This window comes from Grus americana, chromosome 20 (assembly GCF_028858705.1).
Source record: "Grus americana isolate bGruAme1 chromosome 20, bGruAme1.mat, whole genome shotgun sequence".
In the NCBI taxonomy this organism is placed as follows: Eukaryota; Metazoa; Chordata; class Aves; order Gruiformes; family Gruidae; genus Grus; species Grus americana.
Window position 1 is genome coordinate 10,814,957 of NC_072871.1, and position 63,350 is coordinate 10,878,306.

The window sequence follows — 63,350 nt, forward strand, 5'->3', positions numbered from 1 at the left end:
CTCTTGATAGGGCTGCTGTGGGCTGTAAGACTTAATTTGCCTTTTTGGGGGATCAACTCTTTCTTTTACTTTCAGTAGCTTCACATGATTACCCAGTTTGAGTTTTCATAATGCTCTAACTCGTTCCACCGATACATAATGGGGTTTTGCTGCATTGAGGCTTTCCCATACAAACAGCATTTAATCTAGGCTTAATAAATTCTTCCCAATGACTAATGCCTCACCTTTATTTTGTGATCTCCAGCAGTGGCAGCACGTAGTGTTTCCTTGCCAATGTACGTGAAAACCACCAAACAACAGAAACTCAGGATCTTATTGAGCAGCAAACAACTGGACCCCAGCCAGCCAAAGCCCTGAATTACCCAGACAGCAGTGTGAGAGATAACAGTTGTGCTTGTAAACAGCTTGTAAGGAACTCACAGAATGGCCCTTTTTCAGAAGTCTGCAGAAATAGGAGCACATTTTCTGCACCTGCATGCCCATACTGTCTGTGGCAGGAAAGGGACACATCCTGGACCATGTCTCAGCTCCAGGAGACTGAAATGGTAATGAAAGCTGGTTTAAAAGTGATGCTCATTGGGTTGGGAAGGGCATGTTGCCATTCCTTATGCTGACCCGCAAGATCACAGGCTGGGAATAAAAAACAAAAACAAAACAAAACAAAAAAAAAAGAAAATGAAGAAAAGGATCTTCTGTTATTTACTAACCACACTTTTGAGTTTATTCTCACCAGGCAGCATCTGTGCCTAGAACAAATCCCTGCCCAAACACAAGTAAGATGTTTGGCTTATAGACTTGTTAAAGTGATAGAGAGCCAGACAGTTCAAATGATACAGGGTGTGTGATTGTACTATTCGAGGGCTCTTGCTCAGTCACTATCACTGGCTTTAATAGCTGTGATTCCTTACCCATCCCCTGACTTTTACAGGATGCCATGTATATACACACACAGTTTATCTCTAAGGCAAACCCTGGAGTTCCTGAGGAGCAGCAGGAGACACTCAAGAGATCCCAGGGTTTATCTTAAGCATCACTGCCATCAGAATGTCTTATCAATTTGGTTCTATGTCAAATTCTCGTTCAGCTCTACGACCACAAAATAGCCAGATAGATGGGAATCCTTCCTAACCTGCAGTTCTGATGCAGGCTGGATTCCCAAAGCAGGCACAAGGCTGTAGCTCTTCCCCTGGCTGCAGGGAAATGCAAGCCGGCTTGGCAGAACTCAATACTAAAAGCAAAAATTTGCCCTGCCTGTGGTGGCCCATCATATTGGCAAAAAGTTCCTGCACCCAGCAGTGCATGAAAATTGCTGTTTCTTGCGGCAGAAGAGCTGCTTCATTTCCCAAGAGCATTCCCCCTCCCATCTTGCCCACTTTGTTCTCCAAAAGACTCCCCGACACCGGCCAGACCAGCCCTGCCATCCTGCACCTCACCGTCCCTCCAGCACGGAGGAAATGAAATCCACCGTGATCAGCGAAATGGCGCTTTGCTGGCCTCCTCCGCCCGGCTCCCCGGCTCTGACGGGCACCCGCACTCACGATCGACTGCTCGGAGCTTTCACCTGAGCCCTCCCCGTCTGCTCACACCGTTTGATCCTTCGGCACTGCAGCGCGCCAGGCACATTTTCAGACACGTTCTTCTCCATTGCACTGAGATGATTCGGTTCCCTGGTCTTTATTTAGGAGCCAGTTATGGCAGTGACCGTATTATATATTTCCCCTTGCTTCCAGAGGACTATAGCTCTGCTGTCTTCTCTGACAGGGCTATAGCCTTTCCTTTCATGAAATAAAAGGAGTCTGCTTTCCTGCCCTGAGAAAATAGCACTGATTGCACAAGGAAAAGGTGTCACTAAATCAGATCAATCCACGCTACATAACACTACTAAAGGTGTGCCTCTAGTGCAAGTTAGAGAAAGCAAACCCAGGAGTCGGATTAAAAAGCAACCAAATCAGCAAGTTGCACTCGCAAATGGGCATTCAGACCTACTAATTTTCAAATCAGGCAACAGCAGGAGGTAATCGTTGCATGGGACGTGTGTGATGGGTCTATGGGATCTCAAAGTCTTGCAAAAAAAAGCCCAAACTGAAGCACTGCAGCACTCCAGTCCAAATCATTGTTGGCCCACCAATGCAACGAGCACTGGACCACGATTACAGTCGGTGAAACTGCCCCGCGCTCCTTCAGAGCATCACCTTCTGCAGCTGGCAGGACCAGACCAGAGGACCAGTATAGCCCAGTAGCTTGCAGGAGAAATAGTGGCCAGTTTGGCAAGATCGATGACTTCTGCTCTGAAGTAACCCCACAGCTGGGAGTGCAAGAGTTCTGACATTATTATTAAATGTCCTGGAAAGTAGCACAACTAAGAGAATAAAGTATGCAAGCCAGGAGAGAGAGGCTAGGAGAAAAATGTGCAGGGAACAGTCTATTAATACCTGCCTGTACTGCCATTGCCTTTAATCAGCACTGATAATCCCTCACTGTCAGGAGCATTTCCATTCACTCTCTAATTTTAAATAATTATTATAATAAGGATTCTACTACAAAACACTAGAAACAGCATCCTTGTCACTAGAACTGTACCTAGTAATTGAAAAACAAACCGGCAGAGGATCTATCAACTACACACGCAAAAGAAAAAGAACATTAACTACCACGCTGCAAAGCCCTTTACTTGTCATAACGTATTAGGTGTTGCATTACACATCCTGCCGGAGCCGCAAACGCTTGGTAACCCAGCTAGCGTGCAGGAAGGGGAGGCCTAAAGGGCCAACATCTTCTAGGGAAATAAGGTGTATGGTCCTGCTCAAATTAAATGGCTGTCAGAAGAACTGGCCTCACCTCCCGTTTGGAAACTTGAGGATCTTTTTTTTTTTGGGTGTCTGGGAAACCACCCACCCAGCTACACGCAGCTCACAAGGTGTGAAATCCTTGATGCACATCAGCACCACCATCCCTATCTGAGTTAATTTTGTGCATTGGTTTTTCTCTCATTACATTAATTCCATCTTACAGAGGAAACTAGAACATCCTTTCCTTTGAAGCCACCACCACTGTAATGCAACTCTAAGATTCATGGTGCTGGAAACCGCGCCAGGACCAGAGTAGCAGCGCAAGTCTAATTAAGATATAGGGGAAGAAAGGCTGCTATCTCAATTTATCAATTAGATAGCACAGTGATAGGTGGGCAGAAACCGCTGCTCCATCTCCACCATTTGATTCTCGGGGCAGATGCTCTGCAAGCATACTGGCTTATTTGGGGAAGGAAATATTTTACAATTCTAAAACAGGTAGAGCTCAAGTGGAAGGTGTGGTGTGTCTCTACTCCTTCCCTCCCCCTGAGGAGCCTGGATGGAAAATGAAGGCCATTAATTACACAAAAACAATGCCCCAACAGAAGTGCAATTATTTAAAACCTGTAAAAACATCAGAGAAAAACAGGGCAGTGGCTGTAAAAGTTGCTCTCTGCAGAAAACCAAAATTTTGTCATTGAAAATAACCACTGGGTCAAATGTTCTACCAGTCCCACCGAAAGCCTTTAAGTACTTCCCCACGTAGCACAGCAACAACATTACAGCACCGAGAGAGATCCTCCTTCTCCTTTCATTATGAGTAGCTGAATACAACGATTCTCCTCAAGACAGGAAGAATCAGGAGAAGACGACAGAAGTCTCAGCTCAATTTCTCTTTGGCCTTTCCACAGAGCTGTTTTTATGCGCCAGCAGCTGCTTCTCCTCTGCATTTTACTGTCCTTGAAAGTGGGGACTCCTAGCTTTGCTTTAAATTTATAATTGATAATAAAATAAATAAGCAATCATTGCAAAAAGCCCTAAAACACTTTCATGCTTAATTTAAATGCACCAATATAACATTTGGCATAATCTCACAAATAGATGCAGGAACTAAGATCATGTAAAATAACATCGGCAAATTATCTAGTTGCCAGTGCAACTTTCTGATAATAACAGGCAGCTCAGGACAATTTACCTTTGTTTAACCTAATTTATTTATCTGCACATAATCGCAGTGCAGCCCTAAGGGAAATACAGAGGGGGAAATAATTGGAGTTGATTTATTTGTATTTGTTTGCTCTGAATTGGAAAAGAAAATGAAAAGGTGGAATATTTTACAGAAAATCATTCCAGAAAAATTAAATGTCTTTTGAGGGAGCCAGTTTTCAGCTGCGAGTTGCCCACCTGGCTGGTTCTTCGCAGGCAGAGAGCAAAGCAGACAGCAGCCGTCCCAATAGGCGCCAGGGAGCTGTCGTTCCCATTCCCTCCAGTGGAAAAATCCATTCTTTTATTCAATAAATCTATTTTTGCTGCTGAAAATTATGATTTTTATGGAAAGGCTATTTTCCTGTTAAAATGCCAACCCTATCTGGAAATAACAGAACAGGCCTCGCTAGCGAGGAGTTTGAAAAGGTTAAAGAAAGTCTAAAAGCTATTTGGGAAACCCGTGACCACTTCTATGGGAAAGAAAACGCATCATTTCAGAGGTAAAACAAGAACACTTGAACTCCACAGCCTGCCAGCCTTGGTTTTGGAGGCAAGCAGAGAAGATGCATCCCTTCACCTGCGGCAGGCTCGGCAGGAAAACAAAAGGTTTTGGGGAGAAGAATGGAAAAGCTCATCTTGTATCAAAGATTTGATGCGTTCTAGACACCCGCTTGCAAGGGAGGCGGAGAAAAGGCACGCTCGACCTGGGAGCGTCCAGCAAACCAGTGCAACACGTAACCCTGCCCCAGCTCCGTGGGGAGGAGCCAGGACCCTACCGGGGGCTTTTCAGGGAAGGGAGAGAACGAGACACAGGATTTGGCCTTGGTTTATGGCTTTGTAGTCCCTCACTGCCCCCAGATGTTTGCAGGATGGAAGGTCCCAGATGTGGCAGCTGCCAACACCAACTCAGCAAGTCGCTAAGGCTTGCTGTCTCACCTCTGAGTTCCCCAGATTCTAGGAGGTTGCCTGCACGCATCATGGAATTTGAACTGATTTTCTCAGGGAGAATGCAAGAAAGGATACACCAAACTGATCAGTTCGGGTTGGACTTGCTTCTAGACCTAGATTAACTTTAGGCTGAGAAAGACTGGGACTGTGCATGAGTCCCAGCAAAACAGGAGGCAATGCTCTTAATTGCCAAACTGGAAATATGGTGGCAAAACCAGAAAAAGAATAAAATATGACTTACGATTTTGGATTATAACTTCTACTGAGCTCCTTCCTGCAGAAAGCAGCCATATGAGAGTATCTGATTGCACCTGAGCTGGAAGAGATGCTGCCAGGACTGTCACCAGAATCACCAGAAGGACCAGCGCAGGCTGGGACAGCAGCTCTCGTCTCTCCCGGGACACCTGGGCTCTCCCAAGCCCTCGTATGCATTTGATTCCATTGCCACAGCAAAATCTGTACGTGCATAACAGAAAATAGGAGTTCAGGAGAAGCACTTTGCTTTCTACATAAAAAGAAGGCCTCTTAAAATTAAAAAAAAAAAAAAATCACACTTAAACCTAGTTATTTTGCTATAGCCTTGCCTTATTGCTCATGTGAAGACGACTTCAACCCAGAAGCAAGTTTCCTTATCTAATTCCCACATCGCTGCTGATCTTCCTTCTGTCCCACGCTCAGCCCCATCCCAGCAGAGCTGGCTAAGGACCACAGGGGATTTGCTCCCCACCGCTGGCAGGTCCCCACCGAGTGCCCTCTCCTGCTTCACTGTGGCTTCACTTCTGCTGCTCAGCTCTACATTTAGTAACTCCAAGCTGTAAATTATTTCAACGGTATGTTTGTTGTTTTCCTTCCTTTGTTATCCATTTAGCATCTTTATGCATCAAAGCAGCCTTTTTGTAGTTGCCTTCTCGAGGAGGACCTGAGCAGCTCCGTTGGCTGTAGCAGGATCTCTTAGCCACAGGCCACATCAAGCAAACACACAAACTGAAAGAGATCTGTCTTTGTGTTGCAAATAGGGCTGCTCTTTCAAATCTGTCTATAGCTAAAGCTGAGCAGGATCAAGGAGCCCAATTCTCCCAGGGATTCTCCACCTCATATGTGAAAACTGAGAGCGCCTCGCATTTTGCTAGCACTAGCCTCAGCTTTTAGGCTTTTTCTTTAGCAAGAACAGGAAGAAGTATCTTATCGCCAGACTGCCAAAGCTGAGATTGCAATTGATAACTTAATTTTAACACGGTTTCTCAGATTGCTTGGGCCTAATTGTTCCACTAGATGGACCCAATACCATTCTCAGTGTCATGTGCCCTATGCTACGCATGGCTGATGGAGCCTCCCTTGGGAAAGGTCTTTCTGAGCAGGAAGACATCAGTCACACAATTTGGCCCTGAGCAGTCCTGGCATGCAAGATTACAGCATCCCAAAATGTAAAGTCTCATTGCAATTTCTTCCTTTGTCCCACACTAACATCAAATCTATAGGGAAACAGTTCCCTTTGGTTCTTTGCTTTAATTGACCATGTGTAACAACAATCTATTTAAATAAAGTTATAGCAGAGTCCTGCTCCATAGCAGGCTGTGCAAGTACACAGCCACTGCGGGGTGTTCCCAGGGCTGCCTCTCATCTGCACTCTATTGAGTGTGGCAGTCACAAACACCAGAAAAAAAGGAACGCAAATCCCTAGCAAACTCTGCCATCTGCCCTGTTATCCTCTGGCATCCCGGCCATCACACGTGTACTTTTCCTGGGAACACCTCTTGTTCTGTAGGATGGGTGTCCCATCTGAACAGGACAGCAATCTCTGTGGCTCCTGGCATCTAGGTAAGCTGCCCAGTTGGTATTTCTGCTCCCCCATCCATCCAGGAGTTACAGATGGCATGCCTCTTCAATATTTTATTAACCTCTGCCACTACCTAAAATCCCCAAGCAGTTTAATTCTGCTTTCCTAAATCTACTGAAATGGAAAGTTTACCCAGAGTGATTTTCAGCCAAGATGACTCAAGACAGAATCCTCAACTGAACTCACTTCACTCTCCAACGGAAAAGCCATTCTGAGCTCTTTTTACTTGCAAGCAGAGATGAAATAAAAGGACTGCGCTCTCAGACGGTTCAGCTGAGCACAGTTGCTCTCTACCAGCATGGTGCCTGGCCCCAGCGATGGAGACTGCTGAACCTTTGCCAAATGTTACTATGTGCAAACATACAGCTAATTCTTGTGACATCCCACAGCCCGTCGGAAGATACTAGTGGTCCAGGGAGGATGTGCAACCTCACTTGCAAGTAAACTCCAAGCTGCTTTCGAGTGTCTTAGAGAATCACTGGAAAAACAGCAACCTTTTCCCCAAACACTTCGAGAAAGCAATCCACTACAGCTAATGCCTAATACTATGTCCTGAGCAAGAGTTAAAATAGTTCTATTTAGCCACATTAAAACTCAGAGTGGGTTTAAGAGCCATGCCTAATTTAATGCCAAGGGAAGCCGGGTCGTGTTTAACACGGGCTGCCACTCGTGGGCTCGAAGCCCGGCACGGCGCGGGGGTACGACCCTTCCTCGCTGCTCGCATCGCCGGCGCTGCCCAGCGCCTGGTGGGTTCTGCCTCTAACCACTAACACGCACCCAAACCAGAGGGAAACCAGCCCACTTTTCCTCCGAGGAGGTGACATTTCCATCTCCGTTGTCACATCATCACCGGTGACCGAAAGCAGGCGGAAGATGGGTGACAGAGGCAGCTTGGAAGAGGCCCGGTTTATCCCCCGCAGCAGCCCCCGCCAGCAAAGCCTGCAGCCGGGCTCTGGAGGGCGAGCGCTGACGGGGCCGTGTCCTTCAGCCAAGGGCCTCTCGCGTCCCTGCGGCTGCCCAGCCTCCTGCGCGGCAAGGAAACTGAGGAAGGGAAGCGAAGCGATGCGGTCAAGGCCATCCAGCCAGCAAGGATGCCTGGTACTCACCGGGATGCAGGACTCCTCGGTCTGGCTGAAACCAGCAGTGACCGTGCCCAGCTCGGGCCGGCGCAGCTCCAGCTCCCTGCTCCTCGGCTGGGGCCACCCCCACGGCTTTGGGCAGAGGGACCCTCCGCACACCCCTCCTTCCCACCGATCCCACCGTCACCTGTCCCAGGCTAATCCCTCGCGGGTCAGCCCATTCAATTAGCACCTCTCCGCAGGGGGGAGGGCGGAGGAGCAAGCCTGGCCAGCACACATTTAACCCTTCCCTAGCCAGAAAGGACGGTGTGAGACCACAGCCCGGGAAGTGTCCTTCCCTCCCTGTAGCGCGGTGGTTTCGGCACTGGATGCACCCCCTTGCTCGGGGCGAGGGTTACCCGGCTGCAGAGCGGTTTGCAGAGATGCGCTTCCCAATTGGCATCCAGTGCTTGAGGCAACGACGGTGCTTGAGTGCAACGACGCTTATTGTCCTGCAGACTCAGCCCTCTGTTCAGCCCACAGGAGCGATTCCCTGCTTTGTGAGATTTACAGGGTGGCAAGCAGAGGGAACCGGGGAATTGCTTGATCACCCAGAGCTCCCTGAGATGACTGGGCAAAGAAAGGAATTGTTTCTTTTGTTTATTTTGACCCTGACAGTTTAAGATTCTGCATAGTGGCTGCTGATAAATAGTAATTCATTAAGCCCCCCGTAACTCAATCTCCTGCAACCATCTACCCGCATCTTGAGCACTAACAACAGGAAGAAAAGTTATTTACACGACTATGGCAATCCATAGGGATGCTTTAGGGCACCCCGAATCATCTGATCTTCAGATGTAATTTATATACACGTCTATACATGTACCTATAGACAGCACCTTTGTCTCTTCAGCTGGATGTTAAACTAGCATAAGCAGAGCACCCAGAACACAAAGCAACCGAATTCCCCGGTTCTTCTTGACAACTTTTGGATATGGGTGTTTATTGGTATATCTGCAGTGGCTCCTGTACTGAAGTTTTCACTGCTTCACAAACAGGTAGATCACAAGGCCGCTAATTTGGATTCCCTGTGTGGCAGAGCAATCCGGCGGGGTGTGCTGAGCCCCTGTGCAAGCGCGGCAGCCTGCATTAGTATTCCAGAGTGGTTCCACTCATCAAATTTTCCCTGGAATAATTATCTAGAATCCAGAACTGATCAACGAGTGGGTGACATGGCCCAAGAAAAATACACAGCTGGAAATGTCCCAGTATGTCTGATTTCTCCAACTTGCATTATAATCCTACATCATACTTTATAATGACTAACCCTCTGGCTGTATTTTCACTCCTGAAATATATTAACGTCAGCTGCTTTGCCTGGTTCCAGGCATTAAAAGCGCTGCTGGATTTGAACTGTAATCCTTGATGCAAAAGTGTAATCCAAGCAGGACTAGTACATGTGGGTATAACTGGCCAAAATACCAGATTAAAGGAGCAGCATCTGCCTCAAAACAGCCTTTGGAATTCCTGTGCCATTCAGTGCAAGGAAATGAAACGACTCACTAGTTTAATTTTCATTTCAAAGTAACCCAAATCCCCATTTCTCATTTTCTCCCTGAATTTTGGGGAGGATTACAGGGAACCTTTGGGACCTGCTCTCCCCACCCAGCACACAGGTACTCTGACGCCTGGGTTTGATCTGCAGCGGGGGCGGGCAGGCAGGGTCCCACGCACCCCAGAGACACGAGCCTCCTTCCCCAGCCCTGCTCTCGTGGAGGGTGCAACGAAAGGCACCAAAAATCAGGGACTGTTTGTTCAGACTTCAACGCTCCTCCCAGGTTTCGGGTTGGCAGGAGGAAGGATGTGTGAGAAGCGCCTGGAATCTGGGGAGGCTGCGGGACTGAGTGGAACAGCTTTCAATTATCACGAGCCTCAGATACGGTAATGAAAATAGCATCCTGCCGAGCTGCAGTCACTCCCAGCAAGGACAGCTTCCTAACGCCCGCAGCAGCCTGGGGTTTCTCTCCTGTGTGGCTGTGTATCCTGCCTACACGCAAGCCACGTTGGGCTGCAGAGGAACAGATACTAATGAGCACAAACCCCTCGAAGCAAAAGGAATGAGACTAGTTTGCAGCAGCTGAGGATCCAGCTGCTGGGTGTCATGCTCTTGCTGGATCTGGACATTGGTGGCTGTTGCCTGGACCTTTAGGACCAGATGCCACCCCATGCTGGAGGCATTCACACATGCCTTGGAAAGCTCACCTTGGAAAGCAATAGAGATTGCTGTCTCTGCTCCAAGTTTTACTTTTCCCAGCTCAGAGGCTGTAAGCCGAAGCCCTGGAGCCAAGGTTCTTGGCTGTCTGAGCACACGGTCCAGAACACCGTCCCCTGTCAGAGCGGTGGGAGAAGGACCCATTTGCACATCCTCTCCATAGTCACTTCTTGTCTTCTTGCCTGCGCTCCTCCCAGCACCCTCATTTGCAATTTTCACATGTTTCTGCTCTGTCTCCCTGGACCATAAATCATACACCCAAGAAAGGCAAGCTGGGCTGACAGAAGACATCAGCAATAAGCCAGACAAGACAAGAGATACCATGGCAGCAGAAAACAGGACAGTGCTTTAATAATAGCATCTATTTTATTTATCATGCCATCTAAAAGTTCTTGCTGTCTGTGTCTCAATACTCTGTGCCAGGGGACAGGAGGGACAGCTGGAATGTAATAAGAGCTGACCTGAGCTGTTGTGAAGAGCTTAAACAAAAGACAACCAAGAAAGAACCCAAACGTTAAAAAATAGTCTCAATAGTACAGTTCTTCCGGTCTTGCCTGGTCTTTCTCAAATCTTTCATGGCTGATGCACACTGATCCAACGCCACTGCTGGATCTGTCTCCCAGATCATTTGATATTAACGCCTGGGATGGGGTTATTGTGTCCTCCATTATACCCAGTATTATTATTTGCCCTGGGGGCAAATGAGCGTGAAATGCCACCAACGTGACCGAGAGTGCCTGCCGCAGGCTTTGCTTGGGAGAAGGTGACGACCAGAGGTACCATACGATGACAACCAGACTCCTCAGGCTTACAAACCTTCCTGGAAGGACATGCCACGCCTTGTACTTGTCCAAAGCATTGTCCTTCCTCAAGCTGTGCCGCTGCCCGGCACGCCGCAAAGTGGAACAGGACCTTCTAAATATAGAGGGTTTTTAATGGCTGCAAGAGGTGAAAATATCCCAGATCCATTTATCTTTGCAAGGGAGCACCATGGGGATTTCATAATTAAACTGTGCACATCCAGTTGCTATGGAGCTTTTACCAGTCCCTGTATCCATCATCCAGAGGAAAATGGGTCAGTGCAGCTTTCCGCAGTCATCGGTTCCCAAATCTGGTTCCTCCTTCGTAGACCAGCGTTCCAGCCCATCGCGTTGGCAGAGGTGGCCGCCGTTGGCACCAGCAGCCAGGCTCAGTGCTGAGCAGGGACCTCACAGGGGACTCAGCAGCATTTTGTAGCTCCCAGTCTCACATCCAAGCCTGGGGGAGTCTCCACCATGTCCCACCAATGTGGTCATTCTGAACTCAGACCTTGCAAGGACCCGTTAGAAAATCTGGTTTAATTTTTCACATCTTCAGCAGTGTTGGTCCCAACTTTTGAAAAAAACAAGTAGAAGAAAAACCAGCCTTGCTGAAGACAACGGGTTTTCCTTCATTTTCTGGCCATAAAATTCCAATTTCAGTTTTAGACAGGGATGTTCTTCCTGGAGGTAGCCTTTCTCTACTCATCTTAATTTTCTGTGAAAAAAACCAATCAAGAGCCCTGCCACCTTCTGAGTGATTCTTTGGCAGAGTTGGCATTACAAATAAAATACATCCCAGACACTTTCTTCAAACTGCTTTGGGAAATATATGTGTGTTTCTTGACCACCTTTAACTAGGTTTACGTAAAAGGTCAGAGCAGCTGTGTCCTCCCTGGATCCAGAAGAGGAAAAGCCAAATCAGACAGCCGAGCAGCTGTCCTCAAGGTGGTTTTGACCTTATCAGATGTAGGAAAGCACATTAAAAAAATATTGCTGGTGCAATTAGGCAGATGCCTCTGAGACTGGGACAGTGAAAACTCCTGCACAGCCAGCATGGGCCCGTGACGTGGGCTGGAGCAGCATCACCTCCAAAAATTGTCAAGCAATGGAAAGCAGTGGGGTATGTGCATAGATTATGGGTTTAATTACAATCTCCCAGCCCCCTGTTTGGAGCAGTCAGAGGGATACATTATTATTACTCACATTCAATGCAAGAACTTTCAGATTTTCTCTTTTTTAATCACTGAAACTGCTGGAGATGATTAGTGCTTTGCTATCTCAAAAATACGGTTCTTGGCAAGGAAAGTCCATCCCGGGAGCGGGCTGCATCAGCTTGCTGCCTCCAGCTTGCCACCTCCTCCCGGGCACCAGGCACAGCGCAAGGACCAGCAGCAGGATGGGACCAGCCAGGTCACCCTGTGGGAGGGCAGGGATGGGCAAGGACTCTGCCCGTTATTTTACCTTTGGCTCGTGCTAGCCCCAGGATAGAGGTGGCACGGTAAAAGCCGTAACGAGCACCGTGTGCGGAGGGGAGACGCCAAGGGATTTCTTTTCTCACAAACACCCAAAGCTCCTGGCCAAGGTGGTAATTTATAAACCTCGTTATGCCATCAAAACAAACTGGCTGGATGCTTTGGAGCACCACGGCTTTTATGCAGAGGAAGGTCTCCTTTGGGATGTAAATGGTAAGAGCTCCAATAGGAAAAAGGCCATAAAAATAATGATGCATAGTTTTATGGTAAGGAGAGACTTCCAAAGGAAAGAGGTGATGCTTGTGCACATCCAATGGCCCTGGAGACTTGACCCAGCCTTGGCCACCTGCTCAGGCTGGGAAAAAACACTGAGCAACCACCAGCGGTTTACAAAGCCTGGGAAGATGCTGGGGAACAGGGCGGGGGAGCCCCCGCAGCCCCATCCCAGAGCTGTAGCATTTCAGCAAAAAAAAGCCAAATAATTCCCAACCCCAAGTCTGGGTTCTTGTTAGCACGCTCCTCACTCCCACTGCAGGACTAAGCCAGGATCTGACCTCTTTCTGAGCAAAATGCAAACTCCACTTAATGTGGCTTAATTAAAGCCTAGAGACTGGTGCTGTGTCCCGCAGCTGCAGGCACCTCAGCTTTGCTGTTAGTACCAGAGCGTGCTGGCAATTAAACAGCACTGGCAATTACTTGTTTACTGTTTTGTTGGGCTTGCTGCTGTTTTCCACTCTCTTCCAAAACGGGATGCAGACCCCACGCACCCTTTGATCGAGCTGGAAACTGGGCCCCGCTCCGAGTTAGACTGGGAGGGTTATCAAAGGACTTGGTGTACCCAAGACACAGCTGAACTGCAGGGAAAGAGAAAATTACCTAATTTTAATGTAAAAACTAATACTGCAACAGAAGAAAATTAAATATCCCATTCTTTGATATTTTCTAAACAAAGGGGTAATCCCAGAGGTGAGCTCCGGCCCTGCCAGAGAGGAGGAAAAGCATATTGTGCAATTCTGAGATTTTCCAGCGCTGTTCTGTGCTCCTGAGGTTATACCTTGTACATTTATTTATATGCCGGTGACTTAATTAGATGTTCTTTTGTCTCAAGTGGCAGTGAGATGAATCAGCACTCTCTGTACGTGTGCAAGGTCTCTGCTCAGGACCGGCTCCCGGCAGCCTCGTCCCTCCAAAAAGCCACAGCAGGGGAGACGGGGGCTGCTCTCACCCCTTGCCCCGAACCCCAGCCCAAAGCCTCCAGTGCTGCATTTTCTCAAGGATAGCAGTACCACCAGTGGTTAGAAGCAAGGGCATCCCAGTTGCGTCTCAGGCTGAAGAAACCCAAGCCCCGACATGTCCCCGGGGTGATGGGCTCATTCAGAGGGTGGGGGCACAAGTGGAGCTGGTCCTGCCTCTCCCTCCCCTCTCACCTGAGGGACTGGAGCTTGTGTTGCATCTTGCCAGGCAGAAAAGCCAGAGAAGGCAGATAAAAACTCTTCCTGCGATTAACCTTTTTTCCCCCCCTGCCTTTGCAGGTTATCCCAGAGGAGAGGGGTCCCCCCCATCCCGCACGCTGCCCCAGCTCCCAAGCCCTCCAGGCACCAGGGCATTGCTCTCACCTTTCAGCACAAGCAATGTCTCCTCTGACACAGCTGCAGAGAATCTGCTCCTTGCAGAGCTGGAGTCATTCACCCAATACTCCACTAACAAACCCAGATAAGCACCTGCAAGCGGTGGGGATGCTGGGGGTACCAGTGCCTTGCTCCACCCAAGCCAGCCCAGCTGGGCAGGTCACAGCCTGCAAAGCCACCCTAAGGACCTGGGTGGAGATGGAGCTAGGGCACATTTGGGTCCTGAGAGGTGTTGAGCTGCTTCAGGGCTGTGGGTGGGTGCCCCATCTCCCCTGAGCTGGTCCCCAAGGGTGGCCCATCACCCAGCGGGAGCAGCCGTGTCCTGGTGCGTGGGCAGAGCCCCCCAGCATGTGTCTGTGCAGCTGCTGCACAGAGGTCCTGACTTCTACGCTGATTTTTGCTGAACTGATTTTTTTTTTTTTTTTTTTACCAGCAGAAGAACTGTTCTCTTGCTGTTTTATAAGCTAAGCCCACACGGTCATGTTCAAAGTGATGCAAGTCTGAATTACAAAGTTTTACACATTTCCCCTAGTATCTGGCTTCATTTTTCATCAATGTTTTCATATAACATTGCCAATATCACATTATAAAGAAAACGCATGACTCTGTCAGCCAGATGTCTGCACTCCAGCACATTCATTTGCAACCAGCAAATTCCTTGCGGCTCAGGAGAGGTGCTGCCCACCCAATTCCTGCGCCAACAGCGCGGCGGGTGCAAAGCATGAAGCAGGTGCCGATGCCCAGGGTATGGTGCAGGATTCTTCCCAGCTCCCTCTTGCTTTCACTTGGGCAGGATTTTTCGCTAGCAGATGGGAGTGGGTTGCAGCATTATTTGATTGCTACCTATTTATGGCACTCTCACAATATTCTGTTCCACCGGGGCAAGAAGCCATTTGCAGGGGTTGGACATGTGAGTGGGAAGTCGTTATGAGCCGCTTTTCTTCAGCCCGGTGATTATGCAAGAGAAGATGGAGTGTCCGACCTGCAGCGTTCGGCTGGAGATCTGGCCTGCAGGGACGGGTCTGTCAGAGGGGCAGGGAGGGCTGTGCCACCCCCCAGCAGTGTCTGGTGGGACGTGGTGTCCTGCCCAAGGATGGAGGTGACAAACCACCCTGCTCCCCCCAGCTCAGCTGCCAGGTCCCTGCACGGCTCGGCGCTTCATGGGAGTTGTAGTCTGCTCCCGTCTCCTCCTTGAGCCCAGCTTGCTGCCACACTTTGCTCCTCCAAATGCAGTTGGTTTTAGGGCTTGCACAAAGCCTCTTTGCATTTGTATTTTCAGTGAGAAATTGTGGTTTAGCAAGGAAAAGCGAGGAACAAAAGCCCAGCTAACCTTGCGTTGCAGGGGCTGCCTGCTGAATTTCCCTTACAAACAAACCTTCCTCATTACAAAGAGTTAAACGGCTTCCCAGGGCAAAAAGCTCCTAAAATAGCAAAAGAACACTCCGCACTCCAGCACAGGAGTGAATTCAATAGGAATGGGCTTTCCCAGGCCTTTGCTCTGGATGTCCCCCGCACCCCCGGTCCAGCGGCTGCCGCTCCAGCCGTGCTCGGAGCCACTCGGGAGGATTTGGCAGGGACTCGCCTCGCCGCCGCAGGAGCTGGTGTCAGAGCAAACCTCTCCCTGTACCGGGGGCTGCTGGCATTATTACTTCCGCAGCAGAGACAATATGATTTATTGAAGCTTTTTTTATTTCCCAGTGGTTCATCTGGTGCTGTATGTATAGGGAAGATAAACTGTCTCATTATTGCCCTGATCTCTAATCATGTCACATTTTCAGTTGCTCTGCGGTGACGGTGACATGTTGGTGTTTTGGTCTGCTCTGATGCGAAGATAAAACAAGAAGAGGGGAAAGAGGAAGGGGAGCAAGTGCAAGTGTGATGCTAACTCCAAAATAACACCGTTCTGGCCTTTCCTCGAAGACCAGCACATACATACGTGGCTCTGCTTGGGTCTGCGGTGTCACTGGAGGCAGCACGATGGTGGCGTGTGAAGTTACATGCACGCACATGGGAAATTTGGGGGGTTCCGAGTGGCACGTGCGCCCTCTCAGCTCTGCCTGCTCGGGGCTGCACGCCCAGAGGGAAGGGAGGCTGCTTACCCACAGAAGAGACCTCCGCTGCCCGCAGCATCCACCCCGGGAGGTCCTGAGCAGCCCAGGCTTGTAAAGGCTCCAGGAATCTTATTCCACTTTGCAGAAGAAAAATGGAAATTTTTTTTTTTTTCCCCTCCACATAGCAAGGCAACGCGCAGAAAGCAGGGAAAAACCCTGAAACCAGCCGTCCACCTCGAAGCCAGAAGGTGCTTGCAGAGAAGCCTTTTACCTGCTCCGGCGATGAATTCCTGTATTTATAAGCGTGCTAATGGCACGCTGCCGTAACACCTCTGGTGCCTCTCAGCCCCGGCAGGATTTTCCCTTCCGACGGCAGCATCTCCTCCTTGGGCTGGGGGTGCTCTGGGGTGCAGGGAAGGGTGCGAGACGGGGCCACGCACAGCCCCCCACCCTGTGCACAGCCTCGACATGCCGGGACACAGGCTGAGCATCGCTACAGGCTGCAAGCCTCTGGTTACAGGGCCTCTTCGGTACCTGCCTACAAGATGGCATTCGATATATAGGGCAAAAGCTCCACAGAAAATGCTGGAGGATTTTTACACTCTCCTTAAGCAAGGGGATAATATGACCAGATGCTCCGAAAGAGACTGCTGGATTCATCAGTGAACAACAGAGAAGCCGTAATGATTAAACATATTAGATAGTGAAAGACAACAGAGGATTAATTTCAGCACTTAATTAGAGTACCTCTAATCTTCCCCTTCATCACTATTTTCCTTCTCTTCCCTTCTCTAGTTTGTCCACATGTGCTTCCAGAGAAGATCCTTCAGGGAAGAGGGAGGTGTGAGATATGCCAATGTTTATTTTAACAGCTCCTTTTTTAGGGCTCTGCTGTGAACACGCTCCTCCTGTTGAACGGGCTTGTTGCTATGGGATAAAGTGATCCAAGTTCCTCGTTTTGTACTTTTTCTCCCTTCTGCTTACACGCAGGTCTCATTCCTTGCTGAAGGACACCCCAGGGTGTGCTCCCCAGGCACGGGTGGCTCTGCTGGAGGGTCCCACGGGGACCTGCTCCTCCATTCCCTTCATTAGTGCTTCCAGGGAATTAATTAACTGCCACCAGTTTTCTGCCCTCATGGATTTTCAGCTGCAACTGGGCTGACACCAAAACCAACCAAAATGAACGGGCGTCTGGGCTCCTGCAGTGAGCAGGCAGAGCCCTGGCAGTTTCTGCAGCGCTCGAGGAATCCTGCAAGGGTCGGGGTGGGCGTTTGACATAGCAGAGTAATTATGATATTGATTTAACAGGTGGAAATTACAATATTAATACTATATTTAATATTTAAAATGCAAAATGTATTACAGCAACACTCTGGGCTATCAGGTCTGGTAGCCCGTTTCCAGCAGCAGCAGCAGCTACGGCTGCACGCTCTCAGCAGAGAGCTTTACAGCTCCGAGCACAGTCCATTAGATAGCATCACCCCTAGGACAAATTTCTTCCTGACCCTTAGCTAACAACCGTCACGCGCCCTGGTGCACGAGGGCTGATTGCCCTTCCACAGGTTTTATCCCATCTGGTTTAACCGCAGAGGCTATTTTTATGCCGAAGGCTGGCACATTTTACAGCTCTTTATCCCAGCTTTGTGCGTGCCCGGGGCGGCGGGGCCGGGGTTCCTTGCCCTGGCTCCCAGCCGGGGAACGGGCAGAGCTGCGCTCATCGCTGCTGTAATGAGCGGGAGCGGGAACATCTGGCAGTGGCAGAGCAGCTTCTATTCGCTCGCGTTATGATAACACAGTAACGATGGCTGGTAATTAAAAGTCTGACAGTTTTTCCTGTGCAAAACACCGGTTTACTGAGTTTTTGAAAGAAAGTGTTATGGCTAAAATCTGGGCACAGAGCCCTGTTCATTTACAACAGCTTACCCTCCTCTGTCTGTACTGCAGCGACGGCTGTGCTCCAAACACCTGCACTTGAGCGGTGCGTGTGGCAGTAAGGTGTTAAGCGCTTCGGGATGCTCCGCAGAAATGCAGGCTCTCCTCCTGCAGAACACCCTGCATTTCCAGAGGCTGGTTTCTTCCCAGGGACGAGTGGGGTTTTGATCCTAAAATCTGCAGAGGAGAGCCAGCGCCCAGCCCTGTGTCCAGCAAGGAGACAGGCGCTCAGACCCGGCCCGGTATCATCGCAATCATCGTCGCTGCTGTCACCGCAGCTGTAGCAGAGGGTTGCAGCCCCATTTTGCTCCATTCACCGTAAGTCCTGAATGCCTCTGGCCACTGCTGCATCAGTGATTTGGGCTGATTCTTCCTGCTGTTTCAAGGGAGACGATAGGAAAGAAGAACTGTGGAAGTTTGGAAACATTTCTCAGCTCCTGTCCAAACTCTTCAGTGTGCCGTGCAGCCTGTGCGTCAGCAGCTGAAGGCTGCCAGCTCTCGAGCGGTGTTTGCAGGAGGAAATCTTGCTTGAGAACACAAATATTTGTGCTCAAAGACAGTGGGCCTAACCTAACACTTTTTCTTCACGTAAAATCCTCCGGGATTGCAGGACTCACCCAAGTCTCATTTCTCAAAGTGCCGTCTGAACCCCAGCTTCCAGAGCCACCCCGTGTGCCCCGGACGGTCCCTCTCACCACGACACTCCAGAAAGCCAGCTCTGTCCTTCCATCCTTCCACCACATCTGCTCCCAGGTGATCCCAAGCTTCTGCTTGTTCATCCTAATAGTCATGGAAAGCAAAGCCAAGTGCGTGGTGCCACCGCTGTATTTTCCCTGGACCTTGCTCCCACAGCTGAGCACAGCAGACTGCCCGGTGCTCACGGCCAGGATCACTGGCAAATTCGTGCTCAGCTGCTAATTTAAAATCCCAGCACAGTTATAGAGACTCACTCTTGCAGCTTCAGATTGCAGAATTGCAATAAAACTTTAATTGAATGCCTTCTTCAAAAGGGGACCTCGCTGAGTTAATGTCAGCCCCTCTGAGTGACCCTTCGCGGCCACGCTATGTCTATTTTATTATGGCACACCACGGCCAATTTGATGGGAAAAGGATTCTGCTCAGGCCACAGAGAGGAAATGCTTTAACACTCATTCAAAGTGACAGTGCCCTAGTGCAATATGACTGGTAAATGCTAAATTGCCACAGATGGCAGATTTATGTTTCCTTTCCCCAAGGACCCTTGCCTGCGTTGCTGGGGGCTCGCTATGCGTGTTTGAGGAAGGACCCACATTGCTGCTGCAGGTGCTGATCTGCCCGTAGACACCTTTTTTTTGGTAGCCAGGTGCTCAGAAAATGCAAAAACGGGAAAGTATGCACAGAAGGGCATGAAAAAATGATCCTGAAAGTGATGAGGTCTTTAAAAGCCAGATCAAAAAGCCAGAGGGAGGGCGCGAAAGAGCTCAGCCCTTGTCTGTCGAGAGGGAGATAGATGATTCATGGCAAAGCAGCCCCAAAGCCCGGCGGAAGCCGAGAGCCGGGAGGGAAGTAGCAGCCTATGGACAAACGCAGTAGCGCAGGGGCTGGAGACGGCGCTGAGCCCCTGTCTGGGTGCCAGCCGGTGGGCTGGGATGCTGCTCTCTGATCCAGACCAAAGCTGTTTCTCAGGGTCATTTCTACCTCCTCTTGGAGGAGAGCAAAGCCACGAAGCTGCCGGTGCCCGGAGCGGCCATGGCTGCCTGTGCATGAGTTCCTTATGTAATCACTCCTTTGCATTCCTCTTTCCATTCTTTTTTTGGTTTTATTTGACAAATTTGCTTAAAAAACAGCGTGGGAATACAAATGACATGTTTAATACAGATCAGCTCTTGGCTTTACAACTTCCCAAAGAACATAACTACCATTTTATCACAAGTCCTCGGCACAGGCTGAGAACAAAAGCCCAGCACACGTCGCTTCGGCACGGCGCTGTTTGTCACGGCTTGCACGGATCCCTCCTTACAGCTCCGCTGTGCACCAGAGCCGCTTCCCCCATTCGGCTCCCCTTGGTGATCTGTGTCCTCCTGTGATGACTGTACAACAGATTCTTAATGGCCATGAACTTGTTCAGCCTGGCGGACCCGGGGACTGTTTTACAGGAGGAAGAAGCTGTTTGGAGTCAGTTAAAGCTCCGTGGGATGGTGCCTGCTCTGCTGCAGACAAGCTGCATCCTTCCTTTATACTCATCAGATGCGATGTGAGGATGGCCATCCCTTCCAAATGGCTCGGGAACCATTTTTAAGAGGTTTTAAGCAAATCACTTAATCCTTCTCCGGGTCAGCGGAGCCATTGCTGCTCCCCTTGCTTCACGTTGGCTCTGCAGATTTTAGGAAGAACTCAGCCCTGGGCTTGTCAATTGACCACCCACCTCCCCATTTTTTTGGCCACCACAGTAGATCAGGCCGTAGACTCATCTGAGGAACCCAGGCGAAGCCTGTGCAACTCTGTGCTTTGTAGGAGAGACCCATTTTTCTTCTGTGTTCGTAGCTGGTAGCTGCACTCACTCCTCCAGCTAACAGCTTGCGCAGTACGGTGAATATAATCCATGCCCATCTGCCTTTTATTTATTCATGATGGACCTGATCCTGCAACGTGCTGTTGGGAGGCGCCGAGCCTTTTCCACCCCTGCAGAAACGGAGGGTCTCGGCACCTACCGTCATCTGGTAGGAACATATCCAGGATAAATTAATATAAAGAGGGATGTGTACGTTTGTTTTTACAGTGCTGTAAAAGTGGAGTTATTAGGAGATCAGCCTATAATTGCCCTCTTAATGATTCCTACTCTTCTGCACTCATTCAGAGAGAGTCATCTCTATTGTATCAGGTATAAAAAGAGCAGCTTCATTGACATGGTTTATGACATTTTTAAAACTAAGGATTTTATGTTAATAACTATCAGCTCCTCAGCTATATTTCCCCAGTGAAGAAAATGTGTGTATTGGTGTAGGTCCAAGGCAATTTGTAAACACAGAGTATTAAAAGGCTCAACAATTCTAAAAAGTTTTAATTGGAAACTCAACAAATTGCTTTGCAACGTCTTAATGCTTCAATATGGAGCTCTCAGATAATGAGGAGCTAATTAAGGGGCCAGGATTCATTTTTTTATGATAACTGTCTCCATATGGGCTCTGCATTTGGTGCTTGCAGAGCTAATGAAGGTCAGAGAAGTAACAGCAAAGGAAGAAAGGAAAATTTTTAGCTCTCAGTGTTGTGAGGATGCTAAGCAACAGCCAGTATTTCTGCCTGGGTTTTAGGCCAGGTGCTGAGCGAGCTTCATTTAATTCCACGGGACGGTCTGGGTAAGCGCTATCACAGCTCTGAGCTGCATTTCACAGCCCACCGCTGCTCCCCGTGGGCTTCGCCACCGGTGGGGGAAGGACGAGCTCCGGTTTCCGTATGTCAGCCCCAAAGCCAGGCTCTCCCCTGCACACAAAACCGGCCACGCACGTTGCTAGACACGGCCTGGAGAACGACAGAGGTGTCACGGTGGGGAGGTGCGGGGAGCTGCCACATGGTGCTTAGGCGCTGTCTGGGGCTAAACCACGACAGGCGGCAATGTCGTGACATGCAAAATTGCATCTGTCCAGTTACTCGCTCAGCTGCAGAGCTGGGACTCGGCTTGGCTGATGGGGCTGGGAGCAGAACCGAAACCCTCACAAATATCTAGTGCAGCGCTTTCGAATGAATCCCCTGTAAAATATTAACAACACGTAAACACCCGTATAAAAAAAGTATGGTCAGATGTTTCTCTGAAGTAACTCGCTGACTCCCATGACTAAATTTGGACCAGCAAGCCTCGTGCACCAAATATTTAAGTTATAGGCTATAGAAAGCAATCCTCTGGGACGTACTTGTCTTTGAATGGCTCATCCACTTGAGAAGTAATACATACCATTAAGTATATGACCATATGGCATCCATTTATAGAATATTGCACTACAGGCAAATAGGACAAAGGTACACCCCTTAAAGCACTTTTCTCATCTCATTAACTTTGGGTACATGTTATAGAAAAGCTTCTCTGTCTTTGTTGCGTTCAAGGGCACGTTGTGCTGTTGAGTCTTGTATTAAATGAATTGCACTAGGAAAATTAGAATCTAAATGTAGCTATGCCCTAAAGCAAACAGCATTATTTTGCCTTTCTGTAATTCAATTTATTTTTGCAGATCAATGTTTTGAAGCGAACGTGTTCTTTTGTCCTCAAATCTTGCCTAATGATGGAGCTGACGTTGGGTAATTTGGTGCATGGCCGTGCTTCGGTGTGGCAGTGTGCCTGGCCGGGGAGCTGGCAGATTCGGGCGGTACCCTGCCATGTGCTCTGGTCTACCTAAAACCTCTCCCCAAAACTGGAGAGATTGGCTGGGACAATCTCTGTGAACACCTACAGAGGTCTTGGAGAAGAACCGTCTGATGCTCAGGGCGATCAGCGCAGCTCCGTGGTGTGCAGGTGGGTGGGAAACAGAGGATGCAAATCCCAGCTGCTGGGACTATAATCTGCGTGGAACAGCAATCGGTGTGTAGTACAGCTGACAACAGCCACAATGCAAAACTACAGCAAGACTGTGCAAGAGAAGCACCCCGATGCCCCCGAGGAGCTGTGCAGCGAGCAGGTTCAGTTTGCTGCAAAAACCTGGTCCCTCCCGCAGGCATCGGTGTCCGTCCCACCGATTGCAGCGGTCGCTGGATCCAGCTCTAAATCTTACAAAAACAGCGCGCTCCCCTTAAATGAATTTGCGCTGAAGAAATGCATTAACTAAAGAGAAACGACTGCAGGTGCCTTCCAGCTTTTTGGCTCAACAGATTTCTCTTGTGCATTGAAGATCAATACTGCTGCCAATTACACCAAGGGTGTCTAGCCCCCTTTTTTAGCTTCTTGGAGGGAAAACCACTGCTATGTATTGAAGATCTCCACAAACCTGGCAGTCCAGAGCACTAGAAATATGGTGTGTAGCAGAGAAATGAGTCCTGAGAGAGCTGTCCCCATTCTGGATACAGCCAGCATGTCGGTAAGAGGAGGAGTGCTGACACAGAGCAGTATCTCAGCCCCGTGTAACTGGCTCAAACATCCACATGTGGAGGATCGTTCATTGCTTGTGGTTTCATCCAACTCTGGGAAACCACATTACACTGTTTTGTTTTGGTTTTGTTTTTTTTTTTTCCCCTGAAAGAGCCCAGCAGGGACCTTCTGCTAAGGCCGAGAGGTTGAAATCCATATGTGCAATTTGCAGCACTCACCAATTGCTTATATTCAATTTCCTGACCTCAGTGATCCGCGCTCCTTCCAAGGGCCCTAATGCATCAGTCTGCTGAGTTCAAAGGCTGAACCTCATCAGTGAATATAGCTGTTCACGTACCACTTGGCTGAAAAATCGTCATGCCTGGTGATGCTAAACGTGGTCGCCAGCATCTCTGTTTGGAAAGGAGGTGACGACGACACCAGAACGAGCCCTTTGGAGCTTGCACAGGTACCAGGCAGCCCACCTGCCCAGGAAATCCAGCTCAGCGGGCTCCTTGGGTGGGCGCTGAAGGCAGGATGGGACCTTTCCCTTCGCCTGGAGCTGGCTGTGGCATGGGAGCTTGCAGGATGAAGCTGCTGGATCCCCAGTAAAATGAGCCCCGCCATGGGGAGAGCGTACGGTGGAAGCGTGTAAGGGGAGAGCGGGGAAGCGCAGGATTTATTAAAGGTGGTCGAGCATGTTAGCATCCAGCTTCTCAAGCTTCAAAATATCAAGAGCTTTAGGAGCGTTCAGCTGGAAAAGCGCCTCGGATCATTCCAAGGTGTGTGCTGCAGTACTGCAGCATCCTGCAGTGAGTGCTGTGAGGCCCCTGCTTTGGCAGAAACCAGGGGAATGTGTTGAGTGCTCAGGCCCCAACAGTAACAGTTGCTCATTATAATAAGCGCCTCGGTGCTAGCTGCGTTAAATGGAAGGAGATTTTTACTAGCATAAAAGACCATAGCAAATTCAGGATGAGAAGCACTCTAAGCATCCGAGAAGGAAAACGATCCAATTGGACCCAGCAGTCCGAGGCGCCGTGTCTCCAACTCTAACCAACGCGACAGACGACACAATTTCCTCCTGTTGTAGCCCTGACAGCAAACGCCGTCACCCGCCGTCCCCGCTCCGCCGTCAGCCCCGGGATGGGGAGCAGGCTGAGCGCAGCGCTGCGGGCAGCCGGAGCCCCTGCCCGCGTTAGCAGGCAGTGAGGCAGCCTGGCTGCAGCCGCCTTCGCTGGCCCTTGCAGCGGGGAGCAGCCGTAGAAGCAGAGGCAGGGTTTCATCTCCTTGGAGCGGTACCTGCTCCAAAGGCAATGGGAAGGCAATCCTGCCGCGGGAGCCCTACAGAGCGGGGCCGAACCCTCCAGCCTTTCAGGCTCCTTGCTGCCGGCCCCTCCGGCTCCCAGCCGCAGCTACGCCTCAGGGAATACTCGATTTGAGATGTAAGGAAAGTCAGAATGGTTGTTCAGCGATTACCCAAAAAAACCCCCATAATAATTCCTGTTACCCTCCCCTACACTTGGTCACTCATACAGAGAAGACAATAAACAAAGCAGGGAAGTCTCCTAATATTTTTATTGTTCCTTAGATAACTGTGGATAGTACAAAGTTTTCCTCTTAAAAAAAATTAATTACCTTCACACTTCCATAAACAGGGCTTCCCATGGGAATCTGATGCCACAGAATTTCCACAGAAGCGATTTCCAACCACCATAATGCTATGTAGATAGTATAACAGTAAGAGAATATTCTTGTAATTATCAACATGAAGTTGGTTATCTGTGTATAAGGGTGAACACTGATCTTTTTTTTTCTTTTTAGAAACAAAACCATCATTTATTAATCCAAACTACATCATTGCATTTACAACATTCATTGCATAAACTGGACATACAAAGTTTTGCCACCTCTGGTAAATAACAGACATACATTATACAATATATTTGCTGAATACATAAGTTCAAACAATATGGGTACAACAACTTGTTCATAATACATACTTAAACCATCGTGTTTAATAGTTACTAAGACACAGATCCATGAGCTACTTCGGGTCTCAGCACAGTTAATCTAAGTGACAAGAACACAGTTGAGAGACAGTAGCTGCAATGGAAGGCGAAGAAAAACTAACCTGTGATAGGTCTTGTTCAGACAGCGAGAGCTCCTCACGGGTCAGCTTTTTCCGCTTGGAAATACAAATCACACATCCATCACAGCTGACCGTGATGTCGGGAAAAATGTCCATGCAACCCACACACAGAAGAGAGCGAGTCTCCCAAGGATAAACTTTCAACAGTCATTGCCTTACTTCTTTAGTATGTACTATAGGTTTGCTATCGGAACAGAAACAGAACGAAACCCAAAACTCAAGTGGTTCTTTAAGTGCAGTTCCAGCTGCAAGTACATGGTTATTCGTGAGTCTATAACACAGGGCCAGACTTCTAGAAATGTAGAGGTAATGCTGATCTGTCAGGTTTATGCTGAATAATCCTCCGTGACGTTGGTCTTAATTTTGGCAGCTGTTTATACATTTACTTATTTAAAGTGTGTTTCCTTGATATTAGTATTTTTTTTAAAATTCATTTCTCCCTTTTTTCCTTTTTTTTTTTGTCTTCTAAATCAGTTTCTAAACAAGGATGGACTACAACTCGTCAGACCTGATGACGTGGAAGAGGGTGACATTGTAAAGTATTTGGTGCCCGTTGTTCCAGGCATAGAGGGCCCGATCCTTGGGGTTGTAGTCCAACATGGAAATGTGCGAGTACTTGTTTTGGAAGGGGATGTCGATGTACTCGTAGGTGGAGGCGTTGGTCTGGTAAGCGTAGTGCACCTTGGTACCTCCCGAGTAGCCGTTGGTGACGTAGAGCGTGCCGCAGATGATGAAGGCCTCCCCGGCGCTGCGTTTCGGGTAGCTGGTGTTCCAGGTCTGGAGGCTCTGCAGGGTGTTGGGGTCCAACTTGCTGATGACGATGTTGCCCGCGTTCTGGTTGGTGGCGTAGACGGCCCACAGCCCGTTCTCATCCACCATGAGGTCAATGTCCGAGTGGCCGCCCCAGGCGTAGTGGTACATGTTGTTGTAGCCGGCATAATCCAGGCTGCGAGTCTTGAGAATGGTCTCTGTTTTCAAGTCAAACCTGATAATTATGTGGCTTTGGTATTTATTGAAATAGATAGAGCCATTGTAGACCACTTGACCGGTGCCTGACCACGGGTGAGGGAGACGGTGAGAGGTAAAATTGTCAGTATTCATGAAATCTGCCATGGATTTATATTCCCGAACGAAGCGGTTGTTGTGGTAGCTGTCCATGTACCAGACCTGGGCGAGCAACAGAAACACACGGGGTTAGAAAACAGCAGGGACCCGGCTGAGCCCTTTGCGCATCACCCTAGAAACTGAGCTGGGAGCAAAATCCAGAGCAAGGAATCCAACCTGCTGGAAAACGATGTGTCCAACGCCTGCCACTTATGCCCGGAAATAAACCCAATTTTTGGAACCCCAAATCAGCCAAGAAATCAAGTGAATAGCAAAGCTTTCCCGGGGGGTAACCTGGTATCTCCCCGGGAACCTGGGAGCTTAAGCTGCATGTTGGACACTGTCCTTCCAGACGGCAATTAACTTTTCTCTGGCTAAACCCAGCATATGTGTTGATGCTGCTTTGGTTCCCGAAAGCCCCATCGCGGTAGCACTCGGTAAATGATACCAGCTGCTGTGCAGAACTCCATTAATTTGGCACACAGAAGCGATGGATGCAATCGCTCATTGTCAAGGAAATTCAGGCAAAGTCCATATTGGTTTAAAAATCATACACTTCTGCATCAAAAGCTGAAACCAAGGCCACTACAATATAAGAGTCAAAGACATCAAAATCTTGGTATTGGTAGACGGGGGAGGGATTTTTAGATCATCATTTAAGTGCCAGTTCACTAGGGACACTGTCTAGACTCCTTTAAAAAAAGGCTTTTGTCACATGAAACCAATTCCGAGGCAAATGGCAAAGCTGTGCAGTTAATATCAAGAAGAAACACCCAGTCAGCGAGTGACATTCAGTATGCAGTTGCTGCCTAAAAATAAGATAGCTGCTTTCTGTAGAAACTGTTTAGGAAGGAGAAAAAGTAAATTAAATAGCAAGAGGGAAGCCTTTAAGGATGCAGATTTGGGTAGTGTCGTAGTGGAAACTTCTTTTGCAAACCCCTTGCATAGTCTGATGGTATCGTCTCTGCAATGTGACTGTCTCCAGGGTCCCCTAAAAGAGCAGACAAACGTTCACACACGGTGTGTGCACGTGAACTGCTTTTGGCTGCTCTATTTGAACGGCCGAGTGGGGTCTGCAAAAACTTTGTAGGGAACTTCAGCCCTCAGTCGTTACCCCCCTGGAAACACTGCAGAGGTGGGGAATGAACGTGTGGCGATGGCTCTGATCTTCACACCTCCACTGTGGGCCTGAGGGTGGCCGCCAAAGCACCAGAGAAAATCCACGCGTGTCCCTGAGCCCACGGCAGAGAAGTGCCTGCAGCCTGGGAGAGCTTCTGCTGTCAGACGTGGTGCTGGAGAGCATTCCTCACTTCATGAAATGCTCGCCTTCAACTAAACCAGCTTGGGAAATTACAAAAAAAACTCTCCAGAAAACTGATTATCTCTCTGCTGCTCCCATTTCATTATTTGGTATTAAAAATTATGCATGCTAATGCATTTTGCTGGTTTTAGAGGGACAAAGAGAAGCCCAGAAGAGCAGAATCCCATGTCATCATGCTGGGGCTGCACGGTGGCAGGACCCAACGCCTTGGAGAAGCAGAGACTGATGGACAGCAACATCTCACCGCACCGGCTGGCTTTGAGCAACCTTCTCCTGCCAATACACATCAATCCCTGTGCTCAGCATCCATCGGCTGCCTCGCTGCTGGGCTGCTCCTGCGCGACTCGCAATTTTCCCCAGTTGCGTTCAATGATTTCATGACACGAACAAATGACCATACGAACCACCAGACACCTCCTGGGGCTTGGCAGCGTAAGATGGATATGATGAAGTGGCAATCTCTCCCCATCCCCAGTTTCCCACTCTGCCAGGAAACCAATGAAGTTCACTTAATTGTGTGTTTCTAATAAAATTCACGGTAGATTTCTATATTATATGCACATACGTGCTTGTGAAACTTGAGCTAGAGTCCAGAGAAATTGCTTGTCTACTCTCACAACAAAAATACACCGCAAAAAAAGGCATGGATAAAAAAAATATTAAAAAATACTGGTTTGAGACAAAAAACATGGGAAGATGTTTAGCATTTGATCAACCAGCTTCAGCTGCAACAGGCCCGACTCTTCCTTCACAGCTGGAAAAATCACGTTAGTGCCGAGGGATGCAGCAAACACAGCCCAAAGGGGACAAGTCTGTCCCCTCTCTTGAGCAAAACAAGACGCGATGTGGGTAAAGCCTTCCCGTCCCACTTCATAATTAGGATCTTACTGGGGCTATAGGTGAAATTTTAATAACTGTAAAATATGGAGGTGTCGTATTGGGGAACCAGTGCCAACCAGTTGGCTGCAGGAGCAAAGAGCCCGACATCTCACGTCACTGCTGCTTCATTGCTGCATATCCAGAGCATCCCTCGTCCTCTCTTAGCTACAGAAAGCTGAGCACGGGGCAAAGCTCTCACGACAGCTGCCCCGATACAGCCCTTGCTGGTGCCCTCATCCTTTGATGAAGGATGCTGCACGCAGGAGGGAATCACCACGCAGCCAAGCTCTGTGGTTTTTGTTTTGTTTTGCTGCCTGCAAATCCTCAGCAAACACTCGAGATATTTTCCATTCCATCAGTCATGGGAAGCCTGGATTGATTTTCAGCCAGTTATTGGCCTCCTACCTCCTTGGGATCAAAATTGAATGGTCTGAATGGAAAAAAAAAAAAAGACCAAAACAAAGCAAAACAAATCTCTCTCTGGCTGCAGTCAGTTAATTCCTCACAACAATGAAGGTGGAGGATGAAGGACAAATGCAGTCAGATGCCTTTACTGGAGGCGCCGGCAGCAAAAGAGCAGCAGGGACTGGGACCATGGGTGTCTCTGCCCAGCCCCTGCCCCCTCCTGGCTGCCGACCCCAGATGAGAAACCCAATATTTGATTTTTCCCTCCTGTGGGGGGCACAGACCTCATGGTGACACTTCTGAGACCATGCACGCTCATCACTGCAGTGAGCGTCACCTGCCCTGGGAAGGGACCACTGCACGGGGCTGCTCAGCCCCCTCCTCATCCTCCCTCCCTGCGGCATCCTCAGCCCCCTCCCACCGCAGAGGAGGCCAGCAGAGCCCCACGAGATGAATTAGGACCTTCCACGGGTTTCGCAGGGCACAACCGGGGCTTCGGTGCTTGGATGTAATGAGTTTTCAATGCCCTCAGCCATGCTGGTGGAGGTGGGAACAAGGGGAGGAAGCTGTTGCGATCTTACCTTGTTCTCTCCCTCGGGAGCGAGAGGGTCTGTCATCCACGATCCGAACCTGGACCCCGAGGTTTTAATTGTGATCGGGTCACTTATTCCCGTCAGCTTGCCACAAGCTGAAAAAGAGTGCAAGGCTGGTGAGCACCGTGTCCGATCACCACCACGGCTCGTTTGGCGGTGGGTCTTTGTCAGCCAGCCCCGATGCCCCGATGAGAGGCACCAGCGCCGGCCACCACCCACACCGCTCTGCCCGTTGCTCTCCCCCGCTGCCGGGCAGCTCTGTTTTTATTTAATTAGAGGTAATTAGGCAGAGAACAACTGTCAGATGCTTTTGTTTGTTTCATGCCTCTTACTAACAATTGTCCCTATCACACTGGCCCCAAGAAAACAAGCTTTCCTGAACCGGCCGTGCCGCTAATGTCGCAGAATAGAAAATGAGAAGAGTTAGCCAGGGTCGAGCAGCCAGGTGGAAAAATTAGCTGAATGGCTCTACTCCTTTCTGCTCTCATAGAGTGGGCGCAGCCAAGACAGAGAGACAGACGTGTCCATTCCAGCCCTTGCTGGAAACATGCATTTGTTACGGGTTACACAAAGGAGAAAGAAAAAAAGCAAGGTGGGAAATTACACGCAATATAAATCTCTTCCCTGCAAAGACCATTTACGGGTTTCTACCAGCCACCTTCTCTGTTCCCTATCGTGTCTGCACACTTTGGAGACACTAATGGATTCAGCGGCCTCCTCCTGTCTCCTCTGCCAGCTCCAGGAGAGGAACCCACACGCAGCAGGATGGAAGGCAGGAGGTGGGGGGGGGTCCCTCGGGTCCTGCCCCGACTCAGCATCACCACAGCAGGGATGTGCACCCGCACAGTCCTACGAGCCAGGTTTTGAAGCATGCTTAGGTGCTCCACACCACTGATTTCATGCCATTGAATTCAGTGGGCTCCTCAGCACATTCGCCAGCCCAGCTAAGTGCCTCGCTGTGTTTTTAAGCCCTAAATACGAGGTGAAGCAGCAGCACCTCTCCTCCAGCTTGCCGTGCCGGCTGCCCACGGCAGCTTGTTTCCCTTCCACGGTTCTGTCCCCTGACACTGAACCCCGCACCCCTTTGGGGACGCCCATGAATAGATGCCTGCAACGCTACAGCCTCAGCATCGAAGGTGCAGCCATACGCTGAGTTCTGTCTCCAACGATATCCCCAAGTTTCAGCAAAGCTGACACCCTGGTCTCCTGTAACACCAGCGTTTTAGCATTTGTGCACCAAGGAATGACAGGCGAAGAGACGAAGATGCCGTGGGAGGGACTGGGGGCTGGTGTTGGATGGTCTGCTGCTACAGGAGCACTCATTTAAAACCTGGACACATTCAGTGCGGAGCTGGTCCTGCAGCAGCATCTCCTGAGCAAGACAAGCTAAGGTCAGGGGCACCAGGGGGACAGGCACAGCCTGGAGTTCAGAAGGTGTTTCCCAACTTCTCCCTTCTGATGTGGAAGCCTCTGGCAGGCTGGGGAAGGGGAAGGTGGTGGTGGGGCACCAGCATGACATAGCCAAGGGGACCGTCAGTCTTCCCACAGCCTTCAGACACCAGGCAGATAAAGAGAGATCCCACCAAAAAAAAAAAAAAGCAGAAAGCTTTCCTGGCCTCACTGAGACACGATGTATGGGAATTTGTCTGATGCATTCCAAACCTCTCAGCTCACGGGGAGAGCAAGGTATTGACAAAGGGATGCAAAGGGTTAAAATTATAAATGCTTAATGTCTTGCAAATTCCCCTTGCAGAGGACCAGCCTTCCTCTAATCACAGATCTGCTCAACGCTGCCTTCCATTATCACAGCCCTACATTGCTGTCACTTTATCTCTTTCCTTCCATTTCCCTGGAGAGAAAGGTTGTATAAAAGCTCATTGATTAAAAAAAAAAAAAAGTAAAAAAAAAAGCAAAAAAACCCCAAAAAAAAGCAGCAGCAGCAGCTGATAAGGGTAAACTAGTGTTTGCAAGTAGTGAGGCTACATCTCGTACACGTTTAGCTGGAGGCACATTCACAACAGCTCTTCAGCAACGCAAGAGAGTTGCTCTTACACAGGGCAAGGTGTTTTCTTTCCTGGTGTAAATCTGTCGCAGGCACTCAGATGCTAGGGGGAAGGTTTAAAATGGATGCTGAAGCCAAGTGCTCCAAGGCCCCTAGTTAGCTAGGTCCCTGCAGCTCTCATGGGCTTACCACCCAGGGATGGACAACTACGGCCTCCGTCATCCTCATTCACCCATCCGCTCCTGCTGAGACACACACCATGCTCCTAACACCATCAGCTTTTTTACCCCCTTCTCTGGGGTAGCAATCATTAAAAGCAGGAAGAGTACTTTACCGGGGGCAGAGGGGACTCTCTCCTACTGCTTCCCTTGGACATGTCGCAGTTTGAATCGGAGCAGTAGCTCACAAGACAGGATTCCTGCACCTCCCTACGCTCCGGCACGAAGCAGCAGCCTGCGCAGCAGCGGCACGTGCCAGTCTCAGCGCTGCTCTCCTCTGCGGATGAGGAGCAAAGCACGGAGCAGTGGGTTGGGAGCAGAGCTGGGGCGAGAGCCCAAGACACCCAAGTCCTTCCTCTGCCGGACTCTACTGACTCGGAGTTTTTAAGCCCTGGCTGCAATTGCCCTAAAACACCTGCATGACTGCCCAGCAAACCTGCTCTCCCGTTGGGATGGCAGGAGCGTGGGATGCCACGGGCATTTCAAGTCACTCTGGGACAAACGTACAACAGGAGAGCATGACCTGCTGCCCATCCACGGGTCCACAGCACGGGGGAAGCCTGCGAATAGCAGCTTTCGGGACATGCGTAGAGGAACTGTTTTCACTCCAGCGTCCACAGCACCGTTCAGGTCCCCGGCACCGTGGCCCATGAGGGCTGCGTGTCCCTGTTCCTGGAAAACAGCACAAATCAGCCTCTTCCCGAGGGACCCTCCAGGCTGACCCAGCAAACCGCCTCCGACCTGCCCTCCTGCAGCTCAGGGGAGCAGCAACGAAACACCACCACCACACAGCCCCTTCCTCCAGCCACACGAGGAGTTTTCCAACAGAAAACACGCTTTCCTCCAGCCAGTTAAGACAAGTGCTACCATCCTCGCAGGATACTAACACCCCCGCTGGATACTTACACCCCCGCTCCATATTGCTCCTAAGATCCAGCCCACAAGCGACGTTTAGCAACTCAGCAGCAATTTATCCACCGACGCAGCCACCGTTCCGGCACCAGCACCGCCTCCTTCCGGACTCTGCAGTTCTGCTTGGGCGGCTGCTGCCACAGCCGAGCGCGTTCCCAGCTTGGGCTTCCCACGAAGCCGAGGTCTGATCCGTCCCCCATCCCGGTCCCAGCCCTCTGCAGCGGGGATGGGGCTGCAGCGGTTGGGTCAGGTCCTGCCCTCGCCTCTGTTGCCCAGCCGGGAGCTCTCCCATCCCGAAATCATCTGGGACAGGCTGGCAGGGCTCTGTCCCCGTCCCTGCACCAGGGTTGTGGGCTGAGATTTTTTTGCAAGAGTCAGGGAAAGCTTGTGCTATCAGGCAAAAACATGAGCCTGTGGAGCGCAGCTCAGTTAAATTCCTCCTTGGATCAAGGAGTGACAACCTCTCCACTCCTCCAGGGCTCCTCTAAGGAACATTAATGGAAACGTTAAAATCCCTGTATAAATAGTGATCTTTAAGAGTGTAAACAGAATAACAGATTGAACGTGCCATTATTGATTTTTTTTTTTTCCCTTCACACCCATCCCAGGGCAGGAAGTGTTTTCACTACTGATCCATCAATAATGCTTAGGAAATCCAAAATGCAAACCAGGACCTTGTCTAAGGAAAAAAAATCCTGCTGCAGTGTCGAGCATCAGTGCTTCCCGGAGGATGGGGAGAGGCGAACCAGACGGGAACGCAACACATCCCCATCCCTTCCCTTCCCCCGTGCTTATTGCAGCAGCTCCCTGATGCTGTTCTGGGCACTCTACGATGCATCCTGAGCTGTAGCAGGCGAACACGCACCAGGTGAGCAGCGTTTCTGACCCATGCAGGAGAAAATCTAAGCTAAAACGTGCTACTTGAAACATCAGTGAATCCCTCTGAGCGGATAATTTGCAGCAAACAGCAATCCTCAGCAAACAGGGCCTCATCATGTGCCAGCAAAGTGTCTGTAAGGTTGTTATCCGAATTTAACTCAATTAACTACCATTTTCATTCGTTTACACTCTGGAGCGATAAACAACATTGGAAATTCAATCCATGCTGTTTGCTGTTAAGTGACCAAATAAATCACCCTCCCGGGCGAGCAGCAAACCCTCACGGGCAAACCCTTGTGAGACTCAGTGTCCGCCTCCACGAACACCCATGGGTGCTGCAACACCCTAAGGCAGAAAAGCTGCCCTGACCCCACGGTCACAGAGACAGCAGAGGAGAAAGAAGGGGCACAGCCAAAAAGCCCAAATAAAGCCTCAAAAAGATTAAAAAAAACAAAACCAAACCAAGAGTTTCTAGGAAAAGTTGCCTGCAAGAGCTCGCCATCCGAGCTGCCTCAGTCAGTCTTACCTGGGCTCTGCCTTGGGTGGGTGTCCCAGGTGGAGGGCCTGAGCACGAGGGGGATGTAACGAGCCAGGACATGGCCCAGAGCAGAAGGGGCTAACGGTCCAAGAGCAAACTCTATTTGTTTTGGAGCCCTGAATGGTTTGGGAGCTACTTCTTAAAGTCTGCCCAGGGTCTGCGGGAGCATCATCGCAGCTTCCCTGGCTGGGGTAGAGTCAGCCTGGGCTGGGCAGCTCCACCGAGGCTGGATGGAGAGGGGCTGTGGGGTCCAGGATGGTTTCATGTAAAGAACTATCCCTGGGCAAGTACTTCTACAGCCCGGACTCAAATCCCTGGTCCTGCTGCTCTTTCCTCTCCCTGTCACCCACAGCTCCTCCTCATCTTCAAGAGATGGGCTGAAGGCTGCGGATGCAGCAAGTGGCTCCCTCCTTGGGCACCATCTCCTCTCATCACACCCACCTCTGCCTTCGCCAGGGGAGGAGCGACAAAAGCCGTTTGCAGGGCAGAGCTGCCCTGTGCTGGCGGTGGGGGGCTGCCGGGGATTTTGCTACGTGACCTTGGTCAACCAGACGCTCCTGGGCCTGTTCTCCATCCTTTCATCTTACCCGCTGCAGGACTGTCATTCCTGAGATGTCTGTATGGTCCCCATGTGATAAAGCTCCGGGTATTAGGTACTGCTAACACAGAAAGCACCGAGTCATTACAACCTCGATCATTTCTGTCCCCGTTAAGCTTTCAGGGTGAAATTCAAGTGGGTGAGGACACGGTCTGGACTTGCCTGCCATCCCCAAACCGTGCTGCCTCCCCCGTGACCGTCACGGGGCGAGGAGAGGGACTGCAGACACGGTGCAGAACGCGACGGCACGACTCGCCTCAGCCTGTTCCGCCCCCGAACCAAACCCGGGCACATCAGCGCTCGTTAGTAAATGAGAAAGCAAGTTCTGCCCTCTCACTTAGCTGGGGGGGTGACACCTGCCCACCGGGCAGCTCCCCAGCGGGATCTCGGTGCACGACTCGCTGCATGCTCGTAGTTTAAATACCTCCGAGCATCCAGGCTTGTGTGGAAATTCACTTCCCTCTCCAGAGGTAGCTTACAAGGGACGTACAAGGAGGAGGACAGGACGGAAATGCAGGAGGAAATACAGGGGAGGCGGCTGGGCATCTAGAAACAAGCAAAAGCAATCCCACCAGCAGAGACAAGAGAGAAACAAAGCGTTACCTTGCCAAGGATATAAAGTGCTCAGAAGAGATCTGATCTTCCAGGAAGTTACCTGAGAGTGTAATTTCATATGTGCTACCAAAATAGACTGCAGAGCAGTTAATGTGTTTAGATTATCTAAATTGCTTAACAAGAAAGTCAATAAAGTAAGTAGAAATTAAATCAAGTCAGAGCTGGGCCGACAAACGGCGGGGAGATGTCTTGCAGCTGCGGAAGGCAGTGCCCTTCTTCCCCCCTTCTCCACCCTCTGTTTGGGGTCAGACGCTGGGGTTAGCTACGGCGGTGTCTCCCCACAATAAACCCACAGCCTTCAGTCAATTGCCACTCTCTGAATGAGATTACAGATGAATCTCTCGGGTTTTAGCATTGCTGGTTACTTGGCCTGATGGAAGGGGCTCCCTCAGGGAACGGGAGAGACGGGGAGGATTTACAGCCTGCACACGGCATAGTCCGGACCAGACCGCGAACCCGCACCAGCTACGTCATGCTCTTCTCAGCAGGGATTTGCAAGATGCAAAAGGAAAGGCAAAAGGGAAACCGAGTCACAGCCCGCACACACGCGCACACTAGTTAAAGCGGTGTGCAGGGACCTTTGCTGAGGTGCCAGGTCCGGTTAACAAAAAGATTGGACAGCGGTGCATAAGCAAAAGGGGTGCATGTGTTTGCTTTGCATAAGCGTCATTTGCAATAGGCCACGCATTTACCGCATTTCACCGCCCGCTTATGCAAACGCTGCAAAAAGGCACATGCCTAGTCAAGGGCCGGATCCTGAAGCACTTACGCCACGAGCAACATTGGTCATGCAAGTAATCCTCAGCAGGACTACTCCCAAGATCCATGTTACTTATAGCATAGATATTTACAGGATCCAACCCGGCTGTGCGAGCTCATCCCTTACGGCCAGGCAAGGCACAAGGAGATGTCCACGCTAGCATCTCTGCCTCCAGACGGGATGCGTGGGTTAACATCGATGGTGTTTAGCCGGTGCCACCATGTTGTTCTGAGCCTACCTAATTTTTGCATGCATGCACGAAGCCTTTCTTCAAGATTTGACACTCTGTTCTGAAGCTCTTCGTAGTCATAGGCGCCAATCTCTTCCTGGAGTTCGTTTAGAACTGACGTCAGATTCTGGACCTCCTCTTTAAACTGCAATACCAATTTTGCATCGGCTTTGTACTCTTCCAACACTGGTATCAAAGGCCTAAGTTCCTCCATTTTCGCTTTTATTGCCTGCAAGGTTAAAATAAGCTTGGTTCAGTGCTATGCGTGCAAAAATCTGCAACACTCTGCCTTGACCTGGTTGCTTCCTACGTGAGTGCAATGTTCATATCCCACAATTATTATCACTAAAATTATTTTAATTATTATTTTGGTCCAAATGATGTATTGGAAAGAACATATTAAACAGGCTGCAGAACACCAAAATATTTGGGAAAGGCCTTTATTTGTCATTTTTAGAATGCAACATCTTAGGGTTACATGCTTCAGATCACATACACAAAGAGTTCTTTTTTTTTTTTCTTTCCAAAAAATAAAATAAAATAATATATATATGCATTGACAAGGGTTTCAAACTATTCATGAAATGCATCTACAATTGCATGCAAAGGAAGATCTCGGCTGTGTGGTTCAAGGTTCCTTAGTGAGATATGGTGCTAATTTGGAAAATAATCAAAAAAATAAATGCATGGTGCAAAATGCTCTGTGGCCCTCTTTTCATGGTTACATGGGAGTGAACTGCTTCTTCAGTCACTGCAGCATTGAAAAAACTTGCTTTTAAGTTAGCCCTGTAAGCAAGAAAATGAAATACTGTTGAGGATCTAGCTCACTAACCTGCCTTATATAGATAGCCATTCATAGACAAATACTCTTACGGAACTAAAGAGAAAAAAAAAAAACCCCACAAACCACTCACATTTTAATGCTGGCATTAGCAGAAACAAAATGCTGTGGCTGTTATTTAAAATGGTGCTTTGGCAGCAAATTAGACAAAAATTCCTTACTGTTTTTAGGCATGCTATAAAGAACATAAAAATCAAAGTCATTATCAAATTTATTTTGCAGAAACGAAGACTTTTTTTTTTTTTTTTTAAATTAAATGAAGGCCTCGTTTAAAGGCATGGTATGCAGCATTTTGTTAAAGATGCTTTGCTCCAGCAGCTAATGAGTAGACATAAATATGCATGCACCTACCCGCTAATGAAGCGTGTTAGTATACGCAGTGTACCTGGTGCTGCTTAAACTACTGCACAGCGGCCAAGTTCACAGCGCTCAGGGCTGTGACGGCTTGGCTGTCTGCTGAAGCACCTCGGGGGTGAACGGGATCAGAAATTGGTCCTCAGCCTCATTTCTTTCCTTCCCATCCCCTCCTATTTAAGTCAAGAGACTTTCCCTCCTGCGGTTTGCACGTGGGGAATATCTTGGTTTTCTTATTTACTTGCGCTTCCTGGTGCAAGCTACCTGGCAGGCGATGGGGAGGAGTAAATTCAGCAGAATGGAAGGGGGGGAAAAAACAAAAAAAACCCCCAAACCTCACGCTTAAATCAGAAAGATGGTCCTTACATCCAGACTGCAGAGCTAAATTTAGGGTCCTGCGGTGACTGGAGATGGGGAGTGGAAGAGGTGGAATTGGTGAAAAGTTTTAAGAACCTTTTTCCCAGCTTTTTCTCATGAAATCTCGGTATTTCAGTATTTAACGTATCAATTAAAAAAAAAAAAATCTGCTTTAAAACAGCAGCCAGCTGGGCAGCTGCTGGGAAACAAGGATGGGAATCAGCTAGGTGGCCGATCAGAAATGTCCCCAGATTTCACTAGAAATCTTCTCAATTTGTCTTTCCTATCTATTAATCCAAAACATTACTAAAATTTAATATTCCAAATATTGCTGACAACCTGTTTTTGGCAATTTTGGTCATTCTCAATCAAGTTCTTGAAAATTTGACCTTTGCTCGCGATGACAGCTTCATTTAAAAGGCTGATATCTTCTCATTTGTCCGACACCAGGACAAACCACGTATAATCCATCAGAAGGTGCTGGCATTTGCACATCCTCGAGATGAGCAGTTTTCCAGCCTGAAGACGGTTGTAATAATTGTACTTTTAGGGTTTGGGTTTTTTTTTGGGGGGGGGGGTTGATTCGTTTGATCGATTGCCCTGTTGCTACAACCGCCCCAAGGAGGGAAGCGATTTGGTGACGGCCCATTGCGGTTTGCCACGTGCTGCAGAAACACAACGGAGCCCCGGCTCCTGGCTCTTCCCAAGCAAATCAGATCCTGGGCACGGCGTGGGGAAGGGCTGCCTGGCCACGGAGGGAAACCCACCTTGCCCTGACCTCAGCTGCCCTGGGGTCTCCCTGCAGACCCTCTCTCACGGAGCAATCCTACTTGGGGCACCCAGGTGGTTCGTGGGTACAGGAACACGGAGATTTATGCTTTTACCCTATAGAAAAATGTGTTGTGGCTGAGGATGCGATGCTGCAACCTGGATCTGGCTGTCCTTTGGACAGGAGGGAGCTGCACGGGTGGGCGGCCGCCAGCGCCGTGTACAACCGGACCAACGGCTACGTGAGCCGACGCGGCACCGGGGCCACAGTCCCGTGCGCACCCTGCTAAATCCCTGGCCACAGCTTCGTTAGCGGTTTGGAAAGCAGACATACCTTAAACTGCCTTGCCAGGTGCTGCTTGTGGCTTTCTTCCACTTGCTTAAATTTTGATTCCAGTCCCCTCATCTGGTTTTCCATCTTCTCAACATACTGTAGGTCTCTTTGAGTCCGCCTGTCCAACACCTCTATTGACTGGGACATGTTTTGCACCTGCCAAACGAGAAGGGGTTCATTAAGAAGGTGTCACTTCCCCTGCAGCAAGACAGCCCCAACGCCGAACGCTGACCTTTTCCAACACAGTCAACAAAGCTAAAGGGTAATCAGCCTATGCATTATTTACCAGTTAATCAACAGCATCCTAGTATTATGACCCCCATGCTCTAAAATAGAGCAAATTGGTTTCATAAACATTTATTCTGCTGTGCTGCAGAGAATGATTTAACAATCACACATGCAAATAAGGGTCGTAGTCAAGGCTAAAACGCATCACTCACGATGGCCTCTCTGAGAGGCTGGGATGGCAAAGACAAGCTCTTCGCTGAGCAGGAGCACATCTGACTACGAGAAACACTTCTGCTGAGGTGCACGTTATCATTTCTTCGTGCACACAAGTGACACTTACTGATTGCCTAAGTGCAAACTTTACTCCCAGCTAGTAAAAACTTCATTATCCAAACAGCCCTACTGTTTACACAGCATCTGCCACAACAAATCCAGCTGCAGGTGAGGGCATCTTGAAGCTGGGAAGTACCACCGGAGCTCCCACTCCGGCCGGCCCCAGTGGTGCCTGCCCACTCAGGCGGTTGTGCCGCGTCGGCATCTTTTCTAGCCGACCGATGCCGCATCCCCGTGGCTCCCCGTGCAGCGCCCATCTGGCCCTGCCGAAGGAATGATGCAAGAAGGTTGGCTGCACTCATTGTGAGGAAAGGAGCTGAAGGCGTGAGGAGGGGAGGGAAACGATAGCTAGGCTGACCTGATTTTGCAGGTTGGTTGCCATCTGATTTATTAAGCTATTCCCTTCTCTCTTTTTTCAGGCTAGAAGGTAAATGAAGCTCTGACTTAGGCAGGCACCTAAGCACCTATTTAGCATTAAGCAGTGGGTGTAATTTAAGGTCTTTGCACCAGGGATGGTTGTGTCTGTACATGACAGGGCTCAGCCCACCGACGGGTGCTCCTGCCACTGCCGCGCTCCCCACAGAAACGCGGCTGTCGGCATTGGTGGGGATGACGCCCGTGTTTAAAATGAGTCAGGCATCCAAGCATGCTGCTGCGTCACGGCCCTAACTAAAGGCATCCTGGTTCAAGTCTCTTCATCTGTGGGCGTCTGAGCAAAACCCAAACGTGAGCCAGCGCTGTCTCTGCGGATCCGCTCCAAGACACTTCCCAGAGCCCATGCTGCCACATCCGCTCCAGTCTCCGTCCCCGCCAAAGCCACGCGCAGACAGGCTGGGACGGGGAAAGAACGGTGCAAGTGCATTACTGCCTCCAGCAAATCACACCGGGCTGCCGTGACTTACCTCGAGTGACAGAGCGAGGGGACGGCGCGACACCCGCACGCAGCTGGGTCTCGGGGACTACTTGCTGAAACCAGCATAGGTCAAATGCCAACTTTGGCGTCTGCATCTCTGAAGGGATCAAAATGCCCATTGCTCATGCACGATGACAAGAAAACTACTACAGGGAACTATTAAAAATGTATGGACAACCTATATTTCAAAGGCCAACAGTGAGGAAACATTTTGTACAACCAGTACAACTGCTCTGGGGATCTAACGGTCGTCTTCAGCAAAGGCGAAGCTATTTTCTGTCTCTGAGTCCCAACGCATCACCCAGAGACGAACCAGCACCCATCCTGACTACCACCAAGGACCTGCTCAGGGAGGTGTGAGGACCAGGGAAGAGCAGAACAAGACCCTCTTGGTTTGAAAAGGAAAAGAGCAAACCTGAGCTCAGCCGGAGCCCATGTGGTTCCCCTTTAGCCGTGCCTCCCCCGGGGTACGTGAGCTCTCAGCGCACACGGCTGGGTGCTAATTTACCTGGGCTGGATGTGGAGGAGTTTGAAGACCTCTCTCTACACCGAGGCAGGAGAAGGGAAGTCTTAGACGAGCATGACTGGTCTGCAGATATTTTTATCCTTGTAACCCAGTCTATCCTCCTTTGAGTCAAGCTGTATCTACATAGGAGAATTGTTCCAATGGGTTGGAATAGGAATGACTTGGAGGGATTCTACAAAATTGATCTAATTTATTCCACTAATGCATAAGCCCAATTAAAGGCCAAGCTGCAAGTAATTGGAAAAGTGCATTTCTGTAATGATATGCTGGTATCTTACGCTGCAGGGGCTGAGCGATGCTACGGGGTGCTTCTTACGCTGCCTCCTGGATGGCAGAGAGGGAGAGACAGACTCTGCTAGGAAATGAATCAGAGCATCTCGCTCAGGCTTGCGCTCTGAATCACCTCTGGAGGAGTCTGCCTCTCCCCTGACTGCAAAGGAAAATAGCCTCCTCACATGCCTCTAAACTGAGACGCCTAAAATTAGCTGCTGTGCTATTTTGGGGACGTGTTTTACAAGTCCAGACTCTCACTATTTGTTGCCCGTATTTTTTTCAACCAGGCAAGATTCTGGCCAGACTTGTAAAAAGTCAGTCTCCATCATTCCTGATCTCCACGTGCTTCACCAGCTGAAGATCTACTTGTTTTCCTTCATTAGCATATTAAGCCCTTGATCCAGCAAAATACTTTGGCACATGATTAGATTTCAATGAGACTGTTCATAGCTTAAACTTAAGCATGTACATAAGTGCTCTAACGAACTGAGACCGAAGGATACCGTCTTTCAAATTCCCTCGGCTTCATCCGTCAACCACTATCCTCAAACATCAGCTAAAATGCTTTTTGGCTCCACTGGTGGAGCACGAACTCTGAACACGAAACCTCATTTTCCATCGAGCTAACAGGAGAGAGATACCTGTGATTGTCTTGGGGAAAGAGAGTTAATTTTAGCATTTGAAGTAGAAAATTGATACAAATGAAACTTGCAGTCCTTTCTTGTCATCTTGTTTGACACTGAGTTGTTTCAGAATTAAACCGGAGTAACGGAGAGTCAATATTGGCCTGAGGACCCTAGCGAGATTTATATGGTCAAAGCCACGGTTTAAACCCTGCTCAAGCTTCCCTGTGGATCAGCCTTTCGTGCCAGCTCAGAAGAGCTGTTCTAAGCCCATCTTTGGGGTTTGAATTGAGATGAATCTTTAGCGTTGCGTAGCCAGACAAACTGGTGGAACAATAGCACGAGACATCTCGGGGGAGATTTTTGTGGTCTACAGGAAGAATTAGCGGAGGGGTGAACTCAGCCGATGGATCAGGACATGGAAAGTTCATTTTATAAGGTCTGTAGAAGGCAAAGTGAGGGCTGAGAAGAGATGTCATTGTCCTCCCTATATACACCTTGGAGCGAATATCAAAGGAACAAAAAGAACTGTTTAATCTGGAAATCAGTGCTGGCACAGAATAAGAATTGGCAGGAAACCAAAATGGTTTAACCATCAGAGTAGGAAGTCCTCCCCGATAACAGGGCCAGAAAAAAATAAATAAAAATCTGTTTGAAGATAAAACATAATCTGTTTATGAACAGGATTTAGGTGATGTCTTGGTTTGGATGCAGTCCAAGATCTGGACTCAGCACCTGACACATAGAAGGCTGGAAGGACTCCGTGTACTCCAGCCAAAGATGAGCTCAGACACCTCGGTGTCAAAACATGGGCTGAACAGTTTGTGCGGTGGCGAGCAGACCTGGCTCACCTTACCTCACTTAACACCTGCTCTTTAAACGGACGGGGTGCCCAGGATTCACTTGCAAGCAGCACGAACTGCAGCGTGTACGCGTACGCCTGTGCCCATGCGTTGAGGGTAGATGGGGTCTTGGCAGCTCTGAACCTCAAAGTACCTTCAGCTGCTGGAGCCCCTGTGCAGAGGTTTTTCACTGAAGATGATGTGGTTGGTTTGCGTACACACACAGACACACACCCACCAATGCAGCTTATTTCTTGCCCGTAAAAGCGATGCCTTATTATTTCCATAGACAACTGCCAGGTCTCCTCCTTTGAAAATCCAAGCGCAATTACCTCTTTGACACGTTACGCTTCTTCATCTGCTAGCAGAGAGAAATCGGGAGATACGAGTTTTTCTATCACAGAGCTAGAGTTAAAATCTCGGATGAGAGAAGGAGTTTTCAGGTTTGAAATCCTTCCTGGGAAGCTGGAAGCTCTTCTCTGCAGTTGCATTTTCCTATAGGGATTATCATTTCAGCCTTTGTCAAGATCAGATGTCTCGCACTAAGAGCCTATTCTTTATTTTGGGGTTTTCATATAGGTTAGCGTAGGAGTGAGATGCAGATTAGCAGGCAGGTAACATATCTCTAGAACACATGCCTTGAAATACCACTCCTCCCTCACTTTATTCATTGGCAGCCGGAGAGCTGCATAAGGGAAAAATCACTGAGCACTTACACCCTCCGCATGGGAACCGATGTTATCCCACGTCTCGTGCGCACAACTTGCCTGTCCATTAGCAGAGGGCATTGGGTCAAATCCCGCTCGTTTAATGCATATGAGCAGTTCTGGGAACATGACGGCTCTCGGACGCCTGTGTCAGCTGCTAATATAACGCCTGCTGCCTCTTAGACAAATGTGCTGTTGGACCGATTGCCGCTATTGCTTAGAGAAATAAAAGCTTGAGTGGGATTATTTTTAGAAGCCTCTGACATACCGAAGAAGTATTTTAGGGCTAAATGTTTCCTGCCTCCCTTTATTGTCCTTATCACATAGGAAAATCAGTTAAGTGTAGGTTTAATATAATATTGTTACGAGTGACTAATACATCAACTTCCCGAAAGCAGTGGGATAAAAATTATTTTGTCATGCACAATGCATGCCAGCATAGCATTAGGGGTAATTACACATCCAGCACAGGACTCCACTTGTATTTTAAAGAGAAGAGCACCATTTCACATGAAACAGCATTTCTTCAACAAAATCTATTATCTGGAAAATTTCTTGTTATTGGGAATGTTTCCCTAATGAGATTCTTTGATCTCTTCGGACAGCAGGCTATTAAAAACTAATCAAGTGGATGTCAACATTAGACCCACTAACTGTCATTTCTGTGCTATTTGATGTCGACAGCTTATACTGTTTTATTCGACCTTTTTAATATCAGCTTGGCTAGGAATGCATGGGCTTTGGGTTTTTAATTCTATCTTCTCTCATCTTGTTGAGGCTCATCCTTTGAAACTGCTTGTGTTAACGTAATGAAAAAATTGAGTAAATTACATCTTTTTTTTTTTTTTTTTTAGTAACGTGGTTCAATATTTTTGCTTTGATCTCAGCAGTTTTAACCTGACCTTAGGCCACGGTCTTGTTTCCTCTGTGCCTCAGAAACAGAGATTTATCGTCCTGACTGCGGCTGATTATTCCCTACTACACGCACGGGGACAGCTACGGCACAGGAGGGCTGGCCCGAGGGGTCCATCTGCCCTGGAAACCAAAGCTCAGCCCAGCTCGCTCGCGTTTTTACCCCCCATTTCATGGCAAACCAAACCACCTTTCCCAGACCAGGTCAACCATTACCTTTTCTAATAGTTGTCTCAGCTGCTTTGTCCTGGCATCACGCGAGCACATCGTCTGTTGAGGTGCCACCACTGTGCATATACAACGTCCTTCGCTATCTTGGGCAGAGCTGTAGACCTGCCAGCTTTCCTCTGGGTTGGTAGGCAACACCTAATTAACACAGGGAAAGACGGATTAAGTAAATGAGGGGAGGCCTGGCAGGGGTGTGGGAGGCGGAGGGGGCTCAGTGGAGGAAGCAGGATGGATGTGGCAGATACTGGAGCTGTGCTGGAAGCGGAGGGAAGCTCCTCCGAGGGCCCAGCTGGCAAAATTCACTTGTAATGCAAAAATATGCATTGGGGACAAATAAAAGAAGGGTCTGAAAAGGAGAGCAAGAGCTGAAGCAAGAAGGCAACGCGCGTGGGAAAGCACGGACGCCAGGAAAGCCAGGAAACAGCGAGGGTTGTAGTGTGCTGTAAGGCACCGAGCGCATCGGGGTGGGGAACCCGCTGCCCGGCCGTCGTTACAAAGCACTTGACTTCTTGACACTGCGAGAAGGATGTGCCCGAGCTACCAGTGAGGACGCGGTACCCCGGCTGAGGGCTGAGCAGTGATCAGTGTGCCTCTGCAGAGCTCTCCCGCATCCGGCAGCAGGAAAATCAGCTCTCCTGAGTAAACGGACACCAGGAGTTATGTTTCCTCCCTCCTCCGCCAGACTCTCCCGGGGATGGGGAGGTTCACCAGATGACCATTTCCCTCCAGATGTTCTGCGGGTCCCAGGCAGGGAAAGCCAGCAAAGAAGGGATGCGGTCCGGAGGGTACAATCAGTGCCTCCGTCTGCGCTTTCAGGACACACCGCGGAAAGGGAGCCCAGCCACAAACACAGCACGCCCCCCAGCCCCCCTCGTGCACCTTGTGCTCTCTGAACCTCTCTGATCTTAATTTTTCTTTGATCTCACAGTACTTTGCAAAATACATTATTTAATCACAATTCAGCCTCCGATCACTTTGAAGATACCACCGTTTTGCCAACCAGAAGGGAAATCTTCTTTCTACTATTTCAATATTACAAATAACCTTGCAAATACCCATGTTGACAGACACGCACTAAGAGAGACGGCTAGGCAGACAGACAATTTGATTCTCTAGCTAAAACAACCGGAAAAAAAAATAATAAATGGGTCTCATAATCCCTGGTAACACGGAAAAAAAATTAAATCCCAGCTTCATTCACAATCAGCAGAACCACTATATGAAATACTCGTCTTGAAACAGCAGAGCTGTAACACGTTAGCTCTTTTAGAAGGCACAAGCATGCAGCCTGGAGGCGAAAGGTGCCCATTTTTCCCTGCTAAGGGAAGACAGACAGAAGGACTGTTTTTCTCAGCCATTTCCAAAGTGGCAAGACCAGGCACCGTACCAGCCCTCCAGCAAAACAGGGACAGGAAACATACGGCACGACCAAAATATACCGCAACTTCTCCACCGCATTTTCCATCCCATTAACAACTATTGATTAAAGGCAGGCAAGCGAAAGAGATCTTGCGGGACTCGCACCTGCTGTCCCAAGCTGCTTCGCCCTGCGACAGCAAAGCGGCGACGAGGGAAACTTTGCAGCCCTTTGGCTGAAGGCACGGGGGGGCCACCCGGGTCGCACCCAGCCCAGGGCTAGGTGGGGATGGCTACGCCTGGGAGCGGGAGGGGGAGAGGCGCTCCCCGCACCGCCACCCCAGTCCCCCGTCTCCTGACAGCCCCCCCCGGCCCCGCTCCCGCACGGCCCCGGGGGGCACTTTGCAAGCGATGCCCCCCAACACCCCGAGGGGCTTTGCTTCTCTCCGGGCCGCTGCTCTCTGCAGCCGGGGGGGGGGGGGGGAGCTCCTGCAGGGCCTGCCGGCGGCGGGGGGGGAGAGATCCCGGGGGTACGGGGTGGAGGGGGGGGGGCTACCAGACAAGGAGGAATTTAGGCAGCCCGGGGGACATTCAAGCGAGGAGGGGCCGGGGGGAAACGGGGCGGGTGGCGGGGCGCAGGCAGCTCGGGAGGCTGGAATGCTCCGGGCAGCCGGGCGCCCCCCACCCCTCCGTCCCCTGCCCGCCGCCCCCCGCACTTACTCCCGTGCTGCGGTCCAAGGTGCCGCCCGTGGCCGCCGTGAGTTTGGTGGTGTTGAGCCCCACGAGGGAGGGCAGCGTCTGCGACATCCAGTTGGTGATCATGGCCATGGTGCTGAGGACGACTCCAATCTTGAGTAAAGGCACAGACATGTCTGCGGGGGGGGGCGCCAGGCACCCTTCATTCTGCACCGGCGCCGGGCTCCATGCCGCTGGGGACGGGCTGCGCCAGCCGCCCGGCCGCCGCCGCCGCTCGCCACCGGCCCATCGTCCGCCGCCGCCGCCCCGCCGCGGCCCTGCCCGGCGCTGGCGATGGTGCCGCCGGTGCCTGTGCCGGTGTCGCCGGAGCCGGTAGCGGAGCGGGGCTGGCTGCCTCCCTGCGCCCGCCGCCGCCGGGCGCGCCCCAGCCGGAGCGGAGCGGAGCGAGCGGCTGCAGGAGGCGGGACGGGACCGGGGCGGGAGGGAGGAAGGGAGGGAGGGGCGGGGGGGCGTGAGCGCCGCGGAGCGCCCAGCCAGCCGGAGCGACTGCGGAGGGCGGGTGGGAGGCAGGGGGGAGAAAGGGAGAAGGAGGGGAGAAGGGATTTGGAGAGGGGAGGGGGGAGCGGAGGGGAGGAGAGATTTGGGGGAGGGGAAGAAATTTTTTTTCTGGGATGGGGGGAGATTTGGGAAAGGGAGAGCGGAGGGAAGGAGAGGAGAAAAGATTTGGAGAGGGGGGGAAAGATTTAGGGAGGTGGGAAAAGGGCTTGGGGAGAGGCGGAAAGGCGTGGGGAAGGGAGAGAAAGGTTTGGGGAGAGGAGTAGAGATTTGGGAAGGGGGGGAAAAAATGGGGAAAGGGAAAAATTTGGTGAAGTGGGGAAAAGATTTGGGGAGAGCGGAAAAGAATTGGGGAGGAGGCGGGAAAGATTTGGGGAGGGAGGAGAGGAGCGTCGGGGAGGGGCGGTGTGGGGCCGGGCCGGGGGGGGGCGGCTCCGGGCAGGGCAGGGCTGGGCCGGGGGGGCGGCTCCCCGCTGCGGCGCGGCCCCGCTGCGGCGCGGCACTGCGGCGCCCCCTGCCGTCTGCTGCCGGCGGCGCCGGGCGCGGTGGGGTGCTGGGCCCGGGCGGGTCGGTGGGCGCACGGCCGCAGGGGCCGCGGCCAAGGAGCGCCGTGCCGGGAGTCAGCTTCTCCAGGGGACAAAGGGCAGCTGCTGCCAGCGAGGGCAGTCGGGAGCAGCGTTCCGTGGTGTGGTGCACGCAGGGGCTGCACCCCGCCCGCACAAACCCACGAGGTGTGGGACCCAGGCAGGGCACCTGGTGGTTCCCCGGACCTGTGGTCTTCCCAGGCTGTGGGCCATCAGAGCATCCCCCGCATCCCTGCTTGCCCCCTCACCACACTCCTCCGTCAGCACGAAGGACCCGATATGCTTGAGGTAAATCAAAATGCCTTGGCAACTCTGCCTGCCCTCGAGGTGGCAGCCCTGCTCTTACCCGGTTCCTGCCCCAACGCTGCTCTTGCCCCATTCCCAGCAGGCAGGGCTGCATGGACAGGAGCGATGGGGCAGCATCAGCCACTGCCAGAGCATCCCACTCCAGAGTCTGAAGAAAACGCTTGGCTTTCTGTGGCTGGTGTGGCTCTGAGGCAAACCCTGCTGAGGAATCCCATCAGCTGTTACACTGCAGACAGCATACAGCCCGTCTGTACGGACCCAGCGTATAGTCTGCAGCGAGATGGAGCTTGTTCATGACTCAGGTTTACTGAAGGGGTTTGCAGAACCATCCTGGTCACTTCAGAACCAAAGTCTCCAACCAACAGCGATCTGCAATTCCTTGCAAATCCTTCCTTAAGTGAACCTCTAAATACCCCGTGCAATGCAAATTATGAAATGAATCCCCTGGACCTCTCCAGAGAATAGAAGTGACGTCCCTCACTCCGCTGGTATAGCACCAGCCTCAGCATGTTGGAGCAGCCACCGTGGCCCTGCTCCTGGACACTCTGCACTGTCCATGCCCCCCCCACCCCCAGCCTGGCTGGCCCCCAGGAGCCACCACATCCCCACTGGAGACTGATCAGCCCAGCCCCAAACCTGCCACCTCCAGAGCCGTTCTTCTGAGAGCATGGCTCCTTGGGGTCGTGGGTCTCATGGCTCCCTCCCCAGGAGCTGTCTGGGATACAGCTGTGAAGGCACTGAGGGGTGCCTTGACCCACCAGTACTTCCTTGCCATACAGCATCCAGGCTGGTGTGCAGAGCAAGTCTCAACTGGGGAAGCAGGGAGCTGTGCCCTGAAATGCAATCGCTGCCGAGCTGGCTTGTCCCACCTTAATGGGACCTTGCCCCTAGCTGGGGACCTGGCCCTTGGCATGGGATCATCCCAGTGCACCCCAGCACCGCTGGTCTGGGCAAAGGGAGCAGAGACCGGTGCCAGCCAAGTGGAGCTGTTTGTGCAGAGAGCGCCGGGGAGTTCCTGCAAAGCACTGAAAGGAAAGCACATTTAGCAAGTCCACCAGGTGGAGAAAAAGAGATGAGTTAGAGCGGTGAATCCAGGTCGGATCCTTTCCCTCTGACAACACAGTGGCAGAATCAGATGCTGGCAGCTGGGAGGCAGTGGCCGGTGCGTGTCACAGGCTGCAGCAGCTGAAATGCCATTCCCTTCCCTCACTTCCCAGCACCCTCAAACCATGTCACCCCTGCCCTTTCCCCCTGCTCAGGTCAGGCCAGGTCTAATCCAGTTAAGTCAGGCAGCTGACAGGTCAATCTGCTGCTGAAATCAGTAAGAAAACACTCCTGCCCTCTGAATCAGACACTGCCCTGCTCAGGGCTCCCAAAGTAGATGAACTGTTTCCACCCCATGAAATTAGTGCCACCCAGCCCAGGCAGCCAGTATCTTTTCCGTGGCAAAACTGCTGTCAGGTTGTGCAGCGTTGTGCCTGAGGAGGTCAGCACCAAGGAGGTGTTTCAGGCTGCGGTTGCAGGAACAGGTTCATTAGGCAAAAGCCTCGGATGGCTTTGATCTTTTAAAATAAATCACAGCTCCCCATTCTGTTCCAGTTCTAACAGGTGCTTATGCTGTGCTCAGCACTGTAGCAGCCGAGACCCTGATTGCTTATCGGATTTCATACCATATAAAACACTTGAATGCTATGCTTAAATCATCTTAATGCTCACTTTGAAACTGAGTTTGTAAGTGAAGTTTATCCCTCATATTTGTCTACTCCAAACACATGCAAAGGGAATTAGACCTACGGATACAGTATTATTTAAAATGGTATTCAGTGGAGTAACAAGCACTCCTTTGCCTTGCTCTGGATTCCACTTGGACTAAAGAAAGACTCATTTCCTACCAGTGCACGCAGGTGATTTCATTCGTATGCCCTTCAAGTGCTTTGCAATGATTAAAGCTTCTGCAGATGGGGACAGTGAGGCACAGAGAGAGGAGCAGCAGCAGCCACAAGTCCCTGCTAAGAAGGGGACCCATTACCAGGAGCCTGTTCCTAGTGCCTGGCACTGGGAAAGGGGGAGGCCGGGCTCTGGCAGCAGCAGTCAGCAGAGCTGCCCCGCTTCCCTGGAGCAAAACCCTTCATGTCAGCTGAAAGAGGGGCCGTGTGTGTAATAACGGGGGAGAGAGAAATCCAGGTGATATTTTTCCTTTCTCTTACTTCCAGTGCTTATGAAATAGCCGAAAGCAGCAGGGTTTTGGGAGTCTTTTCTTTGTTGGTAAGATAAAGGGAGTTAAGGTAGGGACATGAAGGGATCGGCTGTTCTTCCATATCTTTTCAGAAAGTTCAGTCACTTAATGCATTAACGACCTGTGCCAGGAGCAGGATGGCCCTGAGCTCGTAGGGTATAACCCACGGCCCTTCCCCAACACCGCCAGGCTGCCTGTGGCACGGCCACGCAAGCTGAACCCACATCAGCTGGTCCAAAGCAGAGACCTGACAAAAAAGAGGCTCCCAGAAATGCTGCTGTTTCCCATTTTTGGGGGGCAAAGGGTTATTCAGAAGCAAGAGGTGGTGGCTGCTGCTGTGCAATGAGACGCTGCTGGTCACTTCGTGCTGTGCTAGGTCACGGGCATCAAGCAGGAAAATGACCTTTGTCATCTCAGTGCCCGAAGCAGGGGACGTGCAAACATGGAAACTTCTTCCCTACCCTAGTGGCTTCCCTGGCTTTAGAAGCCCAGCATGGGAACAAAACGAAACACGGACAGCAAAGAAACAGTAGGGACATGAACTTGATGTAGGAGACCTGACAGTGCCTTTACTTGTGCTAAAACAAATCAGAAGAAACGCTAAAGAAATCAGGAAGGAGGAGACGCAGATGACTCCTTTTGACCTGATAGCATTCACTGATGGGCCTTTCCAGAGCAAAGCAGGATCTGTCCTTAAAAGAGCAACTTTCCATTGTAATGTCTGCAGAAATCTCTTCAGTACCAGTTTTGCTGAACCACTTGAGATTTCCCCTGATCACTCTGTGGTTGTTTGTGGTTGGGGGTTTTTTTGGGTTTTTTTGGTTGTGGGGTTTTTTTTTGCATAGGACATTGCCTTGAATGATGGCACCGAGTTTTTCTCATCCTGACGCACTTGCTACAGCCACCCTCCCCACAAGAGCAGCGGGCGCCGAGCTGCCCTCTCGGTGCCTCTTCTGCTGTAAGCAGAGAGTAAACAGCAGGAGAAGATGAACTGTTTGGGAACAAAAGATCCCCTTTGCATGCACACGCTCTGAGCAGAGAAAGAAGAGGAATGATAGATAAAAGCAAAGAACAGGGTCTTCCAAAATAGCGACTTAGTGGAAAATTCTGCTGCTGGGAAGTAATAATGCAAAACGTGACTGTCTGCCTCAAGGAGCCCTGCAAGGGGCCAGGTTTGCAAACACGGCGTGCGTGTGCGAGTGAGAGTGTGTGAGAGTGTGTGTGTGCAGGACACGGCGGTCATTGTCTCCCTCTCCTGGCTGGTTCAGAGAAGAGGTGCTGAAGTTTCTGTTGCTCCCAGCTTATGTGGAGATGGTGTCCATAGACCCCAGCCAGAGAATTGCTATTTAATGCATGGTGAGAGGATGGGATCTGCTTTAAAACACATACACCTGTATTTTAACAGCCTTAAATCTTGCTCTTGCTCCAAGCTGGCTCAGTAAATGCAGGAGGCATCTCAGCTAACACCTGACATCTCCAGCAAGGAGGATGTGTCCAGCTGAGCTGGGTGCCCAGTGGAGTCCAGTGCCCCAGGCACCTTCCCAGCGCTGGCAGCTCCTGTCCTGGGAGCGCAGGGCCCAGTAATTTGTCAGGGCGCTCACGCCTGCCCTGGGATTGCTCTGCGGTACGTGGGACAACCCATACTCCAGCTCTTTCCGACTCCTCCTCTCTGCACTGGAGACCCACCAGATGTGCCGTGCGCTCTGGCCAGGGGCTGTGGGAAAGGTCTGTCCTTTCTGGAAGGACCTTGCTGTGTAACTTCAGGGATCCTCCTTAGATACTTGGACTAAGTCACTTTTCTCCAGAGTTCCCTCCTGTAGTTGATGGAGGGGCCCTGAACCAGCCTCTGGAGGACTCTCTGCCCCCACCGACCCTTGCAGCGGAGTCCTGACGGATGCTGGGCTGCCAGAGCCCCTCTTGCTGCCCCACTGCCAGGTGCTGCTGCACTTGCAAAGGAGCGTGGACTGCATGGAGGCAGGCGAGCTGCAGGCTGGAAAGGATTCCACTTTCTGCCTGGCACCACAGGGTTACAGGGGACGGAGCCCTGGACTCTGCTCTTGAGAGAAGGATGACATTTCTCATCCCTCTCTCAACTCATTAAACGTTCACCCCCTTCCTTCGCACTCCCCATTGCCTGGGCTTGTGGCAGGAGGTATCTGAACTCCCTCCGCACCAGCCTGTGAGCAGCGCTGGGCAGAAGAGGCACCCCACCTACCCCGGGACGCAGCGTGGGCAAGATCATCCTCGTTAAGGAACGTACGCTTTGTACCCCCATCACCTTTGGAGCGTGGGACAATCTTCTGTTGCATTTGCCATGAGGCATCTGTCCCTCAGCAGGTCACGACTGTCACAGCACTAAATGGTACCAGGTTTCCCTGATTTTTGGGTCTGACTTCCAAATGTCCTTGCTTTTTTGGCCTGTTTTTTTGTCACTGTCTGTGCTGCCATCGCTCACACAAACCTCAGGCCTGGAGCTGGACCCTGTCACCTCGGCACGGTACCAACGCAGAGCAAACTCTTCCCCTCCTGTCAGAGAGAGGGTATGGATGCACAGACAGGCAAAGCGAAGGAAGAAAAGAAAATGGCAATAAAAGACCCCAAAGTGCTTTGGAAACAGTGACCACGATGCTGCAGATCACTGCCAGCTCCTGGTGCAACTTTGTGTGAAACTGCTGGTGCCTGGTGCTGAGCTTGGCTCCAGGAGCAGCTGCGTTTTGGGAGCAGGCAGCCCAGCGCGCTCCGGAAAGTTAACCCCCAGCTACGGACACCGGGACAACTCCTTCCTCATGCAAACCACTCTGCAACCTCTCCTTTTGTTATCCACACCTAGAAACGCTTTGCGGCAGAAAGAACGCGCTCCTTACGTTACGCTGGAACAGAATGATCCCCTTCGCAGGTCTTCACTTCGCTAAATCTGGGTTCAGCTAAAGCTGCTCTTGCCGTTACACCCATGCTCCGACAGCGAGTGCCAACACACGCCAGAGCCTCTGGGCTAGAGCAGAGCCCACGAAATTCGGCACAGGTTTCGCGGGTGCATCAGCAGGTTCCTGTTACTCGGATGTTTTGGGTAGGGACGATGATTTTTTTGGGGGGGCATATTTCCCTGGGTCAGTCGCATGCCTCCAGTCAGAAGGTGCCTTTACACTGAAAACTTGTTCTGCTTGCTAGAAAACACGGCATTGCTCTGGGGTCGCTCGCTGCTGCCTGCTCCTGGACCGAGGGCTGACATGTGCTATCACCCCGCTGTTATCTCTGTCCTGCTGTTATCTTTCCAGGAGATCTTTTGCATTGTGGCTGGTTTTGAAGGCTGCCTCCCAGCTGGGATGGGGAGGGGGGCTGGGAGCCAGGACCTGGGTCCTGAACAGGGAGAAAACTTCCCAGGGCCAAAGCCCAGGACAAAGCTGGTCCAGAGACTGGGCCCAGGGCTCCTGGGCTCAGCTCTGGGAGGGCAGCGGCAAGCAACAGCTACAGTCTGCAGAAGAGGGAGAATCAGGATTTTGAGGTGCTCTTCCCCCATGGTCGAGATTTGCTGGTGCTAAGACACATCTTGGGCTCCGTGCCTCAGTTTCCCCAACTGCATCTTTCCCTTTTTGGGGGGACTGCTTGACTGACTCAAGCTCTCAGGCATCCCCCTGCCCTCCCAGGTCTCCCAAAGAGCCTGGCCAAGGCACCCACAAGCAACAAACCCCAGAAGAACACTCCTTGGGTGTCCCTGTCTTGTTCCCTCCTGCTCGTAGCATCATCACAGCAGAGCAAAGCCCACACTTATCACTCATAACTCGAGAATTGGCTTCTTCCACTGTCAACGCAGTCTACAGCCTTCATCTATCTAATTCACTCAGATAGTAATTAGTTTTGTATTACTTTACGCGGTGATGCTAATACTGATTGCAAGGACTGATAACTTGAGTAATAAATACGACCCAGGGCTGAAAATTACCTTTCTTTTTTATTGGTTAAAGCTGAAGTTAGTGAAATGAGACACAAATTGGTTTATGAGATGAGGCAGCTGCCTCCTGTTACAAGCTGCAGATTTGCAGCTTAATCCTACTGGTTTCCATGTGTGTCTCTGACAGGGGAGGGAAGAGCCCGGCCACCAAACCGGGCACAGGGAAAACCCCCAGGGATGGAGGGGAGCCAGCACAGCTGGGCTGGGTGCTGCTGGGGCAGAGGGGCACAGGCAGCTTTGGGGAGGGCAGCGGGCATCCCTGGCAGCACCCCCGCTTCCCCTGAACATAGCCCCAAGAGGGACCTGATGTGTTTTTAGGAAAATCAATGGCAAAATTGGTTTGTTTGGGTTTGGTATTTTTTCTCCCTTGCAGAAGCCCTAAATGTTTAATAACTGCCTGCTCCAGGAAGGTATTTCTTCCTGTGTGGTTCCAAGGATTACCAGTAAGTGGATGTCAAAGCGCCAGCTACCTCGCGCTGTGCCGGCAAAACTTCGAGGAATGCAAAGAGGTTTTCACTAGTAATATCCCAGCAGCTCACCAGCAAGCCTGGGGCATGACAAAAGGATGGGTCGGACAGACAGACAGAGAAGCAGATGGCATCCTGAACCCCCTCTGCCGATACCCCTGGCTTTACTACAGCAGCCCAAATCCTCTGCCCTTCTGGCAGCACTTTCTGCACGTGACAAGCAGATCCTTAGAGAGTGTAAGTTGGCTCTGCTCCTTCACGGCCATCAGGAGAGCCGCCCGGGTCTCACCGAGAAGAGGACAAGGAGAGAAAGCCCCGTGCTTTGCCTGGGAAACCCTCTGCCCAGAGCTGCATGCACAGCCAGAGCGAGGGTGCTGCACCCCGGGGTGCCCGCAGCAGCAGCTCTGCCCGCCCTGTCCCAGCACCCGTACCTGGCTGCTGCACCCCAGCCGAAATATGTCATTTCAGGTTTTGATCACTGATCTGTGGAGAGCCAAGGCAAGGCACAGAACAAATTAGGAGACCTTTGGCAGCTAGAAGAAACCCCAGACCCTCGTGCAGGTCTCGCTCTGGGGTCAGGGCTCCTGCCACCCGCCTTGGCCCTGCCTGCCGGGCGCATGTGGGGGATTGAGGGGCAGGCAGGGGCTTCTGCAAAGGACTGGGATGTGGGGGGGCATGTAGGGGCAGGTCTCCCCTTGTTTCACACAGGTAAAAGCACCATTCACCTTAGGCGGGTCTCAAAGCCCCTACCAAACCTGGGGGTGCAGCCCACATCGTGTGCATCCCCCATGTGCTCCCAGCTGGGCGCAGGCATCCTGCCTTCCACGCGGGGGGACTGTCAGAGGATGCTGCGATAACAATACCTTGAAGACAACTCCCACCCCTCCACAAGAGCAGCTTTCCCAGCACCCAGCTGGAAGGACAGCCATGTGCTCACCCCCTCCAGCCCCATTTAACAGCCATCCCTCTCCTCATTTCTTCCCTTCTTGTGCACTGGCCTGCCAGTGTCACTGGCAGGGAGGGAGAGGAAGGGACAGCAGTAGCTTCTGCATCGTCAGGGAAAGCTGCCTAAATCAGCAACCTCTCTCCCTCGAACCTTGATCCCTCCTCCCCCGGCACGGGATCTCTGTAGGGGATGGGAAAGACTCTACGCGTGTGATGGAGATGTGAATCCGGCACTGAATTAAACGTGGAAGACACTGAGCTGGGCGGTGCCTGGGCTGAAAGGCATATTTGGGGATTGCATCTGGCAGCTGTGCTACAGAAATGAGATGCTAAAACTCTGAACGGGCTCTGCAGTGCCAAGCGAGTCAGCCGGCACGCTGGCGGGAGAGCTCTGCATGGCCGGTGCGCGGGGCCTGGCAGGACTCAGCTACCTGCAGGCAGCAAAGCCCAGGTAGACACTGCAAACCAGAAACCAGCCCCAGCAAGGCAGCTCAGCAAAGCCAGGCTTTAGCAGGGGCTTCCAACCTCCCGCCAGCGGGCAGGGACAGGCTGGGAGGTAACTCTGCCAGAGTCAGCCAGCAGCGCTCAGCCCCACAGTTCAGAGCAGATTTGATTCCCCATCCCCACCCCGATTTAAAGTTGGGCAAAAAGTTGGAGTGCTGCATTCACAAAAAAAAAGAAAGCAAAAAAAGGAAAAACTAGCCACGCACAGCTGTGTCCGCACAAGAGGTGATAACTCGGTGTCCTTGAAAGACACCACCAATGCAGAGTGATGGGGGCTCATGAGACCAATAAGGGACGACGACAGCCCCTGGGAGCGGGGTACCACCCAGGTCCCCAGGACATGGGTGCGCTCCCCGGAGCTGGGCAGGAGGGGAGGCTGGAGGGGCAGCTGGGCAAGGGGCAGCCCCACAACACTGCTTGACCACGATGCTGCCATGGCCCCGGGCAGGCTGTGCCCTCAACCAGGCTGGGTGCGTAGCGAGGACCCCCTTTTTGCTGATTCCTGAGCAATGCTGGCAGTCGCTGGCTGCTTTGTCCAGCGCGGCGCATGCGCACTCCCCGTGCATCCTCTCGCACACAATGGGCTTCTCCTGGGCACTCACTTACAGCTCTGGTTCCTTCCCACCCCTCCTCATCCACACAGCTCTTGGATTTCTTTGCTTCCCCCCCCAAATTACTACCTTCTCACGCCTTCTCTGGAGGGCTCCATGCAATTAAGGCAGCTCTTACTTTAGCCATTTCTTCCTGGGGGCAGCAGAAATACTCTGAGGGTGCAAAGCCAAAAGGCTTCAGCTACTGAAACTTCAGCAATAGGGCAGTGACAGGAGAGAGCATTGTCAGCAGGAGAAAGGAAGAAATAATCTACATAAAGCACCCAGGATGAGAGCCCAGCTGCTAATTGCTTCTACACTAAGAAGCCTCCATTCCCCTCCTATTTATAGCTTCTTTTTCTTTCTTTTTTTGCTTCCAGGCAGCATCACAATTAACCCCACAATTTAGAGCATCCTCTTGCAATTACTTTTCTTCCTTTTCTCAGTGACTGGGAAAAAAAAACCAAAAGACAACCTCCCTGCCTACCTCTCCCCAATTATCTTAAAGAAGTCAAATGGAGTTTTATTTCCAACTTGCAAGAGATGGCTTTTGTGTGCCTCCTTTCCTCCCCCCAGCCCCACTACTCACTCAGTCCTGGGGCTGGGACAGTAAATGCAAGCATTAAAATCCAGTTTAAAAAAAAAAAAAAAAAGGCAGAGGGGGGAGAGGGAGATAAATAAGATGCTCTTCTCTCCCACAAGCCTGTCACAGATGGAAACATCAAGGGACGTTTAAATGTCACCTAAACTCAGCAAAGCTACCCCCACAGGAGGAGCCGGTGTGGAGCGGGGGGTGACGAGGAGGGACCGCCACCGTGCACTCACGTCGCGTCCCCGCGGGGACCCGGGACAGGCAGCCCCGAACTTCGCCGAGCCCGAGCCCCGCGGGGCCGGCCGGGGTGGGGGGTGGGGGTGGGGGGGGGTGGGGGTGTGTGTCCCCTGCTGCCCTCCCCCCCCGCCCCGCACGGCAACTTTCCCCACAAGTGGGGCGGGCAGGTGGGGGCCCCCCCATACCCCTCGGGGAGGTGGGGGGCACGCCGGGGCAGCCCCCTTCCCTCCCCGGCTCTGGGGTCCGGTCTCCTGAACCCCCCGACCTACTCCTCCCCCCCCCCATCTCCCCCACCCCAACCCCCCCAGCCCGTAGGGTCCACCCGCACCGCGGGCTGAGCAAAGGGGGGTGCCCGGGGAGGGGGCGGTGGGGCGCGAAGGTGCAGCATCCTACTCCAGTTTTCTTTTGTGCTCTCGAGGTTTAATAGAAAATGGCGTTGGGGAGAGAGGGAGAGAGGAGGGGGGGTGTCGGAAAAGCAAGAGAGAAACCTACTTGAGTGAGTTCTGTGCCCATCAGGATGAGAAAGCAGAGGGTCAGGAGCTTGCTTGCCGGTTGCATGTCTCGCACCCAGTTCTAGGCACCTTGCATACAGATCACCTCCCGGGCGAGTCTCCCTGTGCCGATCACCGAGCGCCTCGCTGCCTCCTCAGTCCTTTATTGTTATTATTATTTTAATTAAAAAAAAAAAAAGAAAAAAAAAGACAATAAAATGCAATTAAAAAAAAAAATCAGAATGATTTTCCGGGCGGCTCTCAGCACCCCCAGGAAGCAATGCAAGAAATCTGCTTAGCAGAGCCTTCACTTTGCATATTTATTGGGATCCCAGTTTCTCTCCTCTGCTCTCGGTGCTGGCTCTCTGGTAATTTTTTTTTTTTTTTTTTAATGGCTCCCCCGATCGAAAGACATTTGCGAGGAGAAATTCAACGGAGCACGAAATGATTATCTCTGCTATTGCCAAAAGTTTGCCTTGAAAAGGGGGGGTGATGGGGAGAGGACAGGGATTAAAAAAAAAAAAAAAAAAGGAATTGGTAGGGCTGGCTACTAGCAGGGGATGGCTGTGGAACAGGATGTGACATCAACTAAGGCGGGGGAAATTTAACTACACACGGCAAAGGGAGAGGGGGGAAAACCGGCCTCGGGAGCGGCGAGCTGGGGGGGGGATGCTGCTGCTGCTGCGGCACCGCGGGGAGCAGGGCTGGGGATTGGGGGGGGGGGGGGTTAACCCCCTCCCTCCCTGCCGCCCGGGAGCTCAACGACCTGCTCAGGTGTCCCCGCTGTCTGGGGGTGCAAAGGGATCTCATCCCCTCAAAAAGTACCAACCCCCCAAACACAGATGCCTTCCCAAACCAAGCCCTCCCGGAGGGCTCAGAGCAACACCCACTGTGAGGCTCAGACCCACATTCATTTAAGGCAGTAGGAGCAAGGCGACAGCCCTCCTGCTCTGCACAGCATCCTGCCTTGCGTCTGCTCCCAGCACCCTGCCAGGGTCCCACTGGTGCGCCAGGACTCGGCCAGGGGGGCTGCAGGCAGTGCCCACCCCACGCTGTTCTGGCTGCACCCTTCCCCTCCCCAAGGTCTGTTAACCCCTCATTTCTCTCACTCTTTTAATGCTTTCCAAACCATGGTTTTCCCAGGACCTCATAAATATTATTAAGTCTCTCAGTATCTGGCAGTGCAGGTGAATAGCACCATCCCCCTTTTCCAGAGGTGAGATATGTAACGCAGATCTTCTCTTCATAATTACCAAGTATTTGAATAGAAACTACTTGCCACAGGCCTGCAATTAGTAGAGGTCCCAGAAGAGGATTTTCCCCCTTGATTGCTCATGGCCAAGGGTTTCTTCTGTTGTAGTCCTCTGGCACTGGTTATTACTGGAGCAGGAGATGGGATGTCCGTAGCGATGAGCTGACGCAGGGCCCTTTCCGAGTCCCGGCATCACAGAGCACAGCATTCAGCAGACACCAGGAAATCTGCAGCACGGTGACCCCAGGCTGAGGTACAGTGGGGACAAACAGCTGAGAACAAACTGGCAAAAGACTTCTGTGTGCTGCCATCAGCAAATGTCCAGGGGAAGGTTGGGCTGCATTGCCCCAGACCTCCCGAGAGTGGGTTTCAGCAGCATCCTGAAGGTTCAGGCAGCTCTTTTCTAGGAAGGTAATCAAGACATTAGTTTAAAGAGAGCTTAGAAAAAGGCAGTCCAGAGAGCAGCTGTGGGAAAGCTGGCATGTCTGACTATCCCACATAGATCTATCTTTAATATACTTCCCTCAGCACCTCCCTTTGAGGTCAAAGCTTTATAGCCCATAAAAGCTGAGGACCTTTAAAAAGCATTAAGCTTCCCTTGACTGTATCAAGAACAGCGCAATAAGGCCAAAGGCATCAGTGGCACGACAGGCTTTGAACAGAGCCTGCCCTGGTGCCTTAGAAGGGTTCTTTACCACGGGCATCACCTTCCCCCTGGCAGGGATTGCAGCAGGACACCTTGCCTGTGAATCAGGTCCCACCAAAAGTCAAGGGAGGGAAGGGGAACTAGCAAGTTACACGTGGCTGCATTTCTCTGCTGGGTGCACTGTTTAAAGTGTCTTCAAAAACCACCTGAGCACCTTCCTATTAACCCTGTGACACAAGGCAGCACGTGGTTGATGCAGCTCAGGATGCACCATGTAAGGGCCCAGGTGCAGCTGGAGTTTGCAGGGCTTAAAATAGCTTTGAGAGGTGCAGAAGATTAGTAGTGAGAGTTTCTTTTACACAAAGATTTTCAATGGTGAGATCAGCTTCACCTTAAGTTGCTGGGACCATGGAGGCGACTTAATTTGGGTGTCTTAGACCTCAGAACGAAAGTAAACCCCCTTGTTTTCTGCAGTGGTACCGGATACGGCTCTGAAACAGCACCTTTTCCAGGTCAGCAACAGCATGTCCCCAAAGGGGGATCTCTTTTCTCCCCCTCCTTTGCTTTTATACATGCCTAGCTTCATTGACCTTCATGGTAATAGTCATGGCTTGCACCTGGGTAAATGACAAAAGCATCAGCTCTGCAATTTGTTTTAATTTATTCCTCTTTTGAAGTCTTTCTTAATTAACATCAAGAACTTTTTTATTGAACTTGAGCTCCGGAGTGTGATGCCCTGTATGGTCCTTCCTCTGGGAAAGAGCCCTGTCCCACAGAGCTCCACTCCCAGGACATAAATCACAGAAACCAAGAGAAATAAAAGGAAAAAATTGCCCAGTGTGACACAGCAGAGGAGCCTGGGAACACAACCTAGATCTTTTGATTCCCATAGTGTCTTACCCAGCCTTTGAAAAATACCTCCAGAAATTTGGAAACAGTTCAAGGTCTGGAGAACCTGCCCATGGAGCACAACTAAAGAGGCTCCAGCTCTTTCACCAGCAAAAGGGAAGGCAGAGGAGGCTGCCTGGGGGAAGGTTTCTGTAGATGAAGGCTCTTTCATCTGATAAAAAAAGTCAAAGCAAGAGTCCACAGTTTGGAGTAGAAACAGGACCTGTTTTTTTTTCCTCAGGGGAAGATAATCAGACTGTGAAATAACCCAGCTGAAGGCACTGTGCCCTCTCTCCACCGCTTGACATAGTTAAATCAGAGCCAAGAGCTTTTCCGAAAGATGCATCGTGGCTCCTCCAGAAATTACAGGCAAGATGCCTTCAATGAAACTCTGCTGTGTGATGCAGGAGAGGAGATCAAAACACTTCTGGTTTCTCATCTTGATTTATAAGATGCGATTTCGGCCAGCACCCTGCTCTCTAGATCACGCTGCCCTCCAGAGCAGCCCAGTGCCGGGATGCAAAAGCACCGCGTGGGCAGGGGATGGCAGGGGACCGCAGGCAGCCCCTTCCTCTGTGCTGGTAACCAGAGGACTCTGCAGAGCCACGACACCGGCAGCTGGGAGGGCCGAGCTGGTGCTGCCGTGCATTGGAGGGGCACCCTGGTTCCCTCTTGGGTCCCCACTGGGGATGCTGAAGCTCCCTGGCAGCCAGTGAGCTCCTGCCTGAGCCTGCCTCCCTGCGGGCTGGCTTTTGGCTGGTTTGGTCCTTTCACAGCGGAGCTCACGGAACCCCGTACACTGCTTTCCCTGCACGGGGCCGGGTGGTGGCCCTTAATTTACACAGCCTAGTTCTCTCTGCCCTTTTCTAGGATCTAGATTTAAAGAACAAGACTCCCTATTTTCTCCTCAAAGAGCAGGCTGATGGTCTCCCTCGCTGGGAGCTTTCCTGGCTCTGTAAATCTCCTCTGACCTGCTGCCTCTCTGAAAATCTCTGGGAGAGCCAAGTGCCTCTTGCTCGCTGGGGTCCTGCTCTCTTCCTCCCCGCTGAGATGAAGGCTATTCCAGGCATGGTGAAAATAGCTTCACGCTGCTTTGTTACATACAGAAAGGCACATTGCAGATGCAATTTTTTCAAAAGACCTATTTTCATACTTAATTCTCCTTCCTTTTGTGTAAATTCAGTGAAGATGCCTTCCCATCTTTTTTGCGTCCTTTCCCCTGAAATTTTGGCATTGGGTGTACCAGGGTGAACCTGTACTGAAGACATGGGTGTCGAAAGGCTCCTGAAGCCCAGCCCTGCAGTGTGCATGGACATCTCCTGCAGAAAACCACGGGAAAGTGAATTCCTTCCTGGGAAGAGGGTTCCCTGCCTGGTACCCCCAAACAGCGTACGGTCATACTGGTACTGCCCAATTTCTCTTTGCTGGGATGTCAAGGGCTGCCCCACACCGAGGAGGGACTCTCCCAGGGCCACCAGCCTGGTGTGCTTCAGCTGACTCCCAGGAGCCAGGGTGGCTGTCAGCAGGAGCTGGGAGGTGAAAGCTCTGACAGCACTGATACACCCAGAGATCAAAAGAAAGCAAACTCAACGGAACAGGAGAGATCTTTCACTTGCAATAATTTGGATGAAAAAGTAGGAGACTTTCAGCAGCCCCAGGCTGGGTATGATAACACCAACAATCCTTCAGCCCCTGTATTTAGCCTCATCCCCTGCTTGTGACAGCAAGGAGGGATGGAGAGCAATGTGCGACTCCAGGAGCAACCATGAATAATTTCCACATTCAAAATCCTCACTGGAGCGAAACAGGCAACCAAATTCATGGGACAGATTTTGCAGCAGCCCCGAGGGAGACACGACCATTCTCATTTTCTTCTGCTGATAGCTGGACTTGGACGAGCCACCCAGCAGCACAAGCTGCCCTTTCCCCAGCACAGCTCACCCTCCGCAAAAAGCCCTCCGTTCTCTGGGTGGGAAGGGTTCTGCTACCTGGTGTAAATACCCAAACTGAGCATTGCAATTGAGCTGCACTGGACAACAGCTCCACCAAACATGAAACCCAAGGAGACTACTTCATGGACCCATGTAGGGATATACATTTGTAAAACCTTCCCGTCTCCTCCCCTGGTCACTGCTCTCGTACAATCAGTGAGGCCAGACGGATCCTGTCCCCTCCTGTGGCCACTGGCTCAGCTGACATTTTGATGGTGATCCTTCAAGGGCTGCCCAGTATAAAATTGATTTTCCAAATAGACCCAAACTATCGATCCTTTTGTCAGAAAAATGTCAGGGGCAGACATGCCAGGCACGAGCATCGCTGTCATGGGGCTTCAGAGCGTGTGACAGGAGGACTCGGTGCAAGGACCCCGCTGGGAGCACTCACTCAGCATGTGGCGATGGGTTAGTAGCACCGGATACTCAAGGCGTGGGCAATCTATCCTCAGAGGAAATCATACCTGTGCGATCCTCCTGAATAGCCCATTTCTGCAGACAGACTCAATGATGAACACAGGATGTTTTCTTCCAGCAGCCGGGATGCCACTGTGGCTGCCTGTGCAATAGATTTTCTTCTTCTCTTAGGAATTGCCTCG

At 51.0% G+C, this 63,350-nt stretch overlaps 1 protein-coding gene across 2 annotated transcripts; it reads right to left on the bottom strand.

Annotated features, from left to right (window-relative positions):
• Positions 1-24,582: 24,582 nt before the first annotated feature.
• Positions 24,583-58,499, bottom strand: OLFM1 (olfactomedin 1). 2 transcript variants are annotated; one of them, XM_054848953.1, is made up of 6 exons: positions 57,976-58,499; positions 44,455-44,604; positions 38,882-39,037; positions 36,237-36,456; positions 29,465-29,571; positions 24,583-26,341 (listed from the first exon to the last, which is right to left on the bottom strand). In XM_054848953.1, exons 1-6 carry the CDS (start codon positions 58,039-58,041, stop codon positions 25,667-25,669), a joined length of 1,374 nt encoding a protein of 457 aa, XP_054704928.1. In that variant the 5' UTR covers positions 58,042-58,499; the 3' UTR covers positions 24,583-25,666. The 2 variants fall into 2 exon arrangements, with proteins under 2 accessions (XP_054704928.1, XP_054704927.1); XM_054848952.1 differs by lacking the exon at positions 57,976-58,499 and adding an exon at positions 46,543-47,060.
• Between the last annotated feature and the right edge of the window lie 4,851 nt (positions 58,500-63,350).

Bases quoted from the DNA above. Each gene is read 5' to 3' on its own strand.
- OLFM1 (XM_054848952.1), bottom strand. From the start codon at position 46,692: ATGTCTGTGCCTTTACTCAAGATTGGAGTCGTCCTCAGCACCATGGCC. The intron at 44,605-46,542 runs GTAAGTGCGGGG...TGTGTTAATTAG, and splicing joins CCTTGGACCGCAGCACGGGA to GTGTTGCCTACCAACCCAGA. The intron at 39,038-44,454 runs GTAATGGTTGAC...CTCGTTTGGCAG, and splicing joins TGAGACAACTATTAGAAAAG to GTGCAAAACATGTCCCAGTC.